Source organism: Patagioenas fasciata, chromosome 19, assembly GCF_037038585.1.
Source record: "Patagioenas fasciata isolate bPatFas1 chromosome 19, bPatFas1.hap1, whole genome shotgun sequence".
Lineage (NCBI taxonomy): Eukaryota > Metazoa > Chordata > Aves > Columbiformes > Columbidae > Patagioenas > Patagioenas fasciata.
Genome location: NC_092538.1, coordinates 14,207,489 through 14,269,763, shown reverse-complemented (window position 1 = coordinate 14,269,763; position 62,275 = coordinate 14,207,489). Strand labels below are relative to the sequence as shown.

General features: G+C 52.6%; 3 protein-coding genes and 1 long non-coding RNA gene across 8 annotated transcripts; 1 reads left to right on the top strand and 3 right to left on the bottom strand.

Annotated features, from left to right (window-relative positions):
* Positions 1 to 3,346: 3,346 nt before the first annotated feature.
* On the bottom strand, positions 3,347 to 7,512 carry LOC139829425 (uncharacterized). Of its 2 annotated transcripts, XR_011741898.1 has the most exons (6): positions 7,229 to 7,512; positions 6,372 to 6,492; positions 5,700 to 5,909; positions 5,214 to 5,377; positions 4,056 to 4,915; positions 3,347 to 3,755 (listed from the first exon to the last, which is right to left on the bottom strand). XR_011741898.1 is itself a non-coding variant. In XM_071816918.1 (5 exons), the coding sequence occupies exons 1-5, from the start codon at positions 7,510 to 7,512 to the stop codon at positions 4,789 to 4,791; spliced, it is 906 nt and encodes a 301-aa protein (XP_071673019.1). In that variant the 3' UTR covers positions 3,347 to 4,788. The 2 variants fall into 2 exon arrangements, 1 of the variants encoding a protein (XP_071673019.1); XM_071816918.1 differs by having other exon boundaries at positions 3,347 to 4,915.
* A 189-nt stretch (positions 7,513 to 7,701) lies between these two features.
* Positions 7,702 to 18,138, bottom strand: LOC139829426 (coiled-coil domain-containing protein 81-like). 4 transcript variants are annotated; one of them, XM_071816921.1, is made up of 5 exons: positions 17,631 to 17,813; positions 14,585 to 14,744; positions 14,092 to 14,188; positions 13,274 to 13,442; positions 8,853 to 9,066 (listed from the first exon to the last, which is right to left on the bottom strand). In XM_071816921.1, exons 2-4 carry the CDS (start codon positions 14,741 to 14,743, stop codon positions 13,315 to 13,317), a joined length of 384 nt encoding a protein of 127 aa, XP_071673022.1. In that variant the 5' UTR covers position 14,744; positions 17,631 to 17,813; the 3' UTR covers positions 8,853 to 9,066; positions 13,274 to 13,314. The 4 variants fall into 4 exon arrangements, with proteins under 4 accessions (XP_071673020.1, XP_071673022.1, XP_071673023.1 ...); XM_071816922.1 differs by lacking the exon at positions 8,853 to 9,066 and adding an exon at positions 10,241 to 10,341; XM_071816919.1 differs by lacking the exons at positions 13,274 to 13,442; positions 14,092 to 14,188; positions 14,585 to 14,744; positions 17,631 to 17,813 and adding exons at positions 7,702 to 7,855; positions 8,320 to 8,405; positions 9,624 to 10,017 and having other exon boundaries at positions 8,810 to 9,066.
* A 10,624-nt stretch (positions 18,139 to 28,762) lies between these two features.
* On the top strand, positions 28,763 to 30,569 carry LOC139829438 (uncharacterized). The gene is made up of 3 exons (XR_011741908.1): positions 28,763 to 28,956; positions 29,509 to 29,593; positions 30,381 to 30,569. It is a non-coding gene; the product is annotated as an uncharacterized lncRNA (long non-coding RNA).
* A 10,288-nt stretch (positions 30,570 to 40,857) lies between these two features.
* Positions 40,858 to 47,301, bottom strand: LOC139829420 (uncharacterized). The gene is made up of 5 exons (XM_071816909.1): positions 47,185 to 47,301; positions 46,529 to 46,685; positions 45,410 to 45,666; positions 42,251 to 42,412; positions 40,858 to 41,928 (listed from the first exon to the last, which is right to left on the bottom strand). The coding sequence occupies exons 1-5, from the start codon at positions 47,299 to 47,301 to the stop codon at positions 41,617 to 41,619; spliced, it is 1,005 nt and encodes a 334-aa protein (XP_071673010.1). The 3' UTR covers positions 40,858 to 41,616.
* Positions 47,302 to 62,275: the final 14,974 nt, after the last annotated feature.

Genomic DNA, 62,275 nt, shown 5'->3' with positions numbered 1-62,275 from the left:
CCCTGCAGCGTGCCAGCATATAGCCCTGCAGTGTGTCTGTGTGCAGCCCTGCAGCGTGTCTGCATATAGCCCTGCAGCATCTGTATCCAGCCCTGTGGCGTGTCTGCATTGAGCCCTGTGGCGTGTGTGCCTGCAGCCCTGCAGCGTGTCTGAGTCCAGCCCTGCAGTGCGTCTGCGTGCAGCCCTGTAGCGTTTCTGCCTCCAGCCCTGTGGCTTTTCTGCGTACACTCCTGTAGTGCATCTAGTCCAGCCCTGCAGCGCGTCTGGGTCCAGCCCTGCGGCGTGTCTGCGTGCAGCCCCGTGGTGTGTCTGCCTGCAGCCCTGCAACATGTCTGTGTGGAGCCCTGCAGCGTGTCTGCATGGAGCCCTGCAGTGTGTCTCTGTGCAGACCTGCGGCATGTCATCCTGCAGCGTGTCTGCGTGCAGCCCTGCAGCATGTGTGCCTGCAGCCCTGCGGCGTGTCTGTGTCCAGCCTTGCACCGTGTCTGCCTGCAGCCATGGATTGTGTCTGCCTGAAGCCCTGCAGCATATGTGTTTGCAGCCCTGCAGCGTGTCTGCCTGCAGCCCTGCAGCGTGCCTGCGTGGAGTGCTCGAATGTATCTGCGTGGAGCCTTGCAGTGTGTCTGTGTGGAGCCCAGCGGCGTGTCTGCCTGCAACCCTGCGGCGTGTCTGCGTCCAGCCCTGCAGCGTGTCTGCGTATAGCCATGCAGCGTGTCTGCGTGGAGCCCTGCAACATGTCTGTTTGCAACCATGCAGCGTGTCTGCGTGGAGCCCTGCAACATGTCTGTTTGCAACCATGCAGCGTGTCTGCCTGTAGCCCTGCAACATGTCTGTTTGCAACCGTGCAGCGTGTCTGCCTGCAGCCCTGCAACATGTCTGTTTGCAACCGTGCAGCGTGTCTGCGTGGAGCCCTGCTGCGTGTCTGTTTGCAACCATGCAGCGTGTCTGCGTGGAGCCCTGCAACATGTCTGTTTGCAACCGTGCAGCGTGTCTGCCTGCAGCCCTGCAACATCTCTGTTTGCAACCATGCAGCGTGTCTGCCTGCAGCCCTGCAACATGTCTGTTTGCAACCGTGCAGCGTGTCTGCGTGGAGCCCTGCAACATGTCTGTTTGCAACCGTGCAGCGTGTCTGCCTGCAGCCCTGCAACATGTCTGTTTGCAACCGTGCAGCGTGTCTGCCTGCAGCCCTGCAACGTGTCTGTCTGCAACCGTGCAGCGTGTCTGCCTGCAGCCCTGCAACGTGTCTGTTTGCAACCGTGCAGCGTGTCTGCCTGCAGCCCTGCAACGTGTCTGTTTGCAACCGTGCAGCGTGTCTGCCTGCAGCCCTGCAACGTGTCTGTTTGCAACCGTGCAGCGTGTCTGCCTGCAGCCCTGCAACGTGTCTGTCTGCAACCGTGCAGCGTGTCTGCCTGCAGCCCTGCAACATGTCTGTTTGCAACCATGCAGCGTGTCTGCCTGCAGCCCTGCAACGTGTCTGTCTGCAACCGTGCAGCGTGTCTGCCTGCAGCCCTGCTGCGTGTCTGGCAGCAGCCATGCTGTGTGTCTGCGTGGTGTCCTGCAGCATGTCTGCCTGCAGCCCTGCAATGTGTCTGTTTAGAGCCCTGCAGCGTGTCTGCATCCAGGCCTGCAGCCTGTCTGCGTGCAGTCCTGTGGTGTCTCTGTGTCCAGCCCTGCAACCAGTCCGTCTGGAGCCTTGCAACGTGTCTGTCTCCAGACCTGCAGCGTGTCTGTGTCCAGCCCTGCACCCTGTCTGTGTAAAGCCCTGCACTGTGTTTGAGTCTAGCCCTGCGGCGTGTCTACGTCCAGCCCTGCAGCGTGTCTGCGTGCAGCCCTGCAGCTTATCTGCATGGGGCAACGCAGTGTATCTGCGTGCAGCCCTGCAGCGTCTCTATGAATCCCTGCGGCGTGTCTGCCTGCAGCCCTGCGGCGTTTCTTTCTCCAGCTCTGCAGCGTCTCTGCGTACAGCCCTGCAGCGTGTCTGTCTCCAGCTCTGTGGGGTTTCTGCGTCCAGCCCTGTACTGTGTCTGCGTCCAGCCCTGCACCGCGTCTGCACACAGCCCTGCAGCGTGTCTGCCTACAGCCCTGCAGAGTGTCTGCGTGCAGCCCTGCAGTGTGTCTCTCTCCAGCCCTGCGGCGTTTCTGCGTACAGCCCTGCAGTGCATCTGCATCCAGCCATGTACCCTGTCTGTGTCCAGCCCTGCAGAGTGTCTGCGTGCAGCTTTGAGGCGTGTCTGCGTGCAGCCCTGCAGCATCTGCCTCCAGCCCTGTGGCGTGTCTGCCTCCAGCCCTGCGGGGTGTCTGTGTGCCACCCTGCGGCGTGTCTGCCTGCAGCCTTGCAGCGTGTCTGCCTGCAGCCCCGCACACTGTCTGCGTCCAGCCCTGCAGAGTGACTGCGTGCAGCTGTGCAGCATGTCTGCGTATCGCCCTGCAGCATCTGTATCCAGCCCTGTGGCCTGTCTGCATTGAGCCCTGCAGCGTGTCTGCCTGCAGCCCTGCAGCGTGTCTGTGTGCATCCCTGCAGCGTGTCTGCGTGCAGCCCTGTGGCGTGTCTGCGTGCAGCCCTGTGGCGTGTCTGTGTCCAGCCCTGCAACCTGTCCGCGTGGTGTCCTGCAGCGTGTCTGTGTCCAGCCCTGCAGCGTGTCTGTGTCCAGCCCTGCAGCCTGTCTGTGTAAAGCCCTGCACTGTGACAAGGGTGACAAGGCCCCAGGGCCTGTGGGGAGACACCCCCCGCTGTCATCCACACACAAAGACCCTGACCCGGGGCCCCTGGGCCTGAACAGTGGGCTTGGGCTCGGCTGGGCCTGGGGCTAAGGCCTACCCCACCAGCCTGTCATGGCCACCAGCCCCCCGCGGGCACCGGCGGCTGGGCCAGCACCACCGCTCCTGAGCCGGGAGCCCCAGGAGGTGACGGGGCCCCAGGGTTTTGGAATTTGACAGTGGACTTGGAGGTGCGGGGAGGAAAACTGGCAGCTCCTGCACACCAGGAGGTGCTGTTTTCCATTAAAATGAACCAAATGGCTCATGATGTTCAAAGCCAGTCTGATCCAAAGGACTCAAAAAAGACACTGAAGATAACTGCACGTTCACAGGAGATGGCATTAGATGACCCATGATGGTTTCCTTGTCCAGTTCTGGTATTCAAGAAGGCCCATAAGCAAAGCCAATTTTACCGTTAAAGACGTATTTCGGTCACAACCCCCAGCTACTCACGTGCAGAACCGTTGAGGGCTAAGAGGGAAACGAAGCCCCATCCAGCAGGAAGCCAGCGTTGCCAAGTTTTGAGCAGTGGTGCCTGCTCAGGGCCAGGACACACCTCACCAGGCCCCCATTGCAGCTTGACCACAGGTTTGGGAGGAACCAAAAAAGATCTGCTTTATTAAACCCGCTGGAGAAAGAGTACAAGGGGTGGCAGGGGAATACACAGTCAAATGGATGGTCTGGGCCATCCAAAACACATGGGGTAGCGGGGGCACCCAAAGAACAAGGGGTGGTCTGGGGCGTCCAAAGCTCTTGTGGAGCAACTGCTACTTTTTGATGGCTTTTTTTCTGGCTTTGGAGCAGCAGCTGTCAGACCCAGCGGTTTGCAGGTGGGGCTTTACTGAACAGAAGGGAGAGCTGGTGTCAGCAGCCTGGCTGGCCGGCACTGGCGCTCGTCACGCCGGAGGAGGCTCTTGCTGGATGTCTCTCCCGCGAGCCTCAGTGCCTGAGACGGTCTCCTGGCACTGGCCGACGTGGAGTAGATCTGTTCTCCAGAACTGAGGAGTTGAATACAAAGCTCTGTAGTCTTGTATGCACAGAGAGGTGCAGAGCAACAAGTCTGGTCAGGACACATGTGGTGGGACCTGCTTCTGTCTGGAGAGAGCAGGTCCAGGTCCCTGGGATGCAGTCCCACCCTGCTGCTCTCCGTGCCCCCAGGGCTGTCAGGAAAACACCCTCTTTGCCCAGCTCTGGCCTGAAGCTGGCCCACACCCCCTTTTTCAGAGGCGAGCACTCCAAAAGGCAAACACTCAACTGGGAATGCTCTTTCCCCAATTGTTTTTCACTGCCTGCGGTACCTGGGCCTCCCATTGCTCTGGCTCTTTTTTCCAGGCCTTTGGCGGTGCCACTGCTGCGCTTCTGCTCTATCTTGCTGCACAAGGACTCCCAGAGTTTGCGTGTTTCCTCCTCCGTGCACACGCGGGGCTGCGCCTGCAGGACCACGGCAATGCAGCAGCAGGCAGTGTTAGTGTCCCTGGCAAGGGCTGGGGGGATTTCAGCGCCCGCCCTCCCTCCTGCCCCTTCTTTTCAGCCTCTCCATCAGCCCTGCTTTGCTCACGGTCCTGACTGCAGAGCCTTTCTGCAACAACCCCTGAGCCAAGGGAGCGCGGGGCTGAAAGCAACCCGGCTGCTTGCTGTCCCAGACCAGCCTGGCCACACCGTTGCGCCGTCGCCATTACAAACGCCACCACATCAAGCCTTGGGGACGTACCGGTCCTGCCCTCCTCTCCCCCGCCTTGGCAGGGGGTGCAGCTTGGGGTGCAGCTTCCCGCAGGTGTTGGCTGCTGCCTGCCTCTTTCCCCGACCGTTCCCACCGCAGCACTGCCAGCTCGCTGCAGACACACAGCGGGAAGAGGTGGTGTGAGCACAGGAGAGCGCTCCAGCCGGGCTCCCAGCTGGGCGCCAGCCGCGGCCGCAGGAGCGGCTCTGCCGAGAGGCCGGTGCCAGGAGAAGCGGCTCTCTCCCGCGGGGCTGCGGGGAGCAGGAGGAAGGGACTGCGGGAGAGGAAGCACTGCCCGTGTCCGGAGAGATTTACCACTGGAGCTTGTCCTGCAGATCCAGCTGCTCATCCCTCTCCCCTCTTCTCTTGCGGGCCACCTGCCCCAGGATGCAGGTCACCACCTCCCGCAGGGCCCGGTCTGTCCGTGGGGAAAGGCTCCTGCAACAGCAAGGACAAAGTCTCCCTGACTCTGCAGCTGGGACCGTCCTGCCTCTTCCCACACTCAGCCCCACAGCTATGTGGCCCCATTCTGCCCCACAACCCCCCGGAGGCAGGAGGGGTTTCAAGCCCCTGCTCTGGCCCCTGCCGTGGGGTCTAACCCAGCCCGTTCCCACGGCTGCAGAAATCCCCGGGCGCCCTGTGCAGCCCCGTGGCTCAGGGGTTGGCTCCCTGTACCCACCACCACCAGCTCACGCCCCACCGCCCCAGGGCTCGGCTGGAGCGGGCACACTCGTACCGCTTCGGGGGGACGCTGTTGTCCTCAGGGACTGTGGGGGGCTCTTCTCCGGCCTCTTCCCAGTCCTCCATAATCGTCCTAATCTCCAGCAGGTCACAGCTGGACTCGTCTGACTCCACGCTGCTCGAGGAGCTGTCTGAGGAGCACTCGGGGGAGCTGGATTCCTGCACAGGAGGAGACTCTCATACAACAGCCCTGCACCCGGAGGGTGCTGCTTCCCAGCACGCAGACCCCAGAACACTTCTGGCTGGACCACACGGGACGGGGAGAGCTGGAAGAAGGAGCTCAGCAGGCCCTGGGGTGACCTCTGAGTGTCACCAGGGTTTCACTGCAACTTTGCGTCCCCCTTCTTGCTCAGGAAGGGCAGCATCACCCGCCCGGTTCTGCTGCAGCAAGGCTGCTATGACGGCTTGGGTGCCAGGGTACTTTGCAGTCTCAGCCGCCCCGCGGGAGAAAGTGCTCTTTTTCTGCAGGAATCCCAAGTACCTGGCTCCTCTGCATCTCCTTTGGATTTTCTCCCTTTCCTTTCACACCGGGTGTCTCCTTTTCTGCCTTGGACTTTGCTTTCATTGCTCTGGCTGACTGCCGTTTACTTTTTTCCCGTACCGCCGCCTCTTTTTCCTTCTTTTCCTCTCCTTCCAGGAATTTCCGGATATGCTTTGGAAGCTGCTCCTCTTTCTTCTTCTCCCGTTTATTCTGGAGGCCGAATGAAATGCAATAGCAGGCAGCATTAGTCTGTCCTGCCACGGCTGAGCTGTTTTCCTCCCTCCCTCCCTTCTCTTCTGCCTTGCTGTCCACACTGGTTTGCTCCCAGGTTCCTGCAGGCTCCACCGAGGAGCCCGTCTGGAATGACCAGGGAGATAAGCCACCACCGGGCTACAAACCAGCCGGCAGCTGGCGAGCCCAGACAAGCCCTGCAGTCACCTGGCCGACAGAAACGGCCTCAAGTGAGGGCTCTGGGGGTGTTTCCAGGCTACTGGAAGTGACAAGTATATTCTCAACTGACAGTGACCCGCCTCCCTTCAAGCAAACACCAAAGCAACTGGTCAGTGGTCCCGTGAACACCCAGTGAAGAATCTTGTGAGCACTGGCACGTGTGGAGCAACGCTGCTCTACAGTCCAGTAGGATGTGCTCCTGCAGCATCCGGTGTCGGGTACCTTTTCTCTCCTCTCAATGGCTCTGGCTATGAAGTCCACTTCTCTGGGTGCAAGCAGAGGCGGTAGCTTTCCTTTCTCCTCCTTTTCCTTCAAGCAGCTCCTCTGGATGACCGGTAGCTGCCTGCAAAGACACAACAGGGCGTGTTGGCAGGAGCGCAGGAGGAGCTGGTTCTGCATCCTGTGCTTCCAGGTGGCGCACCTGCTTCTGCAGCAGAACGTGCTCTGCTCGCATCCTTGTGATCAAGTCCCCAGACACAGAGAAGACCCCAAGCTGTCAGCCTCGGATGGGCCCAACAGCCCCCCCTGCAACCCAGGATGCCCAGGTCTCGGCCCTCTCTTGCTGGAGCAACCAGAGGAACAGGGTCCTGTGCCCGGAGATAGCGCTATGCCCTGTATGGGCAGGTTGGGCGCTGGGGACACAGTGTCAAAGGGGGGAGGACACGACCCCACGAGAAGGGCCATCCTGCCACTGGGCTCTCCGTAAGACAGGCGTCAGCGTAGAAGAGGCTCCTGGTTGCTCAGGGCAATCCTCTGCAGTAACTAACTGCAGAACTCTGTTCTCAGCAAACAGAAAGGCCAGGCTCATTTCAACCTGAAGGGAAAGCCAAAATGACCTTCTGCTCCTGGAATGAGCCTTTGCACTTGGCTACTCAAGAGATCTGCACATCGGAAGGGAAGAAAGAAATAGTGGTGCCAGCAGAGTCTGCCAAGAAGCTACAAGACACTGCCATGAGCAAGAAACCATGAGTTAGTGGGACGTGGGCAAAGCGCACTTGGGGTGTTTCCAGGAGAAACGTCTCGCTCCCACAGAGGCCGGAGCAGGGGGTCACGCTCACCCATTTATGCAAGTGTCTCACCTGGCGCGAGGCTCACTCCCCTCAGCTTTCTGACCCTGCTCCGGCTTCACAGTCAGGGCAGGTAACCGATTTGGAGGAAGCCTTGCTCGACGGAGGAGGCGCTTCTCGGCAGCATCCTCTAGAAACGGGAAAGGAGACGGTTCTTCAGAACAGCATCTCGGTGTTGTTCTGGGAACCGGGTGCCACTTGTGTGCCAGTTCCAAGGAGAGTGACGTGCGGGTCTGCTCAGGGCTGTGGTAACACTGGGGAAGGTGGTCCTTTTCATCCCTTTGGGGGAAAGCCATGTTTCCTGGGAGGTCTTAGGCCTTTTCTGACACTGTTTTAACATCCAACGCCCCATGCCTACAGTGCACCGTTATTCCCTGGGGAAGACTGTTTGCATGGCTTTCTCTCATCGGTGTGCTGAAACGGGGGGTTCCATGGGAGATACTCGTGCTGTCCAGGAGCCATTCTAGGGAGGGGAATCATTTATCTCAAGGGAATCCGGCTCTGGGGTTTCTGCATTGGTCCCGTGCACACAGATTTGCTGCTGGGGCAGGTTCACACCACAGGCCATCACCTTTTCCCTTCACACATCCTTTCAGGTCTATCAGCGCTGGCATTTTCGGCACGGTCTCAAGTTGGTACCTGGAAGAGGAAGAAGGCAGCAGGCTGAAGAAAGGACACCACGTTGTTTACCAAGGCAGCCCAACCCGGAGGGACGCAGTAGAAGCTCCAGTGCCTGGAGAGGCCCCGTCAGCCTGTGCCCGTGTTTTTCCATCCTTCCCGTGAGAATGGCCGTCCTCCCACAAAACCCCCTTGCTGCTTCTGGGGAAATGATTCTGCTCATAGTGCACATGGAGAGCAGAATGTTATCTAGTGCTCTGATTTTCTAACACCCTTTCGAATTCTGATCTTGCCCTCCAAGTTCCTTGTAGAGCCTTGCAGATTAACGTTTCCGGACCTAAGAGCAGTCTCTCCCACAGAGGAAAGAAAAGGAGCAGGAGAAACGTAGTGGGAAATGTTGCCTAAATGCGTCTCTAGCTCCACAGTAGGACAGATGCATAAGCTGTGCCACTGTCCCACGTTCCTCCAAGTTAAGTCAAACATACCATGGCAGGACGATAACACGTCCAGAAGAGGTCTGGGAAGCAGCGGTGTCATGGCGTGAGATGACTGAGTCCCTCATCTCCGGCATCTGCAACGAGAACAGAGACGGATGACGGGAGGAGCGGACACTGGGAAGGGCCGGCTGCTCGCTCCGCCTCAGCCCAGCGCCAGCAAAGAGCCAGAGCCGCCCAAGGGCTCTGGGCTCAGCAAGCCTTGCTCTGCCTGTGCCTCTGCTCCCAGCCCCCAGAGTGGGGCACGCAGCGCTCCCCGCCATCAACGCCGGCCTTTTCTCGCAAAGTGCAGCTCCTCTGGGGGTGGCTCTTGCAAAGCCAGGCCATTGCACGCCAGGGAGGTGCTCTGCAGAGAGCCTGCTGTGCTCTAGAGCTCCAGGAGCCCAGGTGACTGAACAAGGCATGGTCGGCCAGGGGAAAGCAGCCCCCAGAAAGCATTTCAGAAGCAGCAGGAGTGGGGCTGGGAAAGTGAAAATCCTACCTCGAGAAGAGCTTGCAGCATCTTGCCAGTGCCATTCAGCCTTTCCAAAAAGTGTAAGTAAAATCTCATTTTCATGTCTTTTCCCTGGACAATCAGCATGCCCACGTCCCTCCAGATGATGGCAACGTTCTGCCCGTTCTCTACGCAGGCATGGAAAAGGTGCGTGGTCCTTTCCATGTAGAGCTGCACGGTGCCCTCAGAGACAGCGTTCTCTGAGGCTATCTCAGCATACGGCAGTTGTTCGAAATCTTGATGGCCTGAAAGACAAGAGAAGAGGAACACATGAGCTTGCAGACCTGCTGGGCAGGCTACAATCAAAGGTCTGCAGCCTCCAGGCCCTCGGGCAACACTTTGGTACTGGGCTGTCTGGCTGGGCCAGCGCCTCTGAGGAGACGCTCGGCTTGTCCCTTCCTCTTAAAGTGGACAGTGAGGTACAGAACAGACAGCTGTGGCTTCTCTGATACAGAAAGGGAAACAAAGAGTCTTAGGCATTTGCCTGGAGGAGGTCTAGTGCAGCGGAAAGGGGGAGCAAGAGTTGAAGCATCACGGAACCAGAAGACACCACACCAAGGAAGCTGTGAGGGAACCTGTTGTTGAAGCAGGACAAAGAGAGTGCGCTCTTAGCTGTATTGTCCTCTGGTGATTCTTTAAAACAAACAGCTAGGCAGGGTCCTTTCACAGCCGGCTGGTTTTGTCGAGTGAAGCTCTTGGCAGGACCGCGGTGGGTGGTTGGTACTCCCCTCAGTCACCTCTGGAGAGCAGAGCACCCCTCCCCACCCTGCTCAAGGGCCAGCGCCGCTTTCACGCTGCTTACCAGGGAAGTCTTTGCAACCATAGCGGAGCTCATGGTCCTGCACAACAGCCTTTTCAGGTCGAAACACGGGTCTCTCCACGATCACCAGATCCTGCTCGCTGAGGGCTACTCGCTTTCTGACAACCGCAAAAGTCCCGATTCCGGGAATGCGGACAGCCTGGAACAGAGGAGATGGCGGATGGGAAGAAGTCTTGGAGGGGCAGACGGGTGACTTGTCAGAGGAGGCTGATGGCGTTTAGTGCCCTGCCCTGGCCTGAGGCACAAAGGAGCAAGATGGGCTCCTTGGGAGAACACAAACAGGGGCTGCGCTTTTCCCTCTCACCCCCCTTCAGCTACGAAGAACCAAATAGGTGAGGGAAAGCTGACAAACACCCTCTGGCTCAATCAGATAGAAGGCAGGGGGTTCCCACGCTTGGAATAAATCCAGATGTGTCCCAGGCTTCCAGGTTTTCACATGCAACTCTGACGGGGGGACCTTCTTGTACATCTGAATGGACAGAGAAGGTGTCCATGTCACTGTGTGCATTGCAGTGTCGTGCTGGGGCGTTGCTCCTGCTTTCAACGCAGGGGAAGAACAGCTGCACCCCATGGCAAAGGGCTGTCAGGACTTGATCAGCGTTCATCAGGGTGTGAGGGGAGAAGGAGGTAAGGCCCACCTGGTGGAGAGCCAGCTGCAGGCTGAGGTGATACGATGTGCTGGCCCAAATCTTAGCGAACTCTGGAAAAACAAGGGAAAGACCTGTCATGCTCTGAGGCAGCAAGCTCAAGACCATTCGGCCCACTCCTGTCCAAGGAGCGATGCATCTTTCACTCAGGCATTTCAGGTGGTCTCTCTCCAGCCCAGCAAGAACCAAAGGACACCTCATGCTGCCTCCAAGGGGCTCCTTTCCTTGCAGGTGCAGCTCTCCAGGGTGTGACCCACTCCCACGGGAAGCCGGCAGTGCTTTGCCATGCCCGCGGGGGCACGGGGCTGTGCTCCACGCGGCTCTCGGAGGCTCAGGGCAGGCCCTGGTGTCTCCCCAGCAGGGGCCAGTTTTGCCGGGTCACATCTCTGAACACACAGAGCCCACGTGGCCCACGAGCACCTTCAGCTCTTCCATTCAGACATGAGCTCAGCGTGGGCAATGCCCAGCGCCAGGCAAGGGCAGCCCTTTGGGGTCAGGGGTTTCTGCCTGGGCTGCCCCAGGAAGGCAGGGGCCACGTCAGGAAGGGAACCAGGAGCCCTGGCTGCCACATCAGCCCCTCAGCCCTTTGGGATGGTCAAGCAGGTCCCTCCTTGCAGTCACCACTCCTGAGCAACCACCCCCCACAGTCCTCGGGTTTCCATCCTGATTTCAGAGATGTCCTTGACCCAGACACACATGTGAAATTGGGCCTGAAGGCCTTACCATAACGCTCGAGCTTCTCAATAGTTGGGCTCAGGTGAGGCTGCAAGAAGAGCTGTCTTGCCATCTTAGTTCCACTGCTGCTTCAAGTCAACAACTGCAGCAAGTGGCTGGACAATGGCTTTACTGCTTCTCCTTGTCCTCCTCCTTCTCCTCCTCCTTCTTCTCCTTCTTCTCCTCCTCCTCCTCCTTCTTTTTCTCTTCTCCTCCTCCTCCTCCTTCTTTTTCTCTTCTCCTCCTCCTCCTCCTTCTCCTTCTCCTTCTCCTCCTCCTCCTCCTTCTCCTCCTCCTCCTCCTTCTCCTTCTCCACCTTTCACACTCCTTGGTGCTGTCGTGCTCCCTCTCTCCGCCTTCTCCTCCTCACTGCAGAGCAGCTACTCCAGAGCAGAGCGGTGGCGAGAGCAGCTCTCAGCACTTGGAGTCGACTCGGCCTCACCGGGGTGAGTGGGGCAGATGCTGGTCACGACAGGGAAAGGGGGACTGTCACCACTGTGACGTCTGGCTGTCCCACTGTGACCTCGGACCGTGTCACAGAGGGGCTGCACACACCTGCCCCCCAGGCCCTGCCAGGGGCTCTGCAGTGGGCAGGGGTTTCTGGGAGCTGCCCCCACCCCACTGTCTCCTGAGCGGGAGGAGTTTCCCCAGGCCGCCCCTGCCATGTCCCCACATGGGGACACAGGGCTGCAAGCGCCGATGGGCTTCCTTCTACCCTTCCCCGCTTCTTCCTGCCTCTCTCACCCAACGTGTCTGCAGCGGGGAGCGCGGCTGCCCTGCCACAGTAGGGGCGTGCAGAGAAGACGTGAAGCTTCTAGACCGCCCACAGTCAGATCTGACACGGATATAAACGGGGTCCCGTTGAATGGCCGTTTGTGGTCTTCTCGGAGCTGCGGGTCTGTCTGCCTGAAGCCTCCCCTTAGGCAGGATCGCCACCTAAAGTAGCCTCCCGGGATTGGGTCAGCCTCGTCGCCTCGCTGGGGTGAGCGATAACTTACTAGGTAGAACTGAGCTATTTCCTCACCAGATCAGCGAGTGTATTAAATAATTCCTCGCCGCTTGGGCGGGTGTTTTCCTCATTATAAACCCGTGGATTTTCTTGAATAATTCCTTGCCAGATTCAGGCAAGCGTATATCCATAATATAATTTCTCACTAAACACGTGGGTGTATTTTTCCTGGGGTTAGAGACTGTAATAGACTTAACGATATATTTGTTAATCAAACTGGTCTAAATGGATATGTTATCAGTGGCTGTGAAACCTGAGCATATAATATTAGTACATGCTGCCATTAAACAATGCAACCTGTATGTAGTCTTTGTAGAAAAAAACCTGTTCCACAGATATGTGTAAAAGCCTAATTTAGCGTACCCTGCAGAACATTCGGGAAGAGGCTGACAGAGAGAAGGGCCCAGGGCCATTAGGAGACGGGAGTGCCGAGGCGCCAGTGAGCCGCTGGGTGCCCGCGGCCAGTGTGGGGGATGTTTGGAGGCTTCAGGGGCACCCCACAACCGGTGCGGGGGTGCAGAGAAGCTTCTAGAATGCCTAGAGTCAGGTCTGATCAGCCTATAAAAAACGGGACTCTCGTCGAGACTCCGCCCATTGTCGCGGGTCTCTCGGAGCACGAGCGAGATGCTGCCGCCGAGAGCCCTCCTCCCCGGGATGGAGACTCCGCTTGCCTTGCCGCCACGGGTGTGAGTAAAACAGCTCGCAGGATTGCGAGTATATTTATACTTTCCGTGCACATTTGCACCTGTAACTTCCCGTGCTTAATATAAGCACGTATAAAATTATTTGCTTGCATAATCGCGAGTGTATTTATACTTGCCGTGCACATATGCACGAGTAACCTTCTGTGCACATTTGCACACGTATAAAATTATTTCCTCGCATAATCGCGAGTGTATTTTCCTCCCGTGCTTCCATATAAGCACGTGTAGTATTCCGTGCACATTTGCACGTGTAAGTAAATTAACCCTCGCAGGATTGCGAGTGTATTATAAATTTACCCTCACGGAATCGCGAGCGTACACTTTCCGTACTCACTACGAGTACCTATATCCCTTTAAGAATAATCCCGCACCGTGTTCAGGCAAGCGTGTACTCCTCTGGGCCTCAGGGGCGGTTCCGGCATTGTTTTGGGTGAAGCCACGTGCATGCACACTGTGGACCTCCTGTTGTACTAGTTGCTGCCCCTTCATAATTTTCCTCAACTGATACCCGAACCTATATTTAAGTCACTTTTGGAGGGCTAAAACCCTGTTTCTCACCGGTTTAATAAAAGTTGTTTTGGACCCTCTTGTCCCTTAAACTAATCTCGGGGTGCATTCCGTGACACGCTGGCTGTCTTCTTGCTTTGGATCAGCAGCTGCCCCTCCCTCTTGATGTCTTCCCGGGTGGGGACGTGCTCGTCATCTTCGTCATCAGATTTAGAGGATTCTGGAGGAGGGAACAGAGAGAAACGGGCTGGGGAGGGTCTGCAGGGCCACTTCTGCTGTGCCCATGTCACCAGGGAGAGCCAGCACGTTTTGGAGGGCTGGTGACATCACAGGGAGCTTTCCTGCCAAGCCCTGGCTCTTCCTGCCCAGCATCCCAGGCTGACCTGCAGGGCCTGGCAGTGCCGCTGCTGTGGCCCATCCCCAGCTGCTGGGGCTTCCCAGAAAGGTCTGGAGCCACGCGGTGCTGGACGCAGCTCCAGCTTCATTCAAAACAGGTGGCAAGCTCAGAAACTCAGTGGCTCCTCCAAGAGCATCCAATGGGAAGAGGCCACAGACAGACCCCAGCACTGGTTGTTCTTCACAACCAGGTGATTTTGAAGACAAGGCTCTCCCTCCTTGCCCCACAGCATCTTTTCTTGTTCCTTCTGTGGTTCGATGCTCACCACCCCGCCAGCTGCCTTCATGCTCCCACATCCCCACCTAAAAGCACCACCCATGCTCAAAGCCTTGGAGACAGCCCCAAGGACTGGAGAGAACTCATGGGCTGGGCTCTGCTGGGACAGGGAGAGACAGGCGAGGATGGTCACAAATCCCAACAGGCAGGGGCAGGGACAGTCGCCATGGGACACGTCCCCGCTAAGCTCTCCTACCGTCATTGCTGCTGTCTCTCTCCTCAAAGGAAACCACCACGTTCTGAGGATCACTCGACATTTTTTTCTCCAGAAAATCCCTGGCCTTCACAAAAATCTGTGAAAGACACCCTGGGTTAATTGCTGAAGGGGAGGTGGGTGTTACAACCCAAGAGGTGCCCTTGATGTCCCCCTGGGGGACACTTGGGATGGGCCATCAGGAGGAGCCTGCTGCGGGTCCCCGAAGACCCCAGCAGGGATGGACATCCCACGTATCTCGTTGCTCTTATCCAGGATCTTGCACTCAGGGGGCAGGTGGGCCGCCCGCTGTGCCAGGTACTGCAGCTTCTGGCCCAGGTACTGGAGCTTCTCCTCCACCCCCCGGGACAGGAGAGAGTCATCCTGGAGACGGAGAGAACCACCTTGGTGGGCAAAATGAGCCACCTGGGGTGACGGTGGCTGCGCCAAGTGTCACTGCGCTGTGTCACTGCGCCACCCAGCGCTGGGTGAATACCTGGCCAGGCACGGTGATGCCGTGCAGATGGAAGAGGAGGCGGTCGATTCTGTTTTCAAATTCAAGGAGAAGCTCCTCGTTCTTCAGCAGCTGGGCTCGCGACCGGTCTCGCCGGGCCTCTTCGGACTGCAGTTTTGCCCTCAGCTCCTCCTCCAGCATCCTGCAGCCAAGGACAGTCACATCCATACAACTGCACAGGGGTGCAGAGACACCACAAATCCGTTGCAAAAGCTGCCCAAGTTGCAACCCACCACACCCCCTGCCATGAGTAGGGACATCGTCACCAGCTCAGGTTGCTCAGAGCCCCGTCCAGCCTGGCCTGGGATGTCTCCAGGGACGGGGCATCCACCACCTCTCTGGCCAACCTGGGCCAGGCTCTCACCACCCTAAGCGTAACAAGCGATAAGACAAACAGAAATGGCCTCAAGTTGCGCCGGGGGAAGTTGAGGTTGGATCTGGGGAACAATTTCTTCCCCAAACGGCTGTCAGGCATTGGAACAGGCTGCCCAGGGCAGTGGTGGGGTCACCATCCCTGGAGGGTTGGACAGACGGAGATGAGGTTCTCAGGGACGTGGGTTAGTGCCAGGGCTGGGTTAACGGTTGGACTCAATGATCTTGAGGGTCTTTCCCAACCAAAATGAGTCTGTGATTCTATGACACGGCTGTCCCAAGGGACATACAGGGATGGTGACTCCACCACTGCCATGGGCAGCCTGTTCCAATGCCCGACAGCCCTTTTCAGGAAGAAATTGTCCCCTATATCCCACCTAAAACCTCCCCTGGTGCCAGTTGTTTCAGGCTCTTGGTCTGGTCTTTGCACTCTGGCCAACAGAGAAGCCACAAAACGTGTTGAAGACTTCTCTCTGACAAAGCTGGACTCCATTTTTCCATCTCAGTTTTTGGAGAATCCGGTCTGTGGCCTGTTTGCCAGATGCAAGGGAACACTGAGATGCTTTAGCTGCCTTGAAAGGAGGGGAAGAGCAACGACACGCAGCAACACAGGAATTTCAGGTCTCCTGAAACTGTTAAGTTGTGAGCAGAAGATAAAGGCCAACTGCTTTATCATGAGCATTCCCTGAATGTGTTCAGACACCGCATCCCAACTCCTCACCATGTCTGCGAGGCGAGGAGAAGACGTCACCCCACCAGCGAGCTCCTGCCCGGGAGACAACACTGGGTGCAATCGGACTGACTGCCGCTGTCTTAGCCTGGCCCGGGAGAGGCGCCCGTGGAAATGGATGTGACAAGTGGCAAAAAGGTACAGGAGCGAGTGGGAAGACACCAGAGGCAATGCCTGGGTTTCTAGAGTAAGAAAACACCAAAATACAACCAACCAGGAAGGCAGCGGCAGGGTCAGGAGCATCCCTCTGCCAAAGTGACCCCTGAGCCACACAGGACAGCCCTGCCTGGGACAGCCTGCCTGCACTGGGCAGGGGAGCTGCATGGGGCACAGTAGGGCACTGTCCCCACCCCATGGGGGCCATGGGGCAGTAGAGCCCATGTCGGGGCGTCCCCATGATGGAGGTCATAAAATCATTGAATTATTTTGGCTGGAAGAGACCCTCAAGATCATGGAATCCAACCATAACTCACCCCTAGCACTAACCCATGTCCCTGAGAACCTCATCTCTGCATCTGTCCAACCCCTCCAATGATGGTGACGCCACCAGTGCGCAGGGGAGCACACACATTCCCAAACACTGGAAAAAGAAAGGTTGCACGGTGCCCTCCAATATAGGAAAATTAATAATGTAAGGAATAAATTAAGAAATGCAGGGGAGGGAAAGGGCTGATGCCATTGGGGTTTCATTAGGTGGCAGGTGGGGGGGTGACACAGCCCAGGGAAGGAAAGGAGAGATTTCCTCTTCTGCCCTGAGAGACCCTTATTCCTTCCACAACAACCACTGCCAAAGGCTTGACAGGAGCTCCAGCGCAGTTGTCTGCAGCCGCTGCCGGTGAGAAACCTAAAATAGGACACGGGAGAATTTGCACGGGAGCGTTCACCACGCGGAAATATCTCTGCCCTGGGAGGGCTGACGTTGAGTGCGTTGGAGGTTTGTTTTTGTTTTCAAGGATGTGATCAAAATCACATGAAATGACACACAACGAAGGATAGGCACAGGCTGGGACTGACACCGGAGCCTCAGCACCGGGTTTTATCACTCATGGAGAAAGGGAACCAGGCTAAATCAGCAGCTCCTTTGGCTGTTCTGGGACGGGAGATGCAGGCAGGGCCACCAGTGTGGGGTCTGTCCTGGAGCTGCAAGGGTGGGATGTGGGACGAGGCAGCCAGAGCTGCTTCCACACAAGGAGGCACAAACATCTGCCATTTCCATGTTGGTTTTAGGAGGGTTAATATATGTGTGGGTCAAAACTCACCATCACATCGCCTGGGTTGGCATTGCCAGCCACAGGCTGGGTTTTAGCATCGTTCTAAAATGCTGGAGGGCCTGAGGCAGCACTGGTGACAGAGGGACAGACCCCCTGGGGTCCATGTCTGTCTTGTGCTGGGGACCCCAGAGCTGGACTCAGTTCTCTGGGGGCCCCAGGAGAGCAGAGCAGAGGGGGAAGCATCCCCTCCCTCCACCTGCTGGTGATGTGGCCCAGGACACACTTGGCTTTCTGGGCTGCAAGAGCACACTGCCAGCTTATGGCCCTTTTGTTACCCACCAGCCCTTCTCCACAGGGTTGCTGCCCATCCGTCTGACCCTCCCTCCCTCCCCCAGTCTGTGCTGGTACTGGGTATTGCCCTGACCCAGGTGCAGGACCTCGCACTTGGCCTGGATGAATTTCACAAGATTCACATGGACCCCCCCAGCCTGTCCAGGTCCCTCTGGATGTCACCCCTTCCCTCCAGTGCCTCGACTGCACCACTCAGCTTGGTGGAAAACCAAAAGTGAAGTGTCTTGGGTGATGCAGACATCAGAGAAAGGCATCTGGCTTTAGCTCTCTGCCAAGCACAGCTGGGGAAACCCTTTGAAATGCTTCAGCCACTTTAGCAGAGAAAAATAACACCCCCACACAGTTGCCAGGCTTTATCGCTTACAATTTCTAACTGTTGGTGGAAATCTTCATTCTCAATCACTTTAATCAGCACCTTGAGCTTCTCTTTCAGTTTCTTCCCCTCCCTTGCTGGAAGAATAAATCGCAGCCTCATGTGAGCACGTTTGATTTGCATGGTCTCCTTTAACTGTCTGATCACTTCCAGTGCCTACAAAGGTGTTAAAAACAAAGAGCATTTACACACCTGCTTGAAAACCATCACACAGACCAAAACCTCAAATCCTTCGCATCAGCTTCTGACACTTTTGTCAGCGCTGCAGGGAGTTTGCTCGAACGCTGCTTTGGTAGATTAACAAGGAAAGGCAGAGTTCTTGTTATTCGTGATCCCTCCAACGCTTAAAAAACCCGTCTGAAATCTTAAATAGCACTTATACTGCAAACCAACATGTGGCTCAGATGCAAGGCCTGATTTATTACCTCAATCAAACTAAAGGACAAAACTTTTCTTTCTGTTCCAGGCGTATCACTGTTGCTGCTTTAATTAGTTTCTTTCTTTCTTTCTCCCTTCCCTGAATTGTTAGAAAACAAACTGCACGAGTTTCAGCAGCTGTTTGCATCCAGCATTCAACCACCGGCTGGATGAAGAATCACTCTGCAGAATTCAGCCCCCAGGGCTTTGCTGATCCCTCTGTGGCTGCAAACAGAGAAATTACACTTGAAGCCACCACCTCTGACCTGAAACCGATTTTGCAAGAAAACAGACCTGCTGCTTCGTGCTCTTGTTTGGTTTGACGGAGTAGTGAATGTCCTTCACGGCTCTTTCTATGACGATCACTGTGTACGGCCTCTTTGTTTTGGGATTCACGCATTTGTCAGCGACAATGGTCGCGATGTCTCTAAACATCTACTCCAGCTGCGTGTGCCGTTCTTTGTCCGATACCTGCAGCTCTCCTTCTGTTAAAATCTGGACAGTAAATAACTAAAAAAACCCAGTTAATAAATGTCATGGGTTTGACTACAGAGTGAAAAATCTAGTAACTCTGTTAAATTTAACAATTGCTTGAATGGTTTGGTCAGATGTGAAGTGGATAAAAAAAATAACAGTATTAATAATGTATGTCATTATGACAGACAGCACGGAGAGATTTCAAAGAAAAAACTCACCACAGAAAAACTACAAAAAAAGATGCGCAGATTTCCTTGAATTCACAACAAGCCCACAGTTCATATCCTACCAAGAAGGACTAAGAAATTAGATCTGTTCTTAACATTTCATTGGACTTCCCCAAGTGAGCAACTGTCCCCTTTGCATCCCCTGCATCCTTAAAAATATACCTTAGGTGAGAAACTCTTCAGCACTGGTAATTCTTTTTTTTTCTGTGTCCACAGACATCAGTGTATAAAAGCTGTATATTCTACAGAGTATTCAGAACTCTTTTCAGCTAAATACATATCAAATATTCAAGACTTGGAGCACAAGTGTGATGGGAGCAGCTGAGGGACCTGGGGGGTTCAGCTGGAGAACAGGAGCTGAGGGGAGACCTTCTGATCTCTGAACTGCCTGAAAGGAGCTTGGCGCCAGGGGGGTCGGGCTCTGCTCCCCAGGAACAAGCGCCAGGAGCAGAGGAAACGGCCTCAAGTTGCCCCAGGGGAGGCTGAGGTTGGATCTTGGAACAATTTCTTCCCCAAAGGGCTGTGGGGCATTGGAACAGGCTGCCCAGGGCAGTGCTGGAGTCACCAGCCCTGGAGGGGAAAGTCTTCTCCAAGCTTTTATAAAGCTGCTAACCGCGAAGTGGTTGAAACCTACCATCTTACAGATTTCTGTTTGGTCATCCGTCACAAATGCTTTAACAAGATCATCTTTCTTTGCCACCTGGCCTTTGAAAATGTTGACAAACACTCTGTGTGTCTGCAGGACCTCATCAAAATCTTTCTCCCTAGAGATTAGGGCACGGTTAGAAAATTTGTGAAGTCAACAATATAAAAAAGAACATGAGTTTTTAGCAAGGAGGAACAACCTGTGCTGCCAACGAGCCTGGAAACTTCTACTCCTGAGATGTAACTCCCCAGGAAAGCGCAGGGCACTGCCCTGTGCCCAAGGGCGCTCCGCGTACCCGGATTCACACAGATCCCACCACCTTCCTGGGCTGGAGAGCCGCGTACCACAAAAGCTCCCCGGCTCCACAGCCAGGCCCCACCTGGGCCTCTCCCCTGCCACAGCTGGGTGCCCACACGGGGCTGCCCCACAAAACTGGGTCATAGAATCACAGAATGTGCTGACTTGGAAGGCACCTACACGGATCACAGAATAGTTTGGCTTGAAAGGGGCCTTCCCAGCTCCCCCAGTGCCACCAGGATCATGGAGTCCAACTCCCGTCCCTGCACAGGAAACCCCACAGGTCACCTCGTCTGCCTGAGGACATTGTCCAGTCTCTCCTTGAACACTGCCAGGCTTGGGGCCGTGACACCTCCCTGGGAGCCTGTTCAGTGTCCAGCACGTCTGGGTGAAGAACCTTTTCCTCATGTCCCACTGACCCTCCCTGGCACATCTTCTGCCATTCCCCGGGCTCTGTCACTGTCACAGAGAAGAGCTCAGCCCTGCCCCTCCTGCTCCTGCTGAGGAACCTGCAGCCCATGAGCTCTGCCCTCAGTCTGCTCTGCTCCAGCTGAACAAACCCAGGGACTTCAGCCGCTGCTCATTCGGCTTCCCCTCCAAACCTTCACCAGCTTCGCAGCCTCCTCTGGACACGCTGCAGTAGCTTTGTCTCCTTTTCTCCTGTGTCCCCAGCCTTGCACACAGTGGATGCTCCAGGTGAGGCCGCCCCAGCGCAGAGTAGAGCGGGACAATCCCCCCCTGCCCGCCTGGCCGTGCTGTGCTGGGTGCACCAGGACACGGGGCCCTCTTGGCTCCAGGGACACCGGCGGCTCACGTTCAACTTGCCGTCCACCAGAACCCCCGATCCCTCTCCATGGAGCTGCTCTCCAGCACCTCGTCCCCCAGTCTGTCTGTACAGCCGGGGTTGGCTCAGGTGCAGGATCCGGCACTTGCTCTTGTTGAACTTCATGTGCTTGGTGATTGCCCAGCTCTGCAATTTGTCCCGGTCCCTCTGCAGGGCCCCTCTGCTCTTCAGAGTGTCCAAGGGAGGTCCACACAAGCCCCCCCCAGCCGGGCCCCACACGGGCCTGCGCCCCACACGGGCCTGCGCCCCACACGGGCCTGCGCCCCACACGGGCCTGCGCCCCACACGGGCCTGCGCCCCACACGGGCCGGCCGGCCGGCCTCCCTCCCGCCCTCGGGCAGGTCCCGGGCCGGCACTCACGCTCCGCTGCGCCATCCCATGGCCTTGTTGCGGTAACAGGCGATCCCGAAGCGCCTCCCGGCGCTTTCCCCCTGGTTGGTGGGGGTGAAGACGGACACGGCGGCGGCCGCCGCTGCGCCACGGCCGAGGGGCCGCCTCACGCTGCCTTCCCATTGGTGGCCGCCGCCCCCAGGAGCGCCAGCAAGAACCGTCCGGCGGGAAACGGTGGCCGGAAGGGGCGGGGGTCTGGGGAGCTTGCGGTGTATGGGGGGAGGAATAACCGTGAGGGACGTGAACCTGTGAGGACTGTGGGGGGTGACCGTAGGGTTTGGGCTAAATAACTCTGAGGGCCAGTGGTAATAACGGGGCGGGGGAAGGGGTGTGTGTGAGGGGCGGAGTAATGACCATGAGAGGAGGGTGGGTGTGGGGGGTTGATAGCGGCGGGGTCGGGGGTAATGACTTGGGGAGGTGTGAGTTGGAACCGTAGGGTGTGTGGGGGTAATAACGGGGCGAAGCAATAACCCTGAGGGGGGAGTGCGTGTGTGTGTGTGGGGGTAATAGCTGTGCATGTGGGGGTAATAACTGGGGGGATGCGAGGGGTAGTAACTGTGAGAGGGACAATAACGGTGTTGGTGATGACTGTGCGTGTGTGAGTGATAACCCCGGGGGGGTGTGTGTGGGGTAATAACTGTGCGTGAAGGTAATAACTGGGCTGGGGGGGCGGGGGGTGTGAGGGAGGGAAGAGTAATAACCCTTGGGGGCAATAATTGTGGGGAGGGGAGAAGTGTGTGGGGGTAATAACTGGGGGGGCTGTGAGGGGTGGGTGTGGGTAATAACTATGGAGGGGGCAATAACTGTGTGTGTGAATAATAGCCATGGGGGGGTGGGTGATAGCTGTAGGGTGGGGGGTGATAACTGGGGGTGTAATGATGTTGAGGTGGGGAGAGTGTGTGTGTGGGGGGGTAATAACTGGGAGTGTGTGTGTGTGAGGGGGGAAGGGTAATAACCACGGGGCGGGAAAATGTGTGTGTGTGTGGGGGGGGGTGATATCTGGGGGTATGTGGAGGGGTAATAACTGGGGGGGGTGGTTCTGAGGCAGTTACTGGGGTGTGGGATGTGGGGGTCAGTGTGAGGGGTTTGTATGGGGGGTTAGAGGGGTGGGTGAACACGGGAGGGATGGGCTGGGGGTGCAGGATGGCGCGTGCTGGGGTGGGCACAGGGTGTGGGGTACTTGGGCTGCTGCAGGTTTCTGGAGCCCCCTGGAGGGGTAAAACCCACCCCTGTGGGCTGCCCACATAAACCAGTCGTGCTGGAGGCACAGGATGAGCTGCTGAACGGGCCTGGGAGCCCCTCGGCTCTTTTCTTTTTTGGGGTTCAGTATTAATTGTGGAGGGGTGAGGGGGAAAGAAGCTTTTTTAGCATTAGTAACAGCCCAGGGGAAAAATAAGTTAGCAAAGCTTCCAGCCTCTTGGAAATGCTCGGTTTCTGAGCTCGTCTCACGTCTGCAGAAACAAGATCCAAGAGGACTGTGGATAACAGCAGGAGGCTGTCATCTGCGTTCCTCAGTCCATCAGTGTTGCAAACAAACCTTATTTAAACTCTTAAATGCTTTTTTTTTTTTTGAGCTAGGTAGTGTCGGTGACTGCACAGGTGCACTCCTGGCTGCAGCGTTATGTACCCTGAATTTTTAAGTTGGTTCAGAACAGTGTGGGTTGTTCTGAACCAACCATCACCCACATGATAGAATTCTGAAAAAGTACTTTGAAGGTTTCCAGGTTTTAGTCTGGCCTTGAAACTCTGGGTCGAAGCTGTTGTTGTAACCAGTGTGGTGTCTCATGTACACAAGCAAGGGCTGTGTTCGGCAGCAGCCTCTGTGGCAGTGATTTCTCCCCTGACATGGAGCTTTTTAGCTCCAGAGATCTGCCTGTGTCAGGTCCGCGCAAAACTAAGGCCAGCGAACGTTTTGCAAGGACTCTTTACTTTCAGGCACTTGCACAGCACAAAAGTATTTTCTGCCTTTCCTTAGAACAGAACCTGTATGATTATTTTTCTTGTGTGCTTACACTGAATTCATCCTGTAGGAATCTGCTTTCGCTAAATCTGTTATTTATTCCAGATCTAGATGTCTCAATGGATACGTGGAACTTCTTCTATACTTCCCTGGTGTCCTTATGGCTGCACAGACTTTACGTTGATTCTGTTGTTGCTGTTGGTGAGGCGTGGAATGACCTTACAACCCTTGAGGTTATAAGGAAGGTATGTATTTAGGTACGATGCCGGACACACGGGGAATCATTTCACCTAATACGTGTGTAAAATTACAGTAGCTGTGAGCTTGGTTAAATGCAGTAAAGCGTTACATATTCACGGAAGTTTTAGGAACACCTGTACATATTCATAACCTGTCCCCGAGAAGGCGGTTCTTATTGCAATGAGTTCAGGAGACCATTTCCAGAGTCTCCGGCTCCTCCTGGTTGCAGCTGCGCAGTGATCGTGACCCCGGGTCCTCTTCTCTGTACCCGATCACCTTTGGTCCAGTGTGATGAGTTGGTTGGGTCTCAGACTGCTGAGTTGGTTAAAACTGTGTCCAAGTTTCTGTAATCTAGTTCACCCAAGGATGCACCCGAGGATTGTGATCTTTGCAAGGCGTCAGTGAAGTCCTGTTTTTCGTACAATAAGTTACACAGAGTTAAGCAAGGCTAGGCAATAGTGATGTGGGTTAAAGGGTTAGCTCTCTAAGTGTCTTTAGTGATGTGGGGTAGGGTTAGTTCCTTAAGTGTCAAGTGTTAATTAGTTAATTGTCAGTTCCCTGTATCATTCCCCCCTTTGCTAAGAGGTTAGTAAATTCTTTTACTAATGTGATGATTGTCTATGTTTTCTCTGGCCGCAGGTAAGAAGGCTACTTCTACCTGAGAAAACCCATCTCTATCCTTCAACAGATTTTCAATGTTAATGCTAAAGTCAGGCTCCTGGTGTTTGTCTTCTGCGCTGCTGAGCTCTTTGGGGGCAGCTGACAGCCATGTGGCTGGTGCTCCGGCAGGAATGGCATCTTCTGGGCTGCGACGGGAGCTTGCGTTCTTTGGCGTGGTGACCCCGCTCACTGCAGCTGTAGCATTTGTCTTCTCTTTTGGGTTTCTTCTTGCTGAGGTAGGAAGTGCCGTTTGGGTTGGTCACCCAGAAGGACCAAAGGGACCAAAAGGTTACCCAGAAGGTCCAGAAGGACCAAAACATGTCAGGGTGGACATAACCTAATTTCTTTGATAGAATTTCAGAAAGGTTTTGGTTAATTACTACAAATGTAAAGCTTTCTTCTGCGGAAGTGGGCAATGTAATATATACACTCTGATGGTTTTGATTCCAAAGCACCAATTTAAAGCGTTCCCCCATGGTTTTATTCAGATCTTGCTCATGGCAATTTTCGTCCCATCCGTGTGCTAGGGTTATGACCGTAAGAAACGGCATTTTCCAGGTTGCGCCTGGGTTACCCTTCGTGGTGCTTTGCAGACTTTCTTCACTCTAGAATGATGGATTCGGGCATTCCGTTCTTTAATCTTGGTAGCAGTGAAGGATGCCAGGAGGACTTGAAATGGGCTTCCTGTTGTGATTCCAAAGTCCTTTTCTGCAAGAGACTTCACAGACACATAATCGCCCAATTGGATGTTATGTACTGGCCCATCCAGACCCCTACTCCAAGTTCCAAACACTCTTCCCAATTTTGTTAAGTTGTTTACGCAATATAACCATATAAAAAGTCATAATTTCATCCCCTTCTTGTGCAGACATCCCCTTCTGTACACTATAGGGTCTCCCATCCAGGTTTTCAAAAGGATTTAACCCTTCTTTGCCCTTGGCCTTGTTCATATGCAAGAGGGACAAAGGTGAAGATTGAGACCAAGCCAAATTTGCCTCCTGCCCCAGATTTACAATTTGTTGTTCAATTAGATGACTCACTTCATCTTTTTTTTTTTCTTTCTACCTGGCCACTGGAGGAAGAATGATAAGGTGTATGTAGTTGCCAGTCTATTCTCAAGTGCTGACTGATTTGCTGTACAATTTTTGATTTAAAATGTGGCCCTTTATCAGAGGATATATCAGCTGGAACACCAAGCCTTGGTATTGTTTCTTGTGCTCATGTTTTAGTTACCTCCCGAGCTTTTGCTGTTCTGGTAGGGAGTGCTTCTGGCCAACCTGAAAAGGTATCAGTTAGTACCAACCAATATCAGCACCCCCCTTTTCTTGGGAGTTCCGAAAAATCAATTTACCATTATTGCCCAGGTCCGTTTCCTTTCCCAATTTGACCCATTTCTAGCTTAGGTATATTCTTAGGATTAGTCTGGAGGCAAAGAGCGCGTTGCTGTGTCACCTGTCTTACAGTAGTGTACCAATTTGTAGTTACTATTTTTGATCAAATGTTCGTATAATGTTTCTGCTACTAAAGGGCAAACTAAATAGGAGGTAACAATAAGTTTTCTCTTGTGGGGCGTGAGCCCACCCTTCCTCATGATATGATTCCTCTAAATCTATACTAAGTGTCTGGTCTTCCTTAGTATATTCTGGCTTACCTTCTAAAATAACCTGCCCGTCGGGGACTAGGGCACTTTCCGCTTTTACCTTTTGCTTAGGCACCAGTTTTGCCTCCCTGTCCACCAGCTCATTTCCTTTTTTCCAATTCCGAGCTCGCTTTCTGGTGCGCCTGGATATGCATGATTGCCACCTTCTTAGGAAGTTGAGCTGCCGATATTTCTCCTGCACGTTTGATATGTTTGCCTTGAGAGTTCAAGAGTCCTTCTTCTTTCCAAATTGTTCCGTGCACGACCCTGAAAGCATACTTAGAGTCCATATAAACGTTCACAGTTTTACCTTCGGCTAGTTCCAGAGCACAGGTAAGGGCGATTATTTCTGCCTTTTGTGCTGAAGTACTTTCAGACAGAGGCCCAGATTCCATCACTTCATGGCTAGTAGTTATAGCATAACCAGCGTGCCTTTCACCGTTCAGGATATTGCTGCTTTCGTCCGTAAGGCAGTTCTCAGTGTTCTCCATAATCCTATGTCCTTTAGATCTGCTTGGCTGGATTATGTTGTTTCAATGGTTTCCAGGCAATTATGATGAACTGGTTTTCCAATGTTGTCACTGAGGAAAGAAGCTGGCTTGACAGTGTTAGTGAGGATGATTTAGCTTGATATTTGAGAAATCTTTGTGGGGAAAGCCAACGTCCCCCTTTTTCATTTAGAACTGTAGGCACCGTGTGGGATACCAGCACAGCCATTTTCTGACCCATGGTAAATTTCCGGGCCTCCTGTATGTTCAGTACCGCTGCAGCAACTGCCCGCGGGCATCCCGGCCACCCTTTTGCAGTTGCATCTAATTGTCTGGAGAAATAGGCCGCTGCTCGTCGGTACGGGCCAAGATCCTGTGCCAGTGTACCCAAGGCTATTCCCTGCTTCTCGTGAGAGAATAGAAAAAATGGTTTACTCACACCTGGGAGTCCTAGAGCAGGCGCTGTCAAAGCCTTACCAAGTTCTTCAAAGGCTCGTGTAGCTCCTTTATTCCATTGCAGGTGTTCCTGATCTGTGGCTGCTGGCACATACAGTGGCTTGACAAACAATCCATAATTATAAATCCACAACCGGCACCACTCTGTCATGCCCAAGAAGGGTCCGTAATTCTTTTACAGTTTGAGGCTTTGATGTTTGGCATACGGCCTCCTTTCGAGCCTGGCCCAGGGTCCTCTGCCCTACGCTGATTTCATAGCCCAAATGAGTTACTCATGAGTTGCTGTATCATCTGGGCTGTCTTCTGTGATACCTGGTATCCTTGGAGCCCCCAAAGTTCAATAAGCTTACAGTTCAGGTTATACATGTCTTCTGTGTCCTGGTAGCGATCATCCACATATTGTTGCATCTGTCCTTCATCAGATGGGGCTTCCCAAGATTCAAGATCTTTAGCGAGCTGATTTCCTAGTACTGTTGGGCTGTTTTTAAATCCTTGTGGCAACACCATCCGGGTGAGCTGGGTTTTACATAAATATTGTCTGGCTGGCTTCACGGAGAGAGAGGCAAAAAGGCATCTTTCAAATCTAAAACAGTAAGCCAAATCAAATTAGAGTTAATACAGTCAGAAAGGTGTTTGCTACCACTGGGTAGAGGTCCTTTATTATTCTGTTTATAACCTGACTTGTATTAATTTCTCTATTACTGGCCAAATTCCTTCTCCCAAAAAGGTTGGAAGGAATTGGACATATATAGAAATTTATCAATTCCTACTTGTTTACCCAATTTGTATTTCAAAGGTTCACAAAAATATGCCCGTTCACTTTGGCCAGTGACTCCCTTTACCTACTATGTAATTGTTACTTGTTGTCAATCCACCAAAAATTCCACTTGTTTCTGTTCATTCCAGGTTCCCATCAGTCTTTTTCAAAACTTGCTACTGTCTGTTTCTCTCTCTGCCTACTTCCTCTGTACCTTCCCCAACGTTCATTTTCCCAACATATATACTGACCTCTCTCTAAAGGCTTTCAAAGCCTTCCAACCTCTTCAGTTCCATACTTACTTATCCTTTCAAGAATCTTCCTTGTCCCTGTTACTGAATACTCTCCAAGCTTCATCTAACAACCTTTCCAAATTTCTGCTTTCTGTTGCCCTCAGTTTCTACAACTTCTCCAGGGGAGAAGGTCAATTCCCTGTATCATTGGGATCAGCATTTGGATCATCGTTCAGTTCCTCACCACCAAAACCAGAAAGAAGGCAAGGAAGATGGAAGTGCTTTTGTCCAAGAAGGCCCCGAAATCTGCGTGTGGAGGCGAGTGGCTGCCGGGTGACGGTCCCCACTGGTGCAGTGACACGTGCTGCCCCACTGTGGGCCCCCCCGTGGGTCACTGCGGAGCCCAGGTGTGGTCGTGTAGGAAACGATCACCTTGCCAATAGAACAGGCCCAGGCAGGATCTCTCAGCAAAGCACATTTTGTTAATGATTTTGCAAGACCGGGTGTTCTCCCTAAAGGCAGGCACGCATAATAGGGCAAAAAGCCCCCGTTTATATCCCCCCAAACCCTGGGTGCAATTTCCCTCCCCTGTTGCCCACTGGTCGGTTCTTCAGGGTTTACAGAGCACCCGACACCTGCCTCAGTTTACGTATTTCATTCATCTAATCCGAACAACACCCTTTCCCTTATTGATCTATTTAAAAATGGGTTCCTGGCTCTTTGGCCGTCCTTCCCTCTAGATTAACTTGTAAATACAGGTGTCAGTTTGCATTCTGGGATTAGTTTGAAGAGATTTTGTTTTACATTCAGGATTCACAGTCTGATGTGTCTCGGTCCCTTCCCTCGCGGGGGTCAGGTGCCAGCTCCCCAGTTTTGTGAAAACAACGTTTCTTCCTTGAACGTTCCTTACAGTTCAGTGCACCTGAGGGTTATAATCCGCAGCCTGGACGGTCTCATGTTTGTGGGTGACTCGGTGCCCTCGTTGCTCTGATGTTGGAGCAGCTCTCTGCTGAACGCTTCTCCCGTCGTTACTGAGAGATCGTGTCAGCCTGGGTTGCTCTGTCACTGCAAATCAATCACTCTACTTGTGCTGGAGTTCTCGGGTTCCTCTTTCCATTGATGTTACTGATGAGGTTGGGCTGGTTTTAGGACGGGAGTGGGATTAGGCTGTTCAGGATGGTAAAAGCTCCTTGCGCAGGTGAGCAAAGTTCTGCTGCGCGAGTTGGGAGGTTCCTGCGTTCAGCTGGATCCGGCTGCGTGTGACCTGAGTTTATTGGAGCGTGGCCTAGTTCAGAGACGTGGTTGTGTCTTTCTCTGGGTGTGAGAAGCTAAAATGCTTTGATAGCCTCATTTAATTAGTGCTGAGAGTCTGTTCACAGGATAGGTGTTTTAAGTGGTTTTGGGAGAATGGGGTTAACATCACTTTGAAAAGGGATTGAATGAGAAGTGGTGCTTGTTTCTTAGGGTGAAAAATCCAATGGGAATCCAGCTTCTTCTGAAGGAATAGAAGACAAACTCGTAAATGGATCAGCCACCCTGGAGGCAAAGTAAAGATTTTCTATGGGTCTCAGACTGGCACAGCAAAGGTATCAGTTACTTTTTTTTTTCCCCACCTACATGAAGTAATTTGAAATATTGAGACTCAAGTCTGTTGCTTGCCTTAGAAGTATTGCACAGTGTAAACATCAGAAAGTTCATTAGCTCATGAGAAGTCATTGCCCAACATGAAAGATAACGTAAAATTATATAAAAATAACATTTTTTTCTACTTGCTTTAAATGGCGCATGCAGTAGAGACATTGATGATGAAGTTTAAAGTTTACTCTTGCCGTACCCGTAGTTGCGAGCGGGTCTTCTTAGAGACAAGTACTGGTTTAGGTGCTTTTGAAAAAAATGGTGTGTGTAAATGTGAAATCATTAGTCATTAAAATTCATGTCACTCTCTTCTTGCAGCCAATATACTTGATTTTTTTTTTTCTTAACATGAGGAATTCTAGGTCCAGTGTCCAGTTCTCGGATGTCTTTGTTCTTTCTGTTGTGGGAGGTGTCTTGTGACTGGGCGTGTGGGGGTTGTTTGGTCGCTACCATGCTTGGGTTGAAGCAATTGATAAATTCCTATTTTTTTTTTTTTTTTGGAGGTTTGCCAGAGGTCTGGCTGAAGCCGTTATTTCACTTTGCTTGCCTGTGGAAGTCATCAGCATGGGAGATTATGATCCAGAGGAGGTAAGTACCTTATAAATATGACTAATAAAGAAAAGCTTTTCCTTGTGTTGCGAAGGCTCTTTTCCCCTTGTATTTCTCTCCTATTATTCTGGAAATTCCCAATGCTGTGTGTTAAAAGTCGCTTCCCTTCTGTATAAGTGTAGCCCATCAACCCTCAGCAGAAAACACCTAAATTTTGAATATTCCTAGGAGAGGATTGCCTAGAGTATTTTGATGGTGACAGTGACTTGGTATGAGCTGGTTCTGTAACTCAGGTGTGAGTTCAGTGAGAGCGGTTGCACCAGGTCCCTCTGTTCTGTCTCTGTATCCCCAGGGAAGGGTTCAAAGCCAGAACAAGCAGATGGTGACAATTTGCAGCCTTCACAGGCTCATAAGCTAAAAACTCCTTGCTGGTCATATTTAGATGGAGTAATCCTTGAGGCATTTTTCTTCTGTGAATATTGGTAGTTGTTTTTTTGAATCAGTGAGAAACTTGATTGCTGCAAGAGTCTGCTCAAGAAGCTGTTGATTGGGGTGGGGAAGGGAGATGTTCTGTTCTCTTGTACCACCTCTGTGAAGCAGCAGACAGACAGTTTGATCTCTCCTGGCTAATTTAAGGCGTCTCTGCAGGGGGGATGGCCGTTCGCCACTGTTGGGGTTATCACCTGCAGCATCCCACACCAAAATCCCACTTAGAAAAAACCTCATCTTTTAACTTCTTCCAACTCCCCATGTGTTCCAGTTGTCTTACTAATGGGAAGCGTTCTGAGAAATGCACCGATCTCTTCTATTCTCTTGATATTATTAGACAACCGGCAGGAACGTTTGTGTGTTCTTGGTAGCTACGTACACTGACGGGCAGCCAACCGAGAGTGCAGCGTGGTTCTGCAAGGGGTTAGAAGAGGCAGCGCGTGACTTTCGCTTTGGGAAAACGTATCTGAAAGGCCTGAGATACGCTGTGTTTGGCTTGGGAAATGCGGTTTATGTCGATCATTACAACACTGTAAGTATCTGCTCTGCACCTTTCTGAAGTTTCTGCTCCGCTGAAAGGCTGAGCTTCCCAAAATGCTCCAAAACTGAATGATAACTGGTAGCTTGTGTGAGATTTGCAGCCTTTGTGTGGACTGGGTTTAGGGCACAGGCAGTGCAGTTTTGAAGCAAGTGTGCTGCCCCTTGAAATGGGAAAGGAGGTTGTTAGCCAATCTTGCAGCCTGAGAAAATGCTGATTCCCTTTCCATCAGTGTTCAGTCTTGCATAAAAATACAAATACAGCACAAACTAAGTGCCTGCAAGCAACACAGAGCTGGAGAGAGGCTGATGGTTCAGGTATTTGGCTGGGTTCTATTTGCAGTGCTTCCATTTTGCTGTGTGAACGCTTTAGTAATTTAATCTGTTCAGGTAGGTGTCAGGAACTAAAATGCAGATAGAAGCACTTTTCATATTAGTGTCTCCTGTGGTGATTAGTAGGTACAGCCTAACACGTTCTTATTTGTTTCTGCAGTTGCTTGTAGCTGCTTGAAACAGTTCCTGCTGGGCTCAAAGTTTGGGTGGTGGGTTTTTTGTGTGGTTTTCTTTTTCCCAGGTAGTACATTTAAATCTTTCTTCAGCCTTAGAGGGAGGCTCAAGCTGCTGTTCTCATAGGAAAGATGACTGGGGGAAAAAAAGGCACTCAACCAAAACCAAAATGGGCCCAAACAAACAAAACAACCAAAAAAAAAACCCAAACTAAAAACAAGAGCAGCAAAAACCCCAAACAAACCCCCAGTGTGACTCCACAGATATTCCTTCAGTGTCCTCTTATTTTATGGGTGCAAAAATATTGATTGTCTTTTAGACTTCCCTGCTGCTGTAAAGTCAGCACAGACCTGTGCTCTGGTGGGTTGTTCACCATCGTTAGTTTTAACCGCTCCTTGATTTGCCAAATGATTTATTGGGAGCGATAGCTGGATATGAGGCTGGGCTGTGGTGGGCGCTGGAGGAACCCAGATGTCCTTTCGTGGGGAGAGTAGATGGGTGTGAGGGGAAAGCCCAGGGTCCCGTTGCTCTGGCCCTGGCAGGGGAGCTGGGACCGGGAAACTGGTTCTTCTGTGACACAACCTGTTCTCGAGTCCCATCCTGTGGTTTTATTTGGATTTTTCTTTTCTGCTTGCTTTGCAGCCCAAACGTGAACTGCGTGCGCTCTTGTGTCTTCCCAACCTCCCCGTGGGGACCCTTTGAGGGGATTTTGTCTTGCTGGTCTTTTTCTTGGGTGCAGTGTCCAAGAGCAGTTGGAAGATGGTTTTTGGAGGTGGCTGGTTAGTTCTGTTTTCTTAGGATTGTTCTGGCGGATGGTGATGGGTTTTAAATTTAAAATCTCTTGGCAAAAGTTTGGCCTCAAACTTCAGGTAAGGGCAGAGAACTCATCAGTCAAGTGTGATACAGATGATAGTGATGTCCTCACACTATCTATGGAGTATCTCTCATTTATTTTATATGGATAGTGGTGATACACTTCAATAATCATTGTAGATTCTGTTCTCCAAATAAGGAAATATGTGACATCTTCATAGGTCTTCTGAATTCTTCTGTGGGCAATCTAACAGCACAGGTGCGTGACACAGCTGCTGTTAATGGACAAAATGGCCTGAGAAGATGATCTGCCAGTGTCTATTAGTTTCAGAATGCTTTTATTATAGCAATAGGTTTTTTTCATTCAAATTAGTTGCTAAAAGAGTAACAGTTCCTCCAGAATCTAATTCAAGAATTGAAGGGAGCAGCCTGGGATGGCGAAGCCAATGTAGGAATTAGTGAATCTACTTGGGCTGAGGGACGGATGTCTCTTCTCCATCTCACCTGGGTGAGAGGAGCTCTCAAGAACTTGCAGGTAGATTTGGGGGAGGGATTGAAATGGGATGAGCTGCCGTGTGGTCGATACCCATGGCCTCACTTCCGTAACACACGGTTTGCCGTGGTTGCCACTAGTGGAGGTCACCAATGTGAGATCTTCATGGCAGATGTTTTGCGACAGGCTCAGCAAGCGTTCTGACTTACCACGGGGCTTATTGTGAAAGGTCCAGGATTTTGGTTTTTCTTCAGTACTAGTTGATGGAGGTGAAAGTATCATCTAGATCTTTTACTTAGGTGACACATCTTACCGTCTTTGGTGGAGCAATTTGAATCCCAAAATGTCCAGTAAGAGGAAGATTGATGCGGAAGGAAGGCGATTTATTGATAGATGGGAAAGCAAATACGTGTTTGTGTTTCAGGGAGGAAAAGCCAGTATGTCTTTTGTGTTACGAGACAGAGTCGGCGATAAAGGAGCACGATGCACATAACAAACACAAGCCCTGTGGGCCAAATCCTCAAATTACATTCGGCCCTTTGAATGCAACTGCGGGGCTGCTGTGGCCTCCGGTGAAAATGTTCAACACCCCATCATAGGCTTAGTTTGACAAGAAATTATGCGCTTATGTATTGGAAATTTTTGTTATTCCTGTTGTCCCCTGCTGCAAAGCAGAAGGGGCTCTTGGATTAAAATGGGCATCTGGGTTTAGGCAAAAAGCCAGATCCTAACAATTTGTTAGCTCTTTTCTGCTCAGCTGGTGAGGTTGGTATTTCTTACAGCTCCTGGCATTCCCAGCCCTGAACTCTGCCAGTCCCGTTTTCTTGACACCAGGTTCGGCTTGGCTTGCCTGCTGAAGCAGCTGCATTTTTCACTGACCTTAGCAGGCTTTTACTACGTGTTAAAAATGTCCAAGGTGTTCTTAGTTTCCTGTATGACGAGAAGGATCTGAAGCAGCATCACGGAAAGACCAAGCTTTCCATCCATTTTGCGACTGCAGTATTTTTGCGTGTCAAGTAGAGCCCTGTAATATCCCCTGTCATGTTCTCACTCCTGCTTTCAGTTCACGGAAGCAAACCCTTCCACAAATCTCAAGCCTTTTATACTTTTCAACAGCGCTTTCTTTTCTTTTAAGGGAAAGAGGAAGCCTAAAGAATAGCTCTTGGTGGCCTTTCAAGGGTTTCTCAAAGACTGAGCAGCCCTAGGAATGAAACTGGAGTTTTCTCCTGTCGCACTTGGGCAAACTGAAAAATTCCGCTGCCCGGATTCCACTTCTATTCTGGTATAAAAAGCTGAAATAATTTGAACAGGTTCCTTTCACCAACAGTGACATTTTCTCGCTTTAGTCAGAACATTCTTTTGGGTGGTGGCTCAAGTGCAGCAATTGTGTTCCAGCCAATGCTCCTGAAGTCGGTGGTGATGGATTTGCCGCTGTGTCTGACCTTCGGCTCCGGCACACTCCTGTAAAACAGCGGGAAACTGGGACGTTTTTTCCCCCTGTAAAGATCTCCTGCTGTGAAGCTCCCTTTTCTGCACCGAAATGTTTCAGCTTTAACAGACAATCATTGCTTCCAACCCCAGGGCTTTTGTGGAGGTTGCTTGGTAGACCCACACTGATTTGCCAGCTGTGTATTTCCCTCCTCAGAAGAAAAGCCCTCTGGAGGTCGTTGAGGAGTTTGTGAAGCACAATGTGACATCAGATGGGCTATAACCGAGCTCATGGTGGCTGCATTTTTGGAGGAGGATGGCTGAGTCTTTCTTGTGACTTCTGGGCATTTTTCAACCACTGCTCTACTTCATTCCTTTGTAATTATGCCTTTTTGTGTATGCTTTCCAAGCCTTTTCTTGCAATGAGTTTTTGGTGGTGTAGAGATCTGTGCCGGAAGGTGTCTTTGGGTTTTCTTCTGGACTTTTTGCCATGTTGGGATGCTCAGCAACCTGGTCCAGTGGAAGGTGTCCCTGCCCATGGCTGGGGGGTGGACACTAGGTGATTTTTAAGGTCCCTTCCATCCCAAACCACTTCACGAGGGACCTGGGGGGGTTCAGCTGGAGAACAGGAGCTGAGGGGAGACCTTCTGATCTCTGAACTGCCTGAAAGGAGCTTGGAGGCAGGGGGGTCGGGCTCTGCTCCCCAGGAACAAGCGCCAGGAGCAGAGGAAACGGCCTCAAGTTGCACCGGGGAGGCTGAGGTTGGATGTGGGGAACAATTTCTTCCCCAAAGGGCTGTGGGGCATTGGAGCAGGCTGCCCAGGGCAGTGCTGGAGTCACCATCCCTGGAGGGGTTTAAAAGGTGTTTAAATGAGGTTCTCAGGGACATGGGGCAGTGCCAGGCGTGGGTTATGGTTGGACTCCCTGATCTTGAGGGGCTTTTCCAACCAAAATGATTCTATGACTATTGACCTGCTGCAGGTGAAATGGGTTTTCAGCTGCTGGATTTTCCATATGCACTGCAGGTGCCTGTCTTCTCAGATCTCTACTGAGGAGGAAGACTTAAAGGTTAATTTTGACACTCATCTCAAGTCTCACATCATGCACACCTTAAGCTTGATGTAAAGCAGAACTGAAGCTTTCTCTGCTTGTTGTTTCTTTTTTAGACCCTGTGGTTGGGGTGTTACAGCCTCTGTGTGGCTGTGAGCTGTGCTGGTCATTTGATTTGGTGCAGGGAGACAGGAATTCCATACCCACGCTCCTCTCTACTGGTTGCATGTCAGCACAGCTTACTAATCCTCCAGCCAGGACTAGCTGTACGCTTTCTGCTTTAAACCACGTTTGCAGATTCTTAGTCACGCAAGACTGAATGTAGAACTGCAGGGACCAGTGACTGGGTAGGATAAACGTTACCTTCTATTAGCAGGTACCACCTGTGCCATTGGAGACGTATGAAGTGATAGTCTGGATCTACTGTTGGCAAAATGTTTTTAATACAAATGTCATGCCTCACCGTTCTTGTCTCGTGTGCACAAAGTTGCAGATAAGGCGGCTGCAATTCTTTTTCTTTTTCTGGATCTCTTCTTTTAGGCTTTTGACACTTGTAGATTCTGCCAATGTTTCCGACCGCTGCAGCTCCCCCAAGATCTCTGAGGAAGAGTCCGAGGAGCCTGTTTGTTCTCTGTGCATCACTTTGGCAAGAAATGCTGCAGTTCAGCCACTTTCCTGGGAACTGGGTATCGTTGTGTTTGCCTGGTTGTGACTGACACATTTTGGCCCCGTGCCAGCCGGCACGTGCGGAGCCAGCATCCAAACAGACTCAGAAAATTGGGGGTATTTGTAAAAAATGTGGCTTGACTCTGCACTGGAGCCCTTCCCCCTCATTCCTGGAAGTGCTACAGCCCTGATAGATGCCAAACAGATGCAGATTTAGCACGTGGCAGCTTTTTTGGAGGGCAGGAAAAGCAGATAATTCGTTGGTGTGGTTCCCTGCAAGGCAGCGATTGTGCAGCGTTGAGCTCCTGAGGCTGCTGCATCCAGAGCAAAGGGGAGACAAAACCCGCTTTAGTTACTGCAACATCGCTAAGTCGTAATTCTCCCTAGAAAAATAGACTGAAAAGATCCATTATTGCTCTCAGCTGGTCTTGCTGCGTTTGTAGTGTCTCTTTAGCTTAATTGTCTGTATAGAAATGTGCGAGTGACCAAATGTTTTAATCAATTAGAGCAAGTGTGGGGACTGGGGGTTTCTGGCACTGCTATGGCGCAGTCACCAGGCAAACCTGATTTGATTGTGTTTTCTGGCTGAGTGTCTAAAGCCCAATCAATTATTGCAGAGAGATGGAACAGCTAAATAAGACTTAAATTAATAGGGTTTATTATTTTTGCGTCTGAGGAGGCGGCAAACCAGACAGAGTGAGATATCCTGTAAAGAAATTGGTTCATATTTCTTCTTCTGTAACTTTCTGGTGTTTATACCTGTACTTGGATGTTCAGCTCTAACTTACAGGCAACAGCTGAAGTTCTGTTCGGATGAGCTGAATAAGTGTGTGGCCAAAAGCCAGCAATCACAGTAAGCCCTGCAAAATGAAGAGATGAGTAACAGGAGGGCTAATTAAAGAGGTCTTTTAAAAAAAAATTAAGAAGAAACTGAAAACATAGATTAAAACAAAAGTTTCTTCTCATTAAGTAACTTGACTCAAGGGCCTAAATTCTTCAGGGAAATATAAATTTTATGATATTAAAGGAGTGGACACTGCAGGTTTGTGAAACTCAGGACCTGAGCCTGAAAGTTCAGAGTCTCTGTCCATCTCCAGCCACCAGTCCTTGTTCTGCTGAGTTAATAATCTCTTCTCCCAGTGTTTCAATCTGCTTATTTTTTGTTTCCAGAATTAATACATTGTGACCCAAGCTTCCTTGTTTCCTTCCGATTAGATTATTTGCTGGTTTCTTGACCTTTGGGCCTGCCTGTCTTCCAGGAGCTCTTGAAATAACCCTCTAGATGGGGTGAGGGACAGGACATGAGAGAATACACCTAATTCATGCCCCTGTGAATGGTAAAAGTGAAGTCTTGGTGCCTTTCTGTGCTGCTCTGCCAGCACTGTAACAACCTGAGGCTTTTCTAGGAGGAAATGTGAAGGTGGTCGGTGGGGTGAGATGGGTGCGGACCCTGGTGAGCGGCTCAGCCGGGTGTGTATGTGTGTGGGTTTAACCATCCAAGTGAAAACATTGCATTTAGATTAAATATCTCTGACCTGTCCTCTCCCTACTCCTGTCTGGGCTCTTCCTTGTTAGCCCTTTTGGATGTCCTTTGTTAGTTTTATCTGATTTTCTGCCTTGACCTTTCTGATTATGACCCTGTCTTCTTGTGCTTTTCCTTTTATTTTCAGCTGGAGGATCACAAGGGTGCAGAAGAGCCTGTGATTCTGCCAGATTGGTTTCTTGTTACGCTTGCGATCTTCGCTTTATTATTGGCACCGTTTGCACTGAATAGGGTTTGAAAAACTGCCAGTTGTCCTGAACTCCTTTGCCCTTCAACTCTCCTCCTCTGGGATCTCACCTGTGGTTCAGGGAGGTCTCATTTCTTGAGTTTTCATGTTCATTGTTCTTCTTCTCCTTTCGTGGTCACCACCACCAGCATCTCCCCACCTTCTTGGTCCCCAGCAGGTATCCACGTCAATCACTACATCACTGGAGTCAATGATACTTTATACCTGTGCTGCATTTTCCCTCAAAGTTTCTTCCAAGACTCCACAGCACTAAGCATTGCTCAAGGAACAGAGCAACCATTATAGGAGGGGATAAAGCAAAAGCTGATAAAAATAATACCCAGGGGAGTGGGGAGGGGGATGCGCTGCATCTCTACTAAAAATGAAATATTCTGCGGGCAGCTGGGACAAGTCTCTAATAAAATACGGGCTTACGATCGTGAGACTTCTCTAATAAAAATCTTTGTGGTGTGGGGGGTTTTGAGTGAGATTTTTTGCTTATTTTTGGAAGGGCAGGAATATTGTGCACAGTTATGTGGGACTATGGTGGGTCTGTGGATTCCCTGACGGAGGGCATGGGAACAAAAATTAGCCTTGAAGATATGAAGGCCTACCCATGAGAAAGATGGGAGTGATGGAGTATCCGGAGATGTTAAGGATGTACCCGGGAGGGAGAAGGGAGTAAAAGAGTAACATTGATGACAGCAAAAATAGCCAAAGAGATGTTACTGCTGTAACTTGTAACCAATAGTGAAGAGACACTTGAATTGGTAAAACTGTATAAAAATGCACTTGTGGCAATAAATGGCATCTGCTGCTTTTATCCTCAGAGAACTTGGTCTATGCCATTTGTCCGTCTCAACCGTGACACAGGAGGCTCCATGTGAACATGAGCAGAAACTTGTTTGCTGGGAGGTGCCAGAGCCTGGCCCAGGCTGCCCAGAGCGGGTGTGGAGTCTCCTTCTCTGAGACATCCAAAGCCGCCTGGACCCACCTGTGTGATCTGCTCTGTGACCCTGTGTGAGCAGGGCTGGGCTGGGGATCTGCAGAGCTCCTGCAGCCCAACCACTCTGATTCTGTGACTCCCAAGAGGACCACGTGGTGATCAGGCTGCTGGGGTGGATGGAGTCCATCCTGGGGCTGGCTCCAGGGAAGGGACCGGGGCAGCTGTGGTGCACGAGGAGGAACGATACAGGTTCCCAGGTGTGGTGGATGCACTTGACCCCCTCCAGCCAGCCCAGCGGCAGTTTGGTTCAGACTCCAGAGGAGGGAAGGGCCTGGGCTGCAGCCAGGCCAAGAGCTCCTTCCAGGAGACCCACAGGGAAGCAGAACAGCAGCTGAACACCAATGGGTTGTGGGTGCAGGGGGTCTTGTGCAGACCTTTCCCACTGTCTGCAATTTGACTATGAGCCAACAACTTTATTTTATAAATATGACAGCCTGGATGAGCCTACTTTGAGCTCGCTCTGCTGAATAACCAGCCGTATGGCCATGGTTTTACTGCTCACAGCTCAGTGGATGAGCCCAATTTATGTTTCATAGCAATCGTTTAGCTTAAGCAAATGCATACTAGAAATAACGAATTATCTGGAAGTATAAGGTTGCATGATTTTTAATATACTTGCTGCTTCATGTTACTTAGGAAGCTAAAATCTTTGCTGTAAAAGAAAACTTTGTAACTAATCTTTGCTAAAATCTGGAGCTGTAAAGTTCTGCTCATATTTACCAAAAGCACCTACAAACTACACTGAAGACTTGCAAGATAAGGTCTGGTTCACACTTTGCTGGGAAGAACGGAACTGACTGGGGAAAAAAATAACAATGCAAGGCTAACGTGGAGGCATCACAGACGTCTGCAGAACGGGGCCTGTTTGGCACTTTGCTGAGAAGAAAAGGATTTATTCACACAAACAGTACCCGGAAGGCTATGGACCATAAACAGTGTCTACAGCTGAACTAAACAAAGGCACACGTGATATCAGTGAAAAGACCCAGTGAGAAGCCAGAAGACCCCAAAAGGAAATATTACTCTTATTGTTATCAAATAATTTTGAGATCAATGCTAAAATAATTTTGAGGTGCAGTGCTAAAATGGAGATATTGTCTTGAATAAGTAACTGTGATCCAACTGCATATTTGAACTTGGTACTTGGTTGTCATATCTGAGCTCAGTATTTTAGTTGGCATATATATATATATATGTATTTCGTACCAAAAGAATTTTGTTTGGGGAGATAATTACGAAATGGGAACCGGTTCCGCTGCTAAAATACCACCTTGCTCCCCCTTAGGATGCATCCTTACGCATTAGAGTAACTTTTGGGGAAATATTCTGATAAAAGAAACTTGAAACGATACTGTACTCGAATGTGGCTTAAATGTGGAATTCTGGGTTTTAGTGCTGTATTGCAATTAATGTTGTTCTGCAGAACTTTGGAAAAAATGGGATGAAGTATGGTACTCTAAGTTAATTTACTCTTATTGTTATCTAATAATTTTTAGACCAGGAAAGAATTTAAATTGTTAAACTCTGATTCCGATTGGGGGGGAAAAAAAATCCACAAAAACCCCCCACAAAACCAAAACCAAAACAAACCCGAAATGCTATGATGGATGGGAACTTGATATTGTATGAGGTTGTATTTAAAAGTTGCTGGAATGTGAACTGATTTGGATCTAGGAATCTCCGTGAGTCTGTGTGTATTGTCTGAAGGCCTCTAACGCTTTGGGGAAGGAAGGGGTGTTTATATTTTTTAGGATAGTGATTGCTGTTAACTTCTTGAATGTCAAACACATCTGTGTGACATTTTATTCACAGAAACAGCCCCTCCCACCCCCAAATTCACGCACAGTTTCCCTTCTCACTGAATTACCCAGACTGCAATCTGATTTGCTCAAATCTTGTTTGCCAAAGGGTGAAAATTGTACTTTCTTGTACTTCCATATGGTGCCTCAGCTTGTCCTACGCTTTCTCCAGCCCCCGCCTTGGGCAAGCGCAGGAACACTACAGGAGAAACAGGACTATGATTTCTGCAAGTGACTTCTCGCTACATTTTATATCCATCTTGAAGGCTGCAAAAGACCTGATTTACAGAGCAGCAACAACTGCAGGTTTCTGTCTCTCAGTGATCCAGACTCTCTTCCAGTGCAAAGAAAGGTGATCCTGTGTGCGGCACGTCAAGATAAAGCAAAGTGGGTGTCTGAAGTCACTGGCATCATATGGAAGAAATCCCGTTTCTGCCTACTAGAGCAGGAGGGGAAGCAGGTAGGTAACTCAGGGGCAGGTGTTTGCATGGCACCTATCTACATAAGTCTTCATATATACATATATATATCCATATATTCCTTAGCTGCTTAGATTCACCTAAGAAGAGGCAAGCCATTCTTGTTGACCGTTGGCCAACCTCACGCGTGGTGCCATGAGAAAGGCACAGCTGTTTAGAGTGTAAATGGCAGTAGGAATTACTCCTATGGAGGCAAAGTCAGGATGCCCAAAAATCAGGGCTTTTCAGGAAAAAATATCCCACAGAGGTCTGACAAATGGGCCCGATCTCTCGTAGCGCGGTTAAGCCTGCCTGGGCTCTGCCAGCATCGCTGACACCCGCTGCGTGGAGTCCCCACAGAGCACGGGCAGGGTGAGGGTGCCCAACAGCCAGCAGTTTCGAACTTCCTTCCCTCCTGCCACACAGCCGCTCTCAGGCCCCTGTGACACGCTTTATGCCAACCCAGGGGTCCGCAGAGGAGCTTTCGGAGGTGTCCCCATCCCACCTCGGCTCCAGCCTGCCTTTCCTGCCAGGGGCTGTGGAACAAAAGGGTCGGGAGCCCCAGCAGAGCTTTGGCAGAGCCCAGCTGCCCGCCATGGCTTTCCTCTCCCCAGGCACGGCTCCTGCCTGGGGTGCCATTGTCCCTGTGGCACACGGTGGTTCCTGCACAGCTCTGGGCGCCCCGCAGTGCCCTGGCTGGGCGAGCCCCCGGATGCTTTCCCCTGCAGCTCGGCTCCCCAGGGTGCCCAGGCTCTTCCTCCTCCTCCTCTTCCTCCTCCTCCTCCTTCTCCTCCCGCTCCTGTCCGGGATGTGCAGCTGCGGCAGGCTCCGTGCCAGGGACGCGGGGTGCAGGGGCACAAAGAGCAGGGCCGCAGCCGAGCCGGTACAGCAGAGCCTTGGGGAGGGCTGCCCTTGGAGCAGGGCTGAGGCTGAGGCTCCAGCCCTCTTCCCTGCAGTGGCCTTTCCCTGCGCCACTGCCCAGCGCAGCTTCCACAGCCACCAAGGAAACACCCACAGTGTCAGACCCAGCGGTTTGCAGGTGGGGCTTTACTGAACAGAAGGGAGAGCTGGTGTCAGCAGCCTGGCTGGCCGGCACTGGCGCTCGTCACGCCGGAGGAGGCTCTTGCTGGACGTGTCTCTCGCGAGCCTCAGCGCCTGAGACGGTCTCCTGGCACTGGCCGACGTGGAGTAGATCTCGTACCGCTTCTGGGGGACGCTGTTGTCCTCAGGGACGCTGGGGGGCTCTTCTCCGGCCTCTTCCCAGCCCTCCATGTTCATCTCCAGCAGGTCACAGCTGGACTCGTCTGACTCCACGCTGCTCGAGGAGCTGTCTGAGGAGCACTCGGGGGAGCTGGATTCCTGCACAGGAGGAGACTCTCATACAACAGCCCTGCACCCGGAGGGTGCTGCTTCCCAGCACGCAGACCCCAGAACACTTCTGAATGGACCACACGGGACGGGGAGAGCCGGGAGAAGGAGCTCAGCAGGCCCTGGGGTGACCTCTGAGTGTCACCAGGGTTTCACTGCAACTCTGTGTCCCCCTTCTTGCTCAGGAAGGGCAGCATCACCCGCCCGGTTCTGCTGCAGCAAGGCTGCTATGACGGCTTGGGTACCAGGGTACTTTGCAGTCTCAGCCGCCCCACGGGAGAAAGTGCTCTTTTTCTGCAGGAATCCCAAGTACCTGGCTCCTCTGCATCTCCTTTGGCTTTTCTCCATTTCCTTCCACATTGGGCATCTCCTCTTCTGCCTCGGCCTCTGCCAGCTCTGTTTCCTTCTCTTCCTGTTCTTCCAGGTATTTCTGGATATACGGTGGAAGCTGCTCCTCCTTCTTCTCCCATTTATTCTGGGGGACAAACAAAATGCAATAGCAGGCAGCATTAGCCTTCCCTGCCACGGCTGAGCTGTTTTCCTTCCTTCCTTCCTTCCTTCCTTCCTTCCTTCCTTCCTTCCTTCCTGCCTGCCTGCCTGCCTCCCTCCCTCCCTCCCTCCCTCCCTCCCTCCCCCCCTCCCTTCTCTTCTGCCTTGCTGTCCACGCTGGTTTGCTCCCAGGTTCCCGCAGGCTCCACCGAGGAGCCCGTCTGGAATGACCAGGGAGATAAGCCACCACTGGGCTACAAACCAGCCGGCAGCTGGCGAGCCCAGACAAGCCCTGCAGTCACCTGGCCGACAGAAACGGCCTCAAGTGAGGGCTCTGGGGGTGTTTCCAGGCTACTGGAAGTGACAAGTATATTCTCAACTGACAGTGACCCGCCTCCCTTCAAGCAAACACCAAAGCAACTGGTCAGTGGTCCCGTGAACACCCAGTGAAGAATCTTGTGAGCACTGGCACGTGTGGAGCAACGCTGCTCTACAGTCCAGTACGATGTGCTCCTGCAGCATCCGGTGTCGGGTACCTTTTCTCTCCTCTCAATGGCTCTGGCTATGAAGTCCACTTCTCTGGGTGCAAGCAGAGGCGGTAGCTTTCCTTTCTCCTCCTTTTCCTTCAAGCAGCTCCTCTGGATGACCGGTAGCTGCCTGCAAAGACACAACAGGGCGTGTTGGCAGGAGCGCAGGAGGAGCTGGTTCTGCATCCTGTGCTTCCAGGTGGCGCACCTGCTTCTGCAGCAGAACGTGCTCTGCTCGCATCCTTGTGATCAAGTCCCCAGGCACAGAGAAGACCCCAAGCTGTCAGCCTCGGATGTGCCCAACAGCCCCCCCTGCAACCCAGGATGCCCAGGTCTCGGCCCTCTCTTGCTGGAGCAACCAGAGGAACAGGGTCCTGTGCCCGGAGATAGCGCTATGCCCTGTACGGGCAGGTTGGGCGCTGGGGACACAGTGTCAAAGGGAGGAGGACACGACCCCACGAGAAGGGCCATCCTGCCACTGGGCTCTGCGTAAGACAGGCGTCAGCGTAGAAGAGGCTCCTGGTTGCTCAGGGCAATCCTCTGCAGTAACTAACTGCAGAACTCTGTTCTCAGCAAACAGAAAGGCCAGGCTCATTTCAACCTGAAGGGAAAGCCAAAATGACCTTCTGCTCCTGGAATCAACCTTTGCACTTGGTTACTCAAGAGATCTGCACATCGGAAGGGAAGAAAGAAATAGTGGTGCCAGCAGAGTCTGCCAAGAAGCTACAAGACACTGCCATGACCAAGAAACCATGAGTTAGTGGGACATGGGAAAAGCGCACTTGGGGTGTTTCCAGGAGAAACGTCTCGCTCCCACAGAGGCCGGAGCAGGGGGTCACGCTCACCCATTTATGCGAGTGTCTCACCTGGCGCGAGGCTCACTCCCCTCAGCTTTCTGACCCTGCTCCGGCTTCACAGTCAGGGCAGGTAACCGATTTGGAGGAAGCCTTGCTCGACGGAGGAGGCGCTTCTCGGCAGCATCCTCTAGAAACGGGAAAGGAGACGGTTCTTCAGAACAGCATCTCGGTGTTGTTCTGGGAACCGGGTGCCACTTGTGTGCCAGTTCCAAGGAGAGTGACGTGCGGGTCTGCTCAGGGCTGTGGTAACACTGGGGAAGGTGGTCCTTTTCATCCCTTTGGGGGAAAGCCATGTTTCCTGGGAGGTCTTAGGCCTTTTCTGACACTGTTTTAACATCCAACGCCCCATGCCTACAGTGCACCGTTATTCCCTGGGGAAGACTGTTTGCATGGCTTTCTCTCATCGGTGTGCTGAAACGGGGGGTTCCATGGGAGATACTCGTGCTGTCCAGGAGCCATTCTAGGGAGGGGAATCATTTATCTCAAGGGAATCCGGCTCTGGGGTTTCTGCATTGGTCCCGTGCACACAGATTTGCTGCTGGGGCAGGTTCACACCACAGGCCATCACCTTTTCCCTTCACACATCCTTTCAGGTCTATCAGCGCTGGCATTTTCGGCACGGTCTCAAGTTGGTACCTGGAAGAGCAAGAAGGTACCAGGCTGAAGAAAGGACACCACATTGTTTCCCAAGGCAGCCCAACCCGGAGGGCTGCAGTAGAAACTCCAGTGCCGGGAGGGCTAGGTGAGACCCCGTCAGCCTGTGCCCACTTTTTTCCATCCTTCCCGTGAGAATGGCCGTCCTCCCACAAAACCCCCTTGCTGCTTCTGGGGAAATGATCCTGCTCACAGTGCACATGGAGAGCAGAATATTATCTAGTGCTCTGATTTTCTAACACCCTTTCGAATTCTGATCTTGCCCTCCAAGTTCCTTGTAGAGCCTTGCAGATTAACGTTTCCGGACCTAAGAGCAGTCTCTCCCACAGAGGAAAGAAAAGGAGCAGGAGAAACGTAGTGGGAAATGTTGCCTAAATGCGTCTCTAGCTCCACAGTAGGACAGATGCATAAGCCGTGCCACTGTCCCACGTTCCTCCAAGTGAAGTCAAACATACCATGGCAGGACGATAACACGTCCAGAGGAGGTCTGGGAAGCAGCGGTGTCATGGCGTGAGATGACTGAGTCCCTCATCTCCGGCATCTGCAACGAGGACAGAGACGGATGACGGGAGGAGCGGACACTGGGAAGGGCCGGCTGCTCGCTCCGCCTCAGCCCAGCGCCAGCAAAGAGCCAGAGCCGCCCAAGGGCTCTGGGCTCAGCAAGCCTTGCTCTGCCTGTGCCTCTGCTCCCGGCCCCCAGAGTGGGGCACGCAGCGCTCCGCGCCATCAACGCCGGCCTTTTCTCGCAAAGTGCAGCTCCTCTGGGGGTGGCTCTTGCAAAGCCAGGCCATTGCACGCCAGGGAGGTGCTCTGCAGAGAGCCTGCTGTGCTCTAGAGCTCCAGGAGCCCAGGTGACTGAACAAGGCATGGTCGGCCAGGGGAAAGCAGCCCCCAGAAAGCATTTCAGAAGCAGCAGGAGTGGGGCTGGGAAAGTGAAAATCCTACCTCGAGAAGAGCTTGCAGCATCTTGCCAGTGCCATTCAGCCTTTCCAAAAAGTGTAAGTAAAATCTCTTTTTTATCTCTTTTCCCTCGGCAATCAGCATGCCCACGTCCCTCCAGATGATGGCAACGTTCTTCCTGTTCTCTAGGCAGGCATGGAAAAGGTGCGTGGTCCTTTCCATGTAGAGCTGCACGGTGCCCTCAGAGACAGCGTTCTCTGAGGCTATCTCAGCATACGGCAGTTGTTCGAAATCTTGATGGCCTGAAAGACAAGAGAAGAGGAACACATGAGCTTGCAGACCTGCTGGGCAGGCTACAATCAAAGGTCTGCAGCCTCCAGGCCCTCGGGCAACACTTTGGTACTGGGCTGTCTGGCTGGGCCAGCGCCTCTGAGGAGACGCTCGGCTTGTCCCTTCCTCTTAAAGTGGACAGTGAGGTGCGGAGCAGACAGCTGTGGTTTCTCTGATACAGAAAGGGAAACAAAGAGTCTTAGGCACTTGGTGGGAAGAAGAGTGACTGCGGGACAAAGTGGGGAGATAGGCACCAGGTCCCAGGGCAAGCTGGAGGGTGCCAGCCCACACTCGGTGCTGTCTTTGTCTTTAGAGAGAAACGCACCCCAAACACAGCCCCAAGCTCTGGGTGCTCCCCAGGGTCCCACAACAGCTGCCCCAAAGGCAGTAGTGACTAGAAGGCGCAGGTGTCGCCGTCACTGGCTTTTGGAAGGAACCATCTTACCCCCCTGGGTTTCCCCTGCTTTTCCCCCGTGCAAGGAGGCTGAGGGAGCTGGGAAGAGCCCCGGCATTTGCCTGGAGGAGGTCTAGTGCAGCGGAAAGGGGGAGCAAGAGTTGAAGCATCACAGAACCAGAAGACACCACACCAAGGAAGCTGTGAGGGAACCTGTTGTTGAAGCAGGACAAAGAGAGTGCGCTCTTAGCTGTATTGTCCGCTGGTGATTCTTTAAAACAAACAGCTAGGCAGGGTCCTTTCACAGCCGGCTGGTTTTGTCGAGTGAAGCTCTTGGCAGGACCGCGGTGGGTGGCTGGTACTCCCCTCAGTCACCTCTGGGGAGCAGAGCACCCCTCCCCACCCTGCTCAAGGGCCAGCGCCGCTTTCACGCTGCTTACCAGGGAAGTCTTTGCAACCATAGCGGAGCTCATGGTCCTGCACAACAGCCTTTTCAGGTCGAAACACGGGTCTCTCCACGATCACCAGATCCTGCTCGCTGAGGGCTACTCGCTTTCTGACAACCGCAAAAGTCCCGATTCCGGGAATGCGGACAGCCTGGAACAGAGGAGATGGCGGATGGGAAGAAGTCTTGGAGGGGCAGACGGGTGACTTGTCAGAGGAGGCTGATGGCGTTTAGTGCCCTGCCCTGGCCTGAGGCACAAAGGAGCAAGATGGGCTCCTTGGGAGAACACAAACAGGGGCTGCGCTTTTCCCTCTCACCCCCCTTCAGCTACGAAGAACCAAATAGGTGAGGGAAAGCTGACAAACACCCTCTGGCTCAATCAGATAGAAGGCAGGGGGTTCCCACGCTTGGAATAAATCCAGATGTGTCCCAGGCTTCCAGGTTTTCACATGCAACTCTGACGGGGGGACCTTCTTGTACATCTGAATGGACAGAGAAGGTGTCCATGTCACTGTGTGCATTGCAGTGTCGTGCTGGGGCGTTGCTCCCGCTTTCAACGCAGGGGAAGAACAGCTGCACCCCATGGCAAAGGGCTGTCAGGACTTGATCAGCGTTCATCAGGGTGTGAGGGGAGAAGGAGGTAAGGCCCACCTGGTGGAGAGCCAGCTGCAGGCTGAGGTGATACGATGTGCTGGCCCAAATCTTAGTGAACTCTGGAAAAACAAGGGAAAGACCTGTCATGCTCTGAGGCAGCAAGCTCAAGACCATTCGGCCCACTCCTGTCCAAGGAGCGATGCATCTTTCACTCAGGCATTTCAGGTGGTCTCTCTCCAGCCCGGCAAGAACCAAAGGACACCTCATGCTGCCTCCAAGGGGCTCCTTTCCTTGCAGGTGCAGCTCTCCAGGGTGTGACCCACTCCCACGGGAAGCCGGCAGTGCTTTGCCATGCCCGCGGGGGCACGGGGCTGTGCTCCACGCGGCTCTCGGAGGCTCAGGGCAGGCCCTGGTGTCTCCCCAGCAGGGGCCAGTTTTGCCGGGTCACATCTCTGAACACACAGAGCCCACGTGGCCCACGAGCACCTTCAGCTCTTCCATTCAGACATGAGCTCAGCGTGGGCAATGCCCAGCGCCAGGCAAGGGCAGCCCTTTGGGGTCAGGGGTTTCTGCCTGGGCTGCCCCAGGAAGGCAGGGGCCACGTCAGGAAGGGAACCAGGAGCCCTGGCTGCCACATCAGCCCCTCAGCCCTTTGGGATGGTCAAGCAGGTCCCTCCTTGCAGTCACCACTCCTGAGCAACCACCCCCCACAGTCCTTGGGTTTCCATCCTGATTTCAGAGATGTCCTTGACCCAGACACACATGTGAAATTGGGCCTGAAGGCCTTACCATAACGCTCGAGCTTCTCAATAGTTGGGCTCAGGTGAGGCTGCAAGAAGAGCTGTCTTGCCATCTTAGTTCCACTGCTGCTTCAAGTCAACAACTGCAGCAAGTGGCTGGACAATGGCTTTACTGCTTCTCCTTGTCCTCCTCCTTCTCCTCCTCCTCCTTCTCCTCCTCCTCCTCCTCCTTCTTTTTCTCTTCTCCTCCTCCTCCTCCTTCTCCTTCTCCTCCTCCTCCTCCTTCTCCTTCTCCTTCTCCTCCTCCTCCTCCTTCTCCTTCTCCACCTTTCACACTCCTTGGTGCTGTCGTGCTCCCTCTCTCCGCCTTCTCCTCCTCACTGCAGAGCAGCTACTCCAGAGCAGAGCGGTGGCGAGAGCAGCTCTCAGCACTTGGAGTCGACTCGGCCTCACCGGGGTGAGTGGGGCAGATGCTGGTCACGACAGGGAAAGGGGGACTGTCACCACTGTGACGTCTGGCTGTCCCACTGTGACCTCGGACCGTGTCACAGAGGGGCTGCACACACCTGCCCCCCAGGCCCTGCCAGGGGCTCTGCAGTGGGCAGGGGTTTCTGGGAGCTGCCCCCACCCCACTGTCTCCCGAGCGGGAGGGGTTTCCCCAGGCCGCCCCTGCCATGTCCCCACATGGGGACACCGGGCTGCAAGCACTGATGGGCTTTCTTCTACCCTTCCCCGCTTCTTCCTGCCTCTCTCACCCAACGTGTCTGCAGCGGGGAGCGCGGCTGCCCTGCCACAGTAGGGGCGTGCAGAGAAGACGTGAAGCTTCTAGACCGCCCACAGTCAGATCTGACACGGATATAAACGGGGTCCCGTTGAATGGCCGTTTGTGGTCTTCTCGGAGCTGCGGGTCTGTCTGCCTGAAGCCTCCCCTTAGGCAGGATCGCCACCTAAAGTAGCCTCCCGGGATTGGGTCAGCCTCGTCGCCTCGCTGGGGTGAGCGATAACTTACTAGGTAGAACTGAGCTATTTCCTCACCAGATCAGCGAGTGTATTAAATAATTCCTCGCCGCTTGGGCGGGTGTTTTCCTCATTATAAACCCGTGGATTTTCTTGAATAATTCCTTGCCAGATTCAGGCAAGCGTATATCCGTAATATAATTTCTCACTAAACACGTGGGTGTATTTTTCCTGGGGTTAGAGACTGTAATAGACTTAACGATATATTTGTTAATCAAACTGGCCTAAATGGATATGTTATCAGTGGCTGTGAAACCTGAGCATATAATATTAGTACATGCTGCCATTAAACAATGCAACCTGTATGTAGTCTTTGTAGAAAAAAACCTGTTCCACAGATATGTCTAAAAGCCTAATTTAGCATACCCTGCAGAACATTCGGGAAGAGGGTGACAGAGAGAAGGGCTCAGGGTCATTAGGAGACGGGAGTGCCGAGGCGCCAGTGAGCCGCTGGGTGCCCGCGGCCAGTGTGGGGGATGTTTGGAGGCTTCAGGGGCACCCCACAACCGGTGTGGGGGTGCAGAGAAGCTTCTAGAATGCCTAGAGTCAGGTCTGATCAGCCTATAAAAAACGGGACTCTCGTCGAGACTCCGCCCATTGTCGCGGGTCTCTCGGAGCACGGGCGAGATGCTGCCGCCGAGAGCCCTCCTCCCCGGGATGGAGACTCCGCTTGCCTTGCCGCCACGGGTGTGAGTAAAACGGCTCGCAGGATTGCGAGTATATTTATACTTTCCGTGCACATTTGCACCTGTAACTTCCCGTGCTTAATATAAGCATGTATAAAATTATTTGCTCGCATAATCGCGAGTGTATTTATACTTTCCGTGCACATATGCACGAGTAACCTTCTGTGCACATTTGCACACGTATAAAATTATTTCCTCGCATAATCGCGAGTGTATTTTCCTCCCGTGCTTCCATATAAGCACGTGTAGTATTCCGTGCACATTTGCACGTGTAAGTAAATTAACCCTCGCAGGATTGCGAGTGTATTATAAATTTACCCTCGCGGAATCGCGAGCGTACACTTTCCGTACTCACTACGAGTACCTATATCCCTTTAAGAATAATCCCGCACCGTGTTCAGGCAAGCGTGTACTCCTCTGGGCCTCAGGGGCGGTTCCGGCATTGTTTTGGGTGAAGCCACGTGCATGCACACTGTGGACCTCCTGTTGTACTAGTTGCTGCCCCTTCATAATTTTCCTCAACTGATACCCGAACCTATATTTAAGTCACTTTTGGAGGGCTAAAACCCTGTTTCTCACCGGTTTAATAAAAGTTGTTTTGGACCCTCTTGTCCCTTAAACTAATCTCGGGGTGCATTCCGTGACACGCTGGCTGTCTTCTTGCTTTGGATCAGCAGCTGCCCCTCCCTCTTGATGTCTTCCCGGGTGGGGACGTGCTCGTCATCTTCGTCATCAGATTTAGAGGATTCTGGAGGAGGGAACAGAGAGAAACGGGCCGGGGAGGGTCTGCAGGGCCACTTCTGCTGTGCCCATGTCACCAGGGAGAGCCAGCACGCTTTGGAGGGCTGGTGACATCACAGGGAGCTTTCCTGCCAAGCCCTGGCTCTTCCTGCCCAGCATCCCAGGCTGACCTGCAGGGCCTGGCAGTGCCGCTGCTGTGGCCCATCCCCAGCTGCTGGGGCTTCCCAGAAAGGTCTGGAGCCACGCGGTGCTGGACGCAGCTCCAGCTTCATTCAAAACAGGTGGCAAGCTCAGAAACTCAGTGGCTCCTCCAAGAGCATCCAATAGGAAGAGGCCACAGACAGACCCCAGCACTGGTTGTTCTTCACAACCAGGTGATTTCGAAGACAAGGCTCTCCCTCCTTGCCCCACAGCATCTTTTCTTGTTCCTTCTGTGGTTCGATGCTCACCACCCCGCCAGCTGCCTTCATGCTCCCACATCCCCACCTAAAAGCACCACCCATGCTCAAAGCCTTGGAGACAGCCCCAAGGTCTGGAGAGAACTCATGGGCTGGGCTCTGCTGGGACAGGGAGAGACAGGCGAGGATGGTCACAAATCCCAACAGGCAGGGGCAGGGACAGTCGCCGTGGGACACGTCCCCGCTAAGCTCTCCTACCGTCATCGCTGCTGTCTCTCTCCTCAAAGGAAACCACCACGTTCTGAGGATCACTCGACATTTTTTTCTCCAGAAAATCCCTGGCCTTCACAAAAATCTGTGAAAGACACCCTGGGTTAATTGCTGAAGGGGAGGTGGGTGTTACAACCCAAGAGGTGCCCTTGATGTCCCCCTGGGGGACACTTGGGACGGGCCATCAGGAGGAGCCTGCTGCGGGTCCCCGAAGACCCCAGCAGGGATGGACATCCCACGTATCTCGTTGCTCTTATCCAGGATCTTGCACTCAGGGGGCAGGTGGGCCGCCCGCTGTGCCAGGTACTGCAGCTTCTGGCCCAGGTACTGGAGCTTCTCCTCCACCCCCCGGGACAGGAGAGAGTCATCCTGGAGACGGAGAGAACCACCTTGGTGGGCAAAATGAGCCACCTGGGGTGACGGTGGCTGCGCCAAGTGTCACCGCGCTGCGTCACTGCGCCACCCAGCGCTGGGTGAATACCTGGCCAGGCACGGTGATGCCGTGCAGATGGAAGAGGAGGCGGTCGATTCTGTTTTCAAATTCAAGGAGAAGCTCCTCGTTCTTCAGCAGCTGGGCTCGCGACCGGTCTCGCCGGGCCTCTTCGGACTGCAGTTTTGCCCTCAGCTCCTCCTCCAGCATCCTGCAGCCAAGCACAGTCACATCCATACAACTGCACAGGGGTGCAGAGACACCACAAATCCGTTGCAAAAGCTGCCCAAGTTGCAACCCACCACACCCCCTGCCCTGAGTAGGGACATTGTCACCAGCTCAGGTTGCTCAGAGCCCCGTCCAGCCTGGCCTGGGATGTCTCCAGGGACGGGGCATCCACCACCTCTCTGGCCAACCTGGGCCAGGCTCTCACCACCCTAAGCGTAACAAGCGATAAGACAAACAGAAATGGCCTCAAGTTGCGCCGGGGGAAGTTGAGGTTGGATCTGGGGAACAATTTCTTCCCCAAACGGCTGTCAGGCATTGGAACAGGCTGCCCAGGGCAGTGGTGGGGTCACCATCCCTGGAGGGTTGGACAGACGGAGATGAGGTTCTCAGGGACGTGGGTTAGTGCCAGGGCTGGGTTAACGGTTGGACTCAATGATCTTGAGGGTCTTTCCCAACCAAAATGAGTCTGTGATTCTATGACACGGCTGTCCCAAGGGACATACAGGGATGGTGACTCCACCACTGCCATGGGCAGCCTGTTCCAATGCCCGACAGCCCTTTTCAGGAAGAAATTGTCCCCTATATCCCACCTAAAACCTCCCCTGGTGCCAGTTGTTTCAGGCTCTTGGTCTGGTCTTTGCACTCTGGCCAACAGAGAAGCCACAAAACGTGTTGAAGACTTCTCTCTGACAAAGCTGGACTCCATTTTTCCATCTCAGTTTTTGGAGAATCCGGTCTGTGGCCTGTTTGCCAGATGCAAGGGAACACTGAGATGCTTTAGCTGCCTTGAAAGGAGGGGAAGAGCAACGACACGCAGCAACACAGGAATTTCAGGTCTCCTGAAACTGTTAAGTTGTGAGCAGAAGATAAAGGCCAACTGCTTTATCATGAGCATTCCCTGAATGTGTTCAGACACCGCATCCCAACTCCTCACCATGTCTGCGAGGCGAGGAGAAGACGTCACCCCACCAGCGAGCTCCTGCCCGGGAGACAACACTGGGTGCAATCGGACTGACTGCCGCTGTCTTAGCCTGGCCCGGGAGAGGCGGCCGTGGAAATGGATGTGACAAGTGGCAAAAAGGTACAGGAGCGAGTGGGAAGACACCAGAGGCAATGCCTGGGTTTCTAGAGTAAGAAAACACCAAAATACAACCAACCAGGAAGGCAGCAGCAGGGTCAGGAGCATCCCTCTGCCAAAGTGACCCCTGAGCCACACAGGACAGCCCTGCCTGGGACAGCCTGCCTGCACTGGGCAGGGGAGCTGCATGGGGCACAGTAGGGCACTGTCCCCACCCCATGGGGGCCATGGGGCAGTAGAGCCCATGTCGGGGCGTCCCCATGATGGAGGTCATAAAATCATTGAATTATTTTGGCTGGAAGAGACCCTCAAGATCATGGAATCCAACCATAACCCACCCCTAGCACTAACCCATGTCCCTGAGAACCTCATCTCTGCATCTGTCCAACCCCTCCAATGATGGTGACGCCACCAGTGCGCAGGGGAGCACACACATTCCCAAACACTGGAAAAAGAAAGGTTGCACGGTGCCCTCCAATATAGGAAAATTAATAATGTAAGGAATAAATTAAGAAATGCAGGGGAGGGAAAGGGCTGATGCCATTGGGGTTTCATTAGGTGGCAGGTGGGGGGGGGTGACACAGCCCAGGGAAGGAAAGGAGAGATTTCCTCTTCTGCCCTGAGAGACCCTTATTCCTTCCACAACAACCACTGCCAAAGGCTTGACAGGAGCTCCAGCGCAGTTGTCTGCAGCCGCTGCCGGTGAGAAACCTAAAATAGGACACGGGAGAATTTGCACGGGAGCGTTCACCACGCGGAAATATCTCTGCCCTGGGAGGGCTGAGGTTGAGTGCGTTGGAGGTTTGTTTTTGTTTTCAAGGATGTGATCAAAATCACATGAAATGACACACAACGAAGGATAGGCACAGGCTGGGACTGACACCGGAGCCTCAGCACCGGGTTTTATCACTCATGGAGAAAGGGAACCAGGCTAAATCAGCCAGCTGGAGGCCAAAACAAGCAGCTCCTTTGGCTGTTCTGGGACGGGAGATGCAGGCAGGGCCACCAGTGTGGGGTCTGTCCTGGAGCTGCAAGGGTGGGATGTGGGAGGAGGCAGCCAGAGCTGCTTCCACACAAGGAGGCACAAACATCTGCCATTTCCATGTTGGTTTTAGGAGGGTTAATATAAGTGTGGGTCAAAACTCACCATCACATCGCCTGGGTTGGCATTGCCAGCCACAGGTTGGGTTTTAGCATCGTTCTAAAATGCTGGAGGGCCTGAGGCAGCACTGGTGACAGAGGGACAGACCCCCTGGGGTCCATGTCTGTCTTGCGCTGGGGACCCCAGAGCTGGACTCAGTTCTCTGGGGGGCCCCAGGAGAGCAGAGCAGAGGGGGAAGCATCCCCTCCCTCCACCTGCTGGTGATGTGGCCCAGGACACACTTGGCTTTCTGGGCTGCAAGAGCACACTGCCAGCTTATGGCCCTTTTGTTACCCACCAGCCCTTCTCCACAGGGTTGCTGCCCATCCGTCTGACCCTCCCTCCCTCCCCCAGTCTGTGCTGGTACTGGGTATTGCCCTGACCCAGGTGCAGGACCTCGCACTTGGCCTGGATGAATTTCACAAGATTCACATGGACCCCCCAGCCTGTCCAGGTCCCTCTGGATGTCACCCCTTCCCTCCAGTGCATCGACTGCACCACTCAGCTTGGTGGAAAACCAAAAGTGAAGTGTCTTGGGTGATGCAGACATCAGAGAAAGGCATCTGGCTTTAGCTCTCTGCCAAGCACAGCTGGGGAAACCCTTTGAAATGCTTCAGCCACTTTAGCAGAGAAAAATAACACTCCCACACAGTTGCCAGGCTTTATCGCTTACAATTTCTAACTGTTGGTGGAAATCTTCATTCTCAATCACTTTAATCAGCACCTTGAGCTTCTCTTTCAGTTTCTTCCCCTCCCTTGCTGGAAGAATAAATCGCAGCCTCATGTGAGCACGTTTGATTTGCATGGTCTCCTTTAACGGTCTGATCACTTCCAGTGCCTACAAAGGTGTTAAAAACAAAGAGCATTTACACACCTGCTTGAAAACCATCACACAGACCAAAACCTCAAATCCTTCGCATCAGCTTCTGACACTTTTGTCAGCGCTGCAGGGAGTTTGCTCGAACGCTGCTTTGGTAGATTAACAAGGAAAGGCAGAGTTCTTGTTATTCGTGATCCCTCCAACGCTTAAAAAACCCGTCTGAAATCTTAAATAGCACTTATACTACAAACCAACATGTGGCTCAGATGCAAGGCCCGATTTATTACCTCAATCAAACTAAAGGACAAAACTTTTCTTTCTGTTCCAGGCGTATCACTGTTGCTGCTTTAATTAGTTTCTTTCTTTCTTTCTCCCTTCCCTGAATTGTTAGAAAACAAACTGCACGAGTTTCAGCAGCTGTTTGCATCCAGCATTCAACCACCGGCTGGATGAAGAATCACTCTGCAGAATTCAGCCCCCAGGGCTTTGCTGATCCCTCTGTGGCTGCAAACAGAGAAATTACACTTGAAGCCACCACCTCTGACCTGAAACCGATTTTGCAAGAAAACAGACCTGCTGCTTCGTGCTCTAGTTTGGTTTGACAGAGTAGTGAATGTCCTTCACGGCTCTTTCTATGACGATCACTGTGTACGGCCTCTTTGTTTTGGGATTCACGCATTTGTCAGCGACAATGGTCGCGATGTCTCTAAACATCTACTCCAGCTGCGTGTGCCGTTCTTTGTCCGATACCTGCAGCTCTCCTTCTGTTAAAATCTGGACAGTAAATAACTAAAAAAACCCAGTTAATAAATGTCATGGGTTTGACTACAGAGTGAAAAATCTAGTAACTCTGTTAAATTTAACAATTGCTTGAATGGTTTGGTCAGATGTGAAGTGGATAAAAAAAATAACAGTATTAATAATGTATGTCATTATGACAGACAGCACGGAGAGATTTCAAAGAAAAAACTCACCACAGAAAAACTACAAAAAAAGATGCGCAGATTTCCTTGAATTCACAACAAGCCCACAGTTCATATCCTACCAAGAAGGACTAAGAAATTAGATCTGTTCTTAACATTTCATTGGACTTCCCCAAGTGAGCAACTGTCCCCTTTGCATCCCCTGCATCCTTAAAAATATACCTTAGGTGAGAAACTCTTCAGCACTGGTAATTCTTTTTTTTTCTGTGTCCACAGACATCAGTGTATAAAAGCTGTATATTCTACAGAGTATTCAGAACTCTTTTCAGCTAAATACATATCAAATATTCAAGACTTGGAGCACAAGTGTGATGGGAGCAGCTGAGGGACCTGGGGGGTTCAGCTGGAGAACAGGAGCTGAGGGGAGACCTTCTGATCTCTGAACTGCCTGAAAGGAGCTTGGCGCCAGGGGGGTCGGGCTCTGCTCCCCAGGAACAAGCGCCAGGAGCAGAGGAAACGGCCTCAAGTTGCCCCAGGGGAGGCTGAGGTTGGATCTTGGAACAATTTCTTCCCCAAAGGGCTGTGGGGCATTGGAACAGGCTGCCCAGGGCAGTGCTGGAGTCACCAGCCCTGGAGGGGAAAGTCTTCTCCAAGCTTTTATAAAGCTGCTAACCGCGAAGTGGTTGAAACCTACCATCTTACAGATTTCTGTTTGGTCATCCGTCACAAATGCTTTAACAAGATCATCTTTCTTTGCCACCTGGCCTTTGAAAATGTTGACAAACACTCTGTGTGTCTGCAGGACCTCATCAAAATCTTTCTCTAAGAGATTAGGGCACGGTTAGAAAATTTGTGAAGTCAACAATATAAAAAAGAACATGAGTTTTTAGCAAGGAGGAACAACCTGTGCTGCCAACGAGCCTGGAAACTTCTACTCCTGAGATGTAACTCCCCAGGAAAGCGCAGGGCACTGCCCTGTGCCCAAGGGCGCTCCGCGTACCCGGATTCACACAGATCCCACCACCTTCCTGGGCTGGAGAGCCGCGTACCACAAAAGCTCCCCGGCTCCACAGCCAGGCCCCACCTGGGCCTCTCCCCTGCCACAGCTGGGTGCCCACACGGGGCTGCCCCACAAAACTGGGTCATAGAATCACAGAATGTGCTGACTTGGAAGGCACCTACACGGATCACAGAATAGTTTGGCTTGAAAGGGGCCTTCCCAGCTCCCCCAGTGCCACCAGGATCACGGAGTCCAACTCCTGTCCCTGCACAGGACACCCCACAGGTCACCTCGTGTGCCTGAGGACATTGTCCAGTCTCTCCTTGAACACTGCCAGACTTGGGGCCATGACACCTCCCTGGGAGCCTGTTCAGTGTCCAGCACCTCTGGGTGAAGAACCTTTTCCTCATGTCCCACTGACCCTCCCTGGCACATCTTCTGCCATTCCCCGGGCTCTGTCACTGTCACAGAGAAGAGCTCAGACCTGCCCCTCCTGCTCCTGCTGAGGAACCTGCAGCCCATGAGCTCTGCCCTCAGTCTGCTCTGCTCCAGCTGAACAAACCCAGGGACTTCAGCCGCTGCTCATTCGGCTTCCCCTCCAAACCTTCACCAGCTTCGCAGCCTCCTCTGGACACGCTGCAGTAGCTTTGTCTCCTTTTCTCCTGTGTCCCCAGCCTTGCACACAGTGGATGCTCCAGGTGAGGCCGCCCCAGCGCAGAGTAGAGCGGGACAATCCCCCCCTGCCCGCCTGGCCGTGCTGTGCTGGGTGCACCAGGACACGGGGCCCTCTTGGCTCCAGGGACACCGGTGGCTCACGTTCAACTTGCCGTCCACCAGAACCCCCGATCCCTCTCCATGGAGCTGCTCTCCAGCACCTCGTCCCCCAGTCTGTCTGTACAGCCGGGGTTGGCTCAGGTGCAGGATCCGGCACTTGCTCTTGTTGAACTTCATGTGCTTGGTGATTGCCCAGCTCTGCAATTTGTCCCGGTCCCTCTGCAGGGCCCCTCTGCTCTTCAGAGTGTCCAAGGGAGGTCCACACAAGCCCCCCCCCAGCCGGGCCCCACACGGGCCTGCGCCCCACACGGGCCTGCGCCCCACACGGGCCTGCGCCCCACACGGGCCTGCGCCCCACACGGGCCTGCGCCCCACACGGGCCTGCGCCCCACACGGGCCGGCCGGCCGGCCTCCCTCCCGCCCTCGGGCAGGCCCCGGGCCGGCACTCACGCTCCGCTGCGCCATCCCATGGCCTTGTTGCGGTAACAGGCGATCCCGAAGCGCCTCCCGGCGCTTTCCCCCTGGTTGGTGGGGGTGAAGACGGACACGGCGGCGGCCGCCGCTGCGCCACGGCCGAGGGGCCGCCTCACGCTGCCTTCCCATTGGTGGCCGCCGCCCCCAGGAGCGCCAGCAAGAACCGTCCGGCGGGAAACGGTGGCCGGAATGGGCGGGGGTTTGGGGAGCTTGCGGTGTATGGGGGGAGGAATAACCGTGAGGGGCGTGAACCTGTGAGGACTGTGGGGGGTGACCGTAGGGTTTGGGCTAAATAACTCTGAGGGCCAGTGGTAATAACGGGGCGGGGGAAGGGGTGTGTGTGAGGGGCGGAGTAATGACCATGAGAGGAGGGTGGGTGTGGGGGGTTGATAGCGGCGGGGTCGGGGGTAATGACTTGGGGAGGTGTGAGTGGGAACTGTAGGGTGTGTGGGGGTAATAACGGGGCGAAGCAATAACCCTGAGGGGGGAGTGCATGTGTGTGTGTGGGGGTAATAGCTGTGCATGTGGGGGTAATAACTGGGGGGATGCGAGGGGTAGTAACTGTGAGAGGGACAAATAACGGTGTTGGTGATGACTGTGTGTGTGTGAGTGATAACCCCGGGGGGGTGTGTGTGGGGTAATAACTGTGCGTGAAGGTAATAACTGGGCTGGGGGGGCGGGGGGTGTGAGGGAGGGAAGAGTAATAACCCTTGGGGGCAATAATTGTGGGGAGGGGAGAAGTGTGTGGGGGTAATAACTGGGGGGGCTGTGAGGGGTGGGTGTGGGTAATAACTATGGAGGGGGCAATAACTGTGTGTGTGAATAATAGCCATGGGGGGGTGGGTGATAGCTGTAGGGTGGGGGGTGATAACTGGGGGTGTAATGATGTTGAGGTGGGGAGAGTGTGTGTGTGTGGGGGTAATAACTGGGAGTGTGTGTGTGTGAGGGGGGAAGGGTAATAACCACGGGGCGGGAAAATGTGTGTGTGTGTGTGTGGGGGGGTGATATCTGGGGGTATGTGAAGGGGTAATAACTGGGGGGGGTGGTTCTGAGGCAGTTACTGGGGTGTGGGATGTGGGGGTCAGTGTGAGGGGTTTGTATGGGGGGTTAGAGGGGTGGGTGAACACGGGAGGGATGGGCTGGGGGTGCAGGATGGCGCGTGCTGGGGTGGGCACAGGGTGTGGGGTACTTGGGCTGCTGCAGGTTTCTGGAGCCCCCTGGAGGGGTAAAACCCACCCCTGTGGGCTGCCCACATAAACCAGTCGTGCTGGAGGCACAGGATGAGCTGCTGAACGGGCCTGGGAGCCCCTCGGCTCTTTTCTTTTTTGGGGTTCAGTATTAATTGTGGAGGGGTGAGGGGGAAAGAAGCTTTTTTAGCATTAGTAACAGCCCAGGGGAAAAATAAGTTAGCAAAGCTTCCAGCCTCTTGGAAATGCTCGGTTTCTGAGCTCGTCTCACGTCTGCAGAAACAAGATCCAAGAGGACTGTGGATAACAGCAGGAGGCTGTCATCTGCGTTCCTCAGTCCATCAGTGTTGCAAACAAACCTTATTTAAACTCTTAAATGCTTTTTTTTTTTCTGAGCTAGGTAGTGTCGGTGACTGCACAGGTGCACTCCTGGCTGCAGCGTTATGTACCCTGAATTTTTAAGTTGGTTCAGAACAGTGTGGGTTGTTCTGAACCAACCGTCACCCACATGATAGAATTCTGAAAAAGTACTTTGAAGGTTTCCAGGTTTTAGTCTGGCCTTGAAAGTCTGGGTCGAAGCTGTTGTTGTAACCAGTGTGGTGTCTCATGTACACAAGCAAGGGCTGTGTTCGGCAGCAGCCTCTGTGGCAGTGATTTCTCCCCTGACATGGAGCTTTTTAGCTCCAGAGATCTGCCTGTGTCAGGTCCGCGCAAAACTAAGGCCAGCGAACGTTTTGCAAGGACTCTTTACTTTCAGGCACTTGCACAGCACAAAAGTATTTTCTGCCTTTCCTTAGAACAGAACCTGTATGATTATTTTTCTTGTGTGCTTACACTGAATTCATCCTGTAGGAATCTGCTTTCGCTAAATCTGTTATTTATTCCAGATCTAGATGTCTCAATGGATACGTGGAACTTCTTCTATACTTCCCTGGTGTCCTTATGGCTGCACAGACTTTACGTTGATTCTGTTGTTGCTGTTGGTGAGGCGTGGAATGACCTTACAACCCTTGAGGTTATAAGGAAGGTATGTATTTAGGTACGATGCCGGACACACGGGGAATCATTTCACCTAATACGTGTGTAAAATTACAGTAGCTGTGAGCTTGGTTAAATGCAGTAAAGCGTTACATATTCACGGAAGTTTTAGGAACACCTGTACATATTCATAACCTGTCCCCGAGAAGGCGGTTCTTATTGCAATGAGTTCAGGAGACCATTTCCAGAGTCTCCGGCTCCTCCTGGTTGCAGCTGCGCAGTGATCGTGACCCCGGGTCCTCTTCTCTGTACCCGATCACCTTTGGTCCAGTGTGATGAGTTGGTTGGGTCTCAGACTGCTGAGTTGGTTAAAACTGTGTCCAAGTTTCTGTAATCTAGTTCACCCAAGGATGCACCCGAGGATTGTGATCTTTGCAAGGCGTCAGTGAAGTCCTGTTTTTCGTACAATAAGTTACACAGAGTTAAGCAAGGCTAGGCAATAGTGATGTGGGTTAAAGGGTTAGCTCTCTAAGTGTCTTTAGTGATGTGGGGTAGGGTTAGTTCCTTAAGTGTCAAGTGTTAATTAGTTAATTGTCAGTTCCCTGTATCATTCCCCCCTTTGCTAAGAGGTTAGTAAATTCTTTTACTAATGTGATGATTGTCTATGTTTTCTCTGGCCGCAGGTAAGAAGGCTACTTCTACCTGAGAAAACCCATCTCTATCCTTCAACAGATTTTTAATGTTAATGCAAAAGTCAGGCTCCTGGTGTTTGTCTTCTGCGCTGCTGAGCTCTTTGGGGGCAGCTGACAGCCATGTGGCTGGTGCTCCGGCAGGAATGGCATCTTCTGGGCTGCGACGGGAGCTTGCGTTCTTTGGCGTGGTGACCCCGCTCACTGCAGCTGTAGCATTTGTCTTCTCTTTCGGGTTTCTTCTTGCTGAGGTAGGAAGTGCCGTTTGGGTTGGTCACCCAGAAGGACCAAAGGGACCAAAAGGTTACCCAGAAGGTCCAGAAGGACCAAAACATGTCAGGGTGGACATAACCTAATTTCTTTGATAGAATTTCAGAAAGGTTTTGGTTAATTACTACAAATGTAAAGCTTTCTTCTGCGGAAGTGGGCAATGTAATATATACACTCTGATGGTTTTGATTCCAAAGCACCAATTTAAAGCGTTCCCCCATGGTTTTATTCAGATCTTGCTCATGGCAATTTTCGTCCCATCCGTGTGCTAGGGTTATGACCGTAAGAAACGGCATTTTCCAGGTTGCGCCTGGGTTACCCTTCGTGGTGCTTTGCAGACTTTCTTCACTCTAGAATGATGGATTCGGGCATTCCGTTCTTTAATCTTGGTAGCAGTGAAGGATGCCAGGAGGACTTGAAATGGGCTTCCTGTTGTGATTCCAAAGTCCTTTTCTGCAAGAGACTTCACAGACACATAATCGCCCAATTGGATGTTATGTACTGGCCCATCCAGACCCCTACTCCAAGTTCCAAACACTCTTCCCAATTTTGTTAAGTTGTTTACGCAATATAACCATATAAAAAGTCATAATTTCATCCCCTTCTTGTGCAGACATCCCCTTCTGTACGCTATAGGGTCTCCCATCCAGGATTTCAAAAGGATTTAACCCTTCTTTGCCCTTGGCCTTGTTCATATGCAAGAGGGACAAAGGTGAAGATTGAGACCAAGCCAAATTTGCCTCCTGCCCCAGATTTACAATTTGTTGTTCAATTAGATGACTCACTTCATCTTTTTTTTTTTCTTTCTACCTGGCCACTGGAGGAAGAATGATAAGGTGTATGTAGTTGCCAGTCTATTCTCAAGTGCTGACTGATTTGCTGTACAATTTTTGATTTAAAATGTGGCCCTTTATCAGAGGATATATCAGCTGGAACACCAAGCCTTGGTATTGTTTCTTGTGCTCATGTTTTAGTTACCTCCCGAGCTTTTGCTGTTCTGGTAGGGAGTGCTTCTGGCCAACCTGAAAAGGTATCAGTTAGTACCAACCAATATCAGCACCCCCCTTTTCTTGGGAGTTCCGAAAAATCAATTTACCATTATTGCCCAGGTCCGTTTCCTTTCCCAATTTGACCCATTTCTAGCTTAGGTATATTCTTAGGATTAGTCTGGAGGCAAAGAGCGCGTTGCTGTGTCACCTGTCTTACAGTAGTGTACCAATTTGTAGTTACTATTTTTGATCAAATGTTCGTATAATGTTTCTGCTACTAAAGGGCAAACTAAATAGGAGGTAACAATAAGTTTT

Excerpts from the sequence above, each read along its gene's own strand:
- LOC139829425 (XM_071816918.1), bottom strand. The coding sequence starts at position 7,512 with ATGGCTTTCCCCCAAAGGGATGAAAAGGACCACCTTCCCCAGTGTTAC. Across the intron at positions 6,493-7,228 it reads GGGAGTGAGCCTCGCGCCAG|GCAGCTACCGGTCATCCAGA; the intron begins GTGAGACACTTG and ends GTGTCTTTGCAG. Across the intron at positions 4,916-5,213 it reads AACAGCGTCCCCCCGAAGCG|GAGCCTTTCCCCACGGACAG; the intron begins GTACGAGTGTGC and ends TTGCTGTTGCAG.
- LOC139829426 (XM_071816919.1), bottom strand. The coding sequence starts at position 8,986 with ATGGAAAGGACCACGCACCTTTTCCATGCCTGCGTAGAGAACGGGCAG. Across the intron at positions 8,406-8,809 it reads TGCTGCAAGCTCTTCTCGAG|ATGCCGGAGATGAGGGACTC; the intron begins GTAGGATTTTCA and ends TTCTCGTTGCAG. Across the intron at positions 7,856-8,319 it reads CGTGTTATCGTCCTGCCATG|GTACCAACTTGAGACCGTGC; the intron begins GTATGTTTGACT and ends TTCCTCTTCCAG.
- LOC139829420 (XM_071816909.1), bottom strand. The coding sequence starts at position 47,301 with ATGGTCTTGAGCTTGCTGCCTCAGAGCATGACAGGTCTTTCCCTTGTT. Across the intron at positions 46,686-47,184 it reads TGCAGCTGGCTCTCCACCAG|GCTGTCCGCATTCCCGGAAT; the intron begins GTGGGCCTTACC and ends CCTCTGTTCCAG. Across the intron at positions 42,413-45,409 it reads TGCTGCAAGCTCTTCTCGAG|AATAAATGGGAGAAGAAGGA; the intron begins GTAGGATTTTCA and ends TTTGTCCCCCAG.